This window comes from Vitis vinifera, chromosome 19 (genome assembly GCF_030704535.1).
Source record: "Vitis vinifera cultivar Pinot Noir 40024 chromosome 19, ASM3070453v1".
Classification (NCBI taxonomy): Eukaryota; Viridiplantae; Streptophyta; class Magnoliopsida; order Vitales; family Vitaceae; genus Vitis; species Vitis vinifera.
The window spans coordinates 20,401,655-20,473,743 of NC_081823.1; the positions used below are offsets into that span (position 1 = coordinate 20,401,655).

Here is a 72,089-nt window from a genome sequence, read left to right on the forward strand (position 1 = left end):
CAAAAACAGAGAAAGAGTCAACCAATTTGTGAAAAAAAAATAAATAAATAAGTAAAGTAACAAAAGGAAAAGTATCTGTATAAATGATTTATTATATACTTGACATGGCGACTAATAATAATGTTAACTTCAAAGCTAAAGGCCACATGGGAGAGAAGATCAACCCCATTTTCTATAATATGCATAATTGTTTGTTTTATAATATGAAATTTGTGCTATGTTTGTATAGGTTGATGGACGCAACTAATAGGATATATTGATACATTTTTGTGGGAGGCAAACTTGTCCAAAAAAATGATGGGCAATGGGAATACGTGGGTGGAAGAAGCAAAGGTATTCACATATATAAAGGAATGCCATTTGAAGAATTCACCAAAAAAATCTTAGAGAAATTCGACATCTCCTTTGATGCGATGAAGATGCACTACACCCTCAAGTTCAACCCTAGAGTCATCCAAGATTTAGAAGATGAGGATGACTTGGATAACGTGGTTTCCCACAGTGATGACTTTGCAAATGTATACCTAGTAAACTTACCCTGTGTGGAAGCCATTGAAGCAAATATACCGAATACAGAATTGGCAATTGGGTAATGGACTTTAACATGAATGTCTATTTAAAATATTGTGAATATCACTTTTACGCATCACGTAGTTTAATTATGTTAATGTATGTAAATGTAGAGGTCCACCTGCGTCGTTTCCTTCCTCTAATGCATCATGCAATGCAATTCCTAATACTATGATGCTATCAAGAGGTTTTGCGTCGCGTTGTGCAGATAGTGAGTACACCCCTATGGAATCGATTCATTTTCGTGAGGCAATATTAGGGTCAGGACATACATTTAAAAATGTTGAGGAGTTTCGCAACGTAATTTACCAGATGTCATTAGGTGGAAGGTTTGAATACAAGTACAAGAAAAATTCCCCTACGCATATGTTTGTAAAGTGTTCGATTGAGGGTTGTTGTAGACCCTCAATTTTGTCCCTCGACACTGGCATTTATCCTTCGGGTGTCACATCCACCCATCGTTCGCATATGGCACCACTAGGGCCCCTTTTGGGCTTAGTCGGTGTTCGAGCCTCGTGTGGGTTTGTCTGTGGTCCATTGTGGTGCATATGTGGTTCATTTTGGAGGGTCACCATGGCCATTTTCCTAGTCGTTCACATCACGCTATAGGAAGGAAGTGGGGTCATCCCGATGTCTTAGCTTAGTTGGAGTTTATAGGGGCATGTTGAGGTTCGGAGCACTCAGGATTGTTTTGATCGTATCTCTCTCATCCAAACTCGGAATCAAGAACCGTTTCTTTTTATGGATTCCTTATTCTTCCAGGAACATTCAGTAAAATTTTCAAAATTTTTTGCAACCGGTCGGCTGGTTGGCAGCCGGTTCAGCCAGTTCATCGAGTCAACCAGTGTAGAACACTAATTGTTGGTAATTGTTTTGATCATATCTCCCTCTTCCGAACTTGGAATCATGCACCATTTTTTTAATGGATTCCTTACTCTACTAGGAACATTATTTCAAATTTTCAGAATTTTTTTCCATCGGTTATACCAATTGGCATCCGGTTCGGCCGGTTCAGCCGGTTCATTGAGTCAGCTGAGGTAAAACACTAATTCTAGTAATTTTGAGGCCCAAATCCTACATGGCTCAGGCCCGTAAGCTCCAGATCGGTTATGGGCAATGTTGTGGGTCCATTTTTGGCCTTGGTTTGGGTTCCTTGCAGCCCACCACGAATCCATATGGATTCTTGGTGGTGAAACAAGCTGAAAACTGAAGGAGTGAGCTGGCCTTGTAAGTTTAAGAGAAGTAATGAGGGGTGTGGTTCCCATGCTGATGAAGGGGATTTCGGTGCTGAAGGGGAAGGAATCCAGGAGGCTCAAATGCTAAGAGGGGTATGAGTATAAAAGGTGAGAGGATAGGAGAGCAAAGGACAGGAGGAGACATTTTGGAAAGGGGAAATTTTGCTGGTGAGAAAAACAAAAGGTCAGTAGCATCTTCTGAGTTGAGAGCGTGGGGGAAAGCTTCAGCACTGTGGTTTTTTGAAGAGGAGAGTGACAGCATCTCAATTTTGGAAGTCATCATCTGCATACACGGATCATATTTGGTGGAGATTCTGAGGTAAGCATGCTGAATTTTCTTTACTTACAGTAAATCTTCCTCGTCTTCATATGTTTTTTCTCCTTCCTCATCATCTTTTCTTCCCTTTGATATGAAGATTGTATTGCTTGGGTGTGGATAATAAAGGCCACACATGATTGTTTTTTTTTTATTCCTTAATCACTTAGGAACTTTCTGACCGAATTTGGGATTTTTTACCAACCGGTTCAACCGGTTCAGCACCATAGCTGGCATCCTCTGTCAGCCATGAGGAATACTTGCCTTTCTTTATCTGGTTCTCACTCATTCGGGATCAGAATTGAGAACCGTTTCTTTTGTTTGCTTCCTTAATCACTTAGGAACTTTCTGACCGAATTTGGGATTTTTTACCAACCGGCTGCACCAGTTTGGAACCGGTTCAACCGGTTCAGCACCATGGCTGGCAGCCTCTGTCAGCCATGAGGAACACTTGCCTTTCTTTGTCTGGTTCTCACTCATCCGGGCTCGGAATTGAGAAACGTTTCTTTTGTTTGCTTCCTTAATCACTTAGGAACTTTTTGATCGAATTTGGGATTTTTTACCAACCGGCTGAACCGGTTTGGAATCAGTTCAACCGGTTCAGCACCATAGCTGGCAGCCTCTGTCAGCCATGAGGAACACTTGCCTTTCTTTGTCTGGTTCTCACTCATCCAGGCTCGGAATTGAGAAATGTTTCTTTTGTTTGCTTCCTTAATCACTTAGGAACTTTTTGATCGAATTTGGGATTTTTTACCAACCGGCTGAACCGGTTTGGAATCAGTTCAACCAGTTCAGCACCATAGCTGGCAGCCTCTGTCAGCCATGAGGAACACTTGCCTTTCTTTGTCTGGTTCTCACTCATCCAGGCTCGGAATTGAGAACCGTTTATTTTTTTTGCTTCCTTAATCACTTAGGAACTTTCTGACCGAATTTGGGATTTTTTACCAACCGGTTCAACCAGTTCAGCACCATAACTGGCAGCCTCTGTCAGCCATGAGGAACACTTGCCTTTCTTTGTCTGGTTCTCACTCATCCGGGCTCAGAATTGAGAACCGTTTCTTTTTTTTTGCTTCCTTAATCACTTAGGAACTTTCTGACCGAATTTGGTATTTTTTATCAACCGGATGAACTAGTTGGGAACCGGTTCAACAGGTTCAGCACCATAGCTGTCTACCTCTATCAGCCATGAGGAACACTTGCCTTTCTTTGTCTGGTTCTCACTCATCCGGGCTCGGGATTGAGTGTCATTTATTTTGTTTGAATCCTCACTCATTTAGGAGTTTTCTAGAAAAATTTGGGAATTCTTCTCAATAGGTTGTACCAGTTGAGAACTAGTTCAAACTGTTCTGCTGGAGGACTTTAGGTAGCCCTCGATTTTGGCATTTTTCGAGCCCTTATCCATGGGGGCTCAAACCCATTTGATATAGGGCACTTGTGAGCCATCTTGAAGGTTTAAGTCAGTGTTTGATTTCAGTTAGTATGGGCAATTTGGAAGTTATGGGTGGTGTGGTCTAGATGAGTCTAGTTCGATTTGTATGACATTTGGGGAGTCCCTTACCTCATTTCAACCAGCTATCTTCCTTTTTGGCACAAGCTTTGATGCTTGATTTTGAATACATGTTGCGTGACTGACTCACTCTCTGCTGCAGCGCTTGGCTAGGGACCACAGGTACGCATCGTTGGCTTTGGTTGTTGAATTCATATGCATGCATGGTGCTTAATCTTGAATGTTTGTTATGTGTTTATCTGTGTTTGGCTGACCTTTTATGCAGCGCTTGGCTAGGGACCACAGATACGCACCCATTTTTTTGTTTGGTTGAATTCATATGCATGCCAAATACCAATTAGGATTATGTGATTCATGACATCTATTTAACCTAGGGTTTCATTTGACCTTTGACCCATATGCTCCCACATACCCAATTCATTAGTAGAGACCGAGTTTCGGGCCTAGAGGGGTGGTACCTCGCATGAGGTACCTTCCCAACGGGTAACCTGATCCCCGGACCCAGAATCTAGTTTTCATAGACCGTTTTTTCCATACTGAGGTCATTAGGGGTTTTTGTTCTTACTTAATTTTCCTCATTTTAAAAACAAAAATAAAAAGTAAGTAACGACTCCAAACAACACCGTTCCTCACCGGGGGTGGGTTTTTCAAAACTGGAAAACACCAACTTTTTCATTTCTTTCTTTTCTTTTAAAAGCGAGTCGCGTCGGTCCGGTGGATCGGGTAAGGGTCCACAGTTGTCCTTGGAAAATAACAGCTCACGTTATAGAGGGAAATGTCATCTTGCGAGTTCATACTTACCAAGTGAATCATAATCATATAGCTTAGGACAAGTGTTCATCTAAGGTCAAGGTTTCTTCAAAGAGAGGCGCGGTTGTTGTTGAAGATGTTTTTAGAACCACTCCAAACTATATTCCTCGTCAAATTTGTAAGGATTTTGAACGTGATCATGGAGTTCAATTGACATATAACCAAGCATGGCACCTTAAAGAGAAGGCAAAAGAGCGCATATATAGAGCTCCATGTGAGTCCTACACATTTGTCTCTTGGTTATGCCATAGGCTAAGGGAAATCAACCCTGGCACAATTGCGGAGTACACTTCCGACGAAGGTCACTTCATGCAATTGTTCATTACCCATGCATTTTCAATTCAAAGGTTCATCAAGGGGTGTCTATGAGTATTGACTATTGATTCTTGCCATCTAAGCGAACCATATAAGGGAGTTCTTTTGTCCACCATTACATATGATGCAAATGATGGAATGTTCTCTCTTGCCCTTGGTGTGGTCAGTTCAAAAAATTATGAGGATTCGTATTGGTTTTTGGAGAAATTAAAAGGGGTCTTAGATGGTAAGGAAGTTGTTATTATATCTGATAGACATTAGGGAATCTTGCGTAGTGTTTCCGAGTTGTTCGGGATAGGAAATCATGCATATTGTTATCGACATGTTAAGGAAAAATTTTCTAGCTTCTTGAATAAGAAAAACATTAGAGGAAAGAAATGGAAAGAAGATGCTTTGTTACTTCTAGATAGCATTGCATATGCTAGGTTGGAGATAGACTACAACGAGGCATTTGAAAAACTTGTGCGCTTCAATGACAACCTCGATAAATGGGTTGTGGAAAACAATCCGAAACATTGGGCAATGTCAAAGTTTCTAAAAAAACGATGGGATAAAATGACAACTAACATTGCAGAGTCCTTCAATGCATGGTTAAGAGATGAGCGTCACCAAAAAATTTATACGTTAATGTTAATGCACATGGATAAGCTTGTAGCCATGTTGGACACCCATATGCATGGTACGCAAAAGTGGAAGAGCGTGATTGGACCGAAAACTGAAGAGAAGCTAATGTCAAATATCATGAGGTCTGGTTCGATTAGTGTGTTGCCATATTTGGGGGGGACGTTTAAGGTGTTTACCGGGGAGGTTTATTTGGTTGTCGATATCAATCAATGTACGTGTACTTGCATGACATGGCAAATGTCCGGCTTGCCATGTTCACATGTATGTACTGTCATCCGCATACTCAGACACGAGGTGTATGACTATATTGACCCATGTTTTAATGTCTCCACCCAACATTTGATTTACTCAGGTCAGTTTCAACCATTCCCAACACATAATATGTCAAAAGTTTGTGAGGATGGGAGTTTGCAAGATTACGCCGACAACTTCTTTCCTGCTTTCCAACCCCCTCATGTGAGACGTCCTCCAGGAAGACCCGGCCAAAGACGTGTTGAGTCATAGTTTAGTCATAAGAGAGCAATTCATTGCTCTTGATGCAATGGCATAGGTCACAACCACTCTAAATGTAATAATGCGTTGTCGTGACATGTGCCTTTTTTATGCTTGTACGATTCTCATAATTTGTATCAGCCCATACATTCTATTGTAGGGTATATGGTACAGTATTGTTGTTTTTCGTTCTTATGTATTGGCCTGGTTATAGGCACGATGCACTATCTTGTTATTTTCATGATTTATAGTTTGTTTGCTTAACCTACTTAATTGAAAGTGCTATTTGAATGTGGTTTCTTTTAAGTTGTTATTTAATTCCATCAGTGTGTCTACATTATCAAGCATTTGTGGTTCCACCTATTTGAATGTGGCATGAATTCATGCCACCTACTAAAAATTGTCTTTCTATTTGTCTTCAATGAGATATACTTGTTACGCACATTGTAAGCATTGCAGTTATTATCTTGTAATTTATATGATCTGTTGGCAGTAGCATAGTACTTCACACACGTGTTTGCACCCAAACTATTAACGCTTTCCTCAATTGGTTTTTTTTATTTATTTTATTTATTTTTACCTTATACATCTGAATATGGTATAGCCTTACCAAATTTATCTAACTGATTAATGGTACGAATAGTGAAATGACCTTTCCCTTTATTAGTAGTCTCTCCAAGTCATCGATAACTACTATAACACCCTTTTGAAGTTACCGGTTCTTCTAAGGTTCAAACCTCCAGCAATAAATTCATTCTTCAATGGCCACTACGGAGGTATTGCATTATTTCTTCGTTTTTATTTTTCATACCTTATTTTGGATACTTGATATTTTAACCTACTTAACACAATTACTTGTTATGGGTCTTACATATTCATTATCACATAAACATCCCAGTTGTAAATTATTCATCCACATTATTTTGTTTGTTAGTTCATTTAATTGTATTTCTTTTTCCACCACGTTTATGTATTCATATTGTCTTTTTTATTTTTATGTTGATTACTAAAATGCATGTGTAAGATACTAATTATGTCCTACACTTTTAATGCAGTACACAAGATTGTTCACATGTTGTTCATCTTCAAGATTCTTAAAACTATGCAACAGGCTGCCAATTGATAAATTGGAAGTTGTTCAAGACCTTCAGTTTGGAGGTCTTCTCAACTTAAATTGAAATGAGATATGACATAATATATGTCTATGGTTGATCGACCATTTTAACGTTGGCTTCAGACACATAGACATATCATCCGACAAAAGCTATGATCTGACTGCTATAGATGTTGGCCTTGTATTTGGCCTCCTGACAAGCGGATGGATTCTACAAATTGCATCAACCTTATCTAAGCATCCGTTCGGTACACTCAACACTTGTGAGGAGAGACTCCTCAACTTACCTGTCGAGGAGGAGTTCCGTAGATGCTTCCTTTACTACGCATGTGCGACGATATTGGCGCCAATGTCAAGGATAGATGGATGCCGAAACTTATGGCATACCATCCATGAAGATGGTTTTCGAAACGATGTCAATTGGGGCCAATTTGTTGTTCACCAGCTGGTTGAGGGTATTAGACAATTTAAACAACGGAACAGTGTTTGGGTACATGGTTGCATCCTCTTCCTCTAGGTATTGCCCTTCTTTTACATTGATAACTTGGTCACTTTTAAATTGTTCACATCACTACCATCAAGTAACGAATCCACATATGTTTATTTCCATTATGCAGCTTCAGTACGTAATTAAATCCAAGATTCTTTCGATTCATGTTCCCGTGACAATGCCCTTCCTCTCCGGATGGTCGGATGAGTTGATAAAGGAGCGCTTAGCTGCTGAGATCAGTTAGTTTGGTAGTTTTGGACATGGCAAGGTAGCCATTTATTCTACATTCATTTTGTTATGTAATTTGATGACATAGAAATTGAATACCTTGAAGGTTTATACGTTCTTAATTTGTGTCATGTTCTCAATTATAGGGGTTTGATAATTCGTCACCGCCTCGTACACATGTGGTGTCTGAGAGTGGCCCGACAAGTAGTCATATACGGATACTGTTTGTTACTTTATGAATTAACTCCGTCTGAATGCCATTACAATTAGGTTTACTGATTGCATTGTTTTAAATCATTGGTTATAAATATTTTTCTTCAATATTTTTATAGTAATTTATGTGCAAGCTATTCGTTAACATGTCATAGGAATTATTGGAGAAACACTATGCAGCAGAACGCGCAATAAATGCATATCAAAAGGGCATTCAACAACAGCTTGGCATCATGTGTGGTCTGATGCATACATTGGATGGCCGAAAAGAATGAAGTCAACCTTCACCTGCTGCTGATCACTCAAGCTATGCAGCCTATGAATTTCTGGAGGCCGAACCGCATTTAGACTATGGCGGAGATGACATGGCATCCCATGGCACTGAAGAGGTACCTGACACACCAATTCGACATCCATAAGTTATTGGTAACAGTATGGGGGACATTTATTACTACATGAATGTGTACATAATAACTCATATTATATTACCTTTCATTATGAATTAACTGTTGTTACTCCAAACTAACAGCTGATGAAGAAGTAGTTGTCTATGAACAGTTGCCTTTGCGTTCCATGGTTGTGGCCCCATCTGATAGGAGTGGGAGGCGACGAAGAGTGTGTCAGTTGGCTCCCAATCTATTGTCGTCATTCATAGTGCAGCCACAAACCCGCCAGTTTTCCATTAAGATGGACCTCAAACAAGCAGCTGCAATTGTTTTTTATGGGGACTTGGACCCGAGGTTTAACATAGCATATAATACTCCACTTTCAAATGTATTCACCTCCACATATTTGGTATTACCCTAACATTTATGGTTTTGTTGACAGTGAGGAACTTGTTTCAATGCATGACACGAGTTTAAGCAGAGGCAACCTTGCCTCTTTCCAAGGAGACAGTTGGATTGGCAATCATGTTAATATATCAATTTCTCCATTACTTTGCAATATTTTTAATTTAATATTCATGTAACATCTTGTCATTAGTCGCTCTGAATATTGCTTAAATATTAATCACTTCTTATCTTAGGTCGTGGATGCGTATTGTAGAATGTTTCAATTCAATGATGTATCAAGGACCAAACTCTTTCTTTCGCCATACATAGTTGTAATGGAGGCCTTTGATGGACACTACAATTCAATGATTTGTTGTTATAACATGTCAAGAAGTTTCCCTACCCTTTAAAACTTAAACTTTTTTCATATCATATGCAAGAAATGGTCATGCGTTCCAACGCCAAACATTTGACGCACGACACAACAATTGGCCGTTTTGAGCCATATTTGTATCACTTATATGTTTCATATCAGAATGTTAATGAGGTCAGCTTAAATGCATTGTTCGATGTTTCTACACTTGTCATCTCCTTCACCTAATGTATGTTGTAATACATTCTGAGTGGCATCATGCAGGTCTACTTACCGGTTCTTCTCAAAAACCATTGGACGCTTTATGTTTATGACTTGCATAACAAACAAATCCAGCTCTTGGATTCTCGACTAGGAAGGAGAAGGAGTTGTATGAGTAGGATACAACAAAATTTGGTAAAGTAGCTGCTAGTTCCGTAATCTTTGTTGCTTCCATTGTACCTAAGATGGGAAGTTTGAATGCATCTACATTCATTATTTAAGGCCAAGGTTGTTCTATGGCTTGTTGCCTACAAGAAACAAATGGTGGATGTAGACTTGAAGATGTTCCGCTTTGTCATGCCAAACGTACCATGTCAGCCAAATGAGTTAGTGTTTACTTTGCAGTCCGTAACTAGATTTAAATTTGATTGCAAGGCAATTTATGTATATTATAGTTGCCATGTCACGCCTAATAAATAATTACTTGTTACTTTGTGTGTTAGTAATGACTACGAAGTATTTGTTATGAAATTCATGGACAACTGGTCAAATGGAGGACTCTCGAAATCCATCAATGTGTTATGTCCATACACGATTTTAATATACCATGATTATATCAAAGTTGCATTCCATGGCCAAAATATTTAACATTTCCTAATATGCCTTTTAAACATTAATGAATGCAGGGCAAGATTAAGAAGTATAGATTGAAGATATTGGGGAGATTTTTGCTTTCATCACATAATGCACATCGACATCGCTTTCTCGTGGATTGAGGGACACTGTTAAATTGGCTATGCCAAAAATAGTTTCAATTGATTGTACATTATTTCGTCAAACCTAACTATTTTCAATGTATTGCATATATTACGACTTATATATAGAAGTTAGTGATGAATTCATAGCTAAGGTTAACAATAGTACAATTCATGTTTAAACCAAACAAGTTAAGCGTTGAAAAGCCATTGGCTTCAAAAGTATTCACAAATGAAATCGGGATTGATACTTCAAATGTATACATGGTACTCGCCCAGACCCCTTTCTCGGTACTCGCCCGGACCCTTTTCTGGTACTCGCTCGGACTCTTTTTTGATACTCACTCGGATTCTACCCCTTTCCCGGTACTTGCCCAAACCCTTCTCCGGTACTCGCCTGAACCCCTTTCTCGGTACTCGCCCGAACCCTTTTTTGGTACTCACCCGGACCCTTTTTCGGTACTCACCCGGATTCTACCCCTCTACCGGTACTCGCCTGGACCCTTCTTTGGTACTCGCCTGGACCCTTTTCCGGTACTTGCCCAGACTATTTTCCGGTACTCGCCCGAACCCTTCTCCGGTACTCGCCCGAACCCTTCTCCGGTACTCGCCCGGACCCCTTTCCCGGTACTCGCCCAAACCCTTCTTCAGTACTCGCCCGAACTTGATCCATTTTCCTTTAGTCTAATCCGACATTGTGTCCGGATCTCCTAATATTTTCAAGCATCATGTTCGGTTTCCTTTAGTCTTCTCTGGCATTATGTCCAGATTCCTTTAGCTTTCTCCGGCATTGTGCCTGGATCCTCTAGTCCATTCGGTCAGCATGACTCATTTCCCTTAGCCTTCTTTATTGTTGTGTGGGGATAAAATTGTTGGTCATTTGAATTCTTTACTAGAGTTCATTTCACTCATTCATTACGTGCACTTCACACTCGTGTTTCACTTGTTCATTCACTCTATTGAAGAGGGGCATATTTGTAGACCCTCAATTTTGTCTTTCGACACTTGCATTTATCTTAGGGGTGTCACAAGCACCCAATTTTTTCCGTATGGCACCGCTATGGCCTCATTTTGGGCTTAATCGATTTTTGAGCCTTGTGTAGGTTCATCTGCTATCCAATTTAGTAAAAGCGTTTGGTCCATTATGAAATGCCATCATGGTCAATTCCTTGGTTCATATCATTGCTACAGGTCAGGAGTTAGGGTCTCCACATTAGTTTATTTAAAACTCACTGAAGCCCATCCAAGTCGGGAGCACTCTATCTTGTTTAAGTCATTTCTCCCTCATCCGAGCTCGGAATTGCGCACCGTTTTTTTGTTGGATTCCTTAATTCTCAAGGGATATTCTGTCAAAATTTGAGAATTTTTTATAAACTAGATCAACCGGTTTGTTTTTGGTTTTCTTAGCACCATAGGCCTATTAAGATACATCTGGCCCGGTAGGTACACTCCTAAGTCACTTTGCATGTTTTTTTTTATCACTTGGACACCTCCTTGGTTTAGTTTCCACTTAGTTCACCTTGGCACTTTCCACTTAGGTCACCCATGTCACTTAGATATTTTTTGTGAGCTTAATTCTCTAAGATTAGTTTCTTGATTTATGAATTTTTGAGACTAGGTGAGTATTTAGCTTGATATTTCTTTATTATTTTATTTCGATTGCCTGAGATGAGTTTTCGATGTTTAATTGTATCAGCTTGATGTTCTATTTTTTTTTTTCATTTTTTTATTTTTTTATTTTTATTTTTTTGTGTTTTAGTTTAATATTTAGATTATTTTTATGTGGTGTGGTATTTATTTATTTTTCCTTCTTTATTTATTTATTCATCCACTTATTTATTTTCAGAAAATTGTAGGTGATTGGACATCTTATATTATTATTATTATTAGTACTAGTATTACTAGTTGTTTTTATTATTATCAATATTAATATTAATATTATTATTATCCTTATTATTATTATAATCATTATTATTATTTTTTTATCATTGTATTTGTTATTCTTATTATCATTATTATTTATTTATATTATGCTTTTACTATGTCATTTTATTTTCATTTTGTATAAAAGCTTTATTTACTTTAAGAAAAAAAAAGTAGAAAAGGAAAGTCAGTGGACTGCATGGGAAGGTAAAAAAAAAAAAAATGTTTTATGGAAAAATGAAAAATGAAAAATGGATACTTGGGAAGCTGGCAAAATGCATGGGAAGAGAGATTGTTTCTTTTGAAAAAAGAAAAGAAGAGTGAAAGACGAATATTGGAAAAGAGAAAAATGGAGGTTTCCGATGGGTCTTCTCGGCATGGGGAAGAGATGGAGATTTTTTCAAAAAGGGAGAGAAGACGTTTTGAGATGGGGTAGAAGAGTCTAGGGACTGGAAGAGAGAAAGGAGGAAGGAAAAAAAAAAAAAAAGGAGGAAGAGAAGATATGGGAGGTTTGAAGAAGATGAAAACTCACTAGTTTTGGGATTCTTGAGAAATATACGTCGGTCTACATCAACTTAGAGGTAAGTGACTCAGTGTGAAAATCTCTACTCTTTTCTACGTTTCTTTTATTTACTATTACTGATATTTGTTTGTATGATTGGGGTGGCCATTAGAGGTCACATGTTGTTGTTGATTTTGGATGTTTCATGGTTTCTTTACAGTGGAGATTTTTTCAAAAAGGGAGAGGAGATGTTTTCATCTTCCATACCCACCAAACCCACTTCTCTCTCTACCTCCTCCACTGTTCAGTCTTCATGAAACTCATCTCCCATACAGCCCACAACTCACCCATTGTGCAGCCCACACTACCACATACATCCCCTCACCCTACCATGACCACCCGTACAAGTCACACCTCATCCTCACACGCACCCATAGCTTCCGCACCCTCACCTACAGCCCACATACATAGCCTAAAGCCTCCACATGCAGCCCACATGCAGCTTAGAGTCACCCCATTGCCCATATGAAGCCCAAGGTTTCCAAACGGCCACCAAATGCAACCCACATATGGCTTAAAGCCACTCCACAGTCACATGAAGCTTAAGGTCTCCAAACAGCACCAAATACCTCTCACTACAATTCCTCCCCTACGTTCACCCCTCCCATTCAGTTCATATACCTCACATGCACAGCCCCATGCAACTTAACTTTTAAAATATCATTTCCCACATTTCCAATTTTCTACATGCAACTTAACTTTTAAAAAATCATTTCCTACATTTCCAATTTTCCACATGCAACTTAACTTTTAAAATATCATTTCCCATATTTCCAATTTTCCAAATTCCCAACTTAACATTTCCAAAATCTTCCAAAGTTTCCAAAAATTCGAAAAGATCCGGATTCATTATTAAAAAATTCCCATACCAAAGTTTCCGAAAATTCAAAAAAGTTCCGGATTCATTTTTTAAAAATTCCCATACCAAAGTTTCCGAAAATTCGAAAAGATTCGGATTCATTTAAAAAAAATTCCCATACCAAAGTTTCCAAAAATTCGAAAAAATTCCGGATTCATTTTTAAAAAACATTCTTGTACCAAAGTTTCCGAAAATTCAAAAAAATTCCAAATTCATTTTTTTTTTTAAATTCCTGTACCAAAGTTTCTGAAAATTCTAAAAAATTCCGGATTCATTTTTTAAAAAAATTCCCATATCTAAATTTCTAAAGTTTTGAAAATTCTGGATTGGTTTTTTTAGTGTCATTTCTAAAAAATTTCTAAAGTTTCGAAAATTCCGGATATGTTTTTTTAATATCATTTCCGAAAAATCTCTAAATTTTGGATTTATTTATTTAGCATCAATTTCTAAAGTTTTGAAAATTCCGGATTTCTTTTTTGTTAGTGTCATTTCCAAAAAATTTCTAAAGTTTCAAAAATTCTAGATTTGTTTTTTTAAGTGTCATTTCCGAAAAATCTCTAAAGTTTCGAAAATTTTGGATTTATTTATTTATTTTTTTAGTGTCAATTTCCAAAAGTTTCGAAAATTTCAGATTTATTTTTTTAGTGTCAATTTCGAAAATTTTCTAAAGTTTCAAAATTTTCAGATTTAATTTTTTTTTCTTGTGTCATTTTCCAAAAATTTCCAAAGGTTTCAAAAAGTGTCAATTTCCAAAAATTTCCAATGTTGCGAAAAGTCTGGATTCAATTTTTTAGTGTCATTTCCAAAAATTTCCAAAGTTTCCAAAATTCCAATTATTAGGGGATGAAGTTCAAGTGAGAAAGATGTTAGCCCTTAGCTGAAAACCAATGGAATAGGAGTAGCTAAATTTTTAACCACATAGTCCAGAGTCATGGCTGCGTTTGGTGGCCATTGGGTAGAGCCTAGAGATTACATATATATAGTTTGGTCATGGATGGAAATTTTAGTAAATTTGGAATTCGCCTATATTATGTGCTTATGCTTATTGACTAACCCTTTCTCGCAACGCATGACTAGGGACCTCAGGTACACAACTTTGTTTTGGTTATTAATTTCCTATGTGTACCGAATACCGACTAGAATTGCAAGTCTTTTCATTCATAATACCCATGGTGAAATTGCCTGATCTTCGACCCGTATGCTCCAATGTACCCAATTCACTAGTAGAGACCGGATTCCAGGCCTAAAGGGGTGCTACCTTGTATGGGGTACCTTCCTGATAGGTAACCTAATCCCTGGACCCAAAAATCTAGTTTTGCGGACCGTTTTTTCCTAAATGGAGTCATTGAGGGGTTTTTATTCTTATTTAATTTTCCCCATTTCAAAAATAAAAATAAAAAGTAAGTGGCGACTCCAAACGAAAATCGTTCCTGGTCGGGATGGATTTTCTAAAACTCGAAAACCACTTTTTATCCACAATCACCTCATTGCTTTAATTCGCGAGTCGCGCCAATCGATGGATTGGGGGAGGATCCACAAGGTCATAAATGAAAATCGACTTTGGATCGAGAGCTTTGGGCTCTAAATGGAAAAGAAATGACTTTGGGTCATAAATTAAAAAAAAACGACTCTAAGTTGAGAGCTCTGGGCTCTAAATAGAAAATAAATGACTCTGGGTCATAAATGAAAAAAACGACTTTAGGTCGAGCGCTCTGAGCTCTAAATTGAAAAGAAATGACTTTGGATCATAAATGAAATTCGACTCCAGGTGGAGAGCTCTGGGCTTTAAATGAAAAAGAAATTACTCTGGGTCATAAATGAAAATCGACTTTGGGTCGAGAGCTTTGGGTTGTAGATGGTAAAGAAATGGCTCTGTGTCATGAATGAAAATTCACTCTCGGTCGAGAGCTCTAGGCTTTAAATGGAAAAGAAATTTCTCTGCGTCATAATCGACTTTGGGTAGAGAGCTCCGAGCTCTAAATTGAAGAGAAATGGTTATGGATCATAATTGAAAATCGACTCTAGCTAAAGAGCTCTGGGATCTAAAAGGAAAAGATGTGACTCTAGGTCACAAATGAAAAATCGACTTTGGGTCGAGAGCTTTGGGCTCTAAATGGAAAAGAAATGACTCTCGGTCATAAATGAAAAATGACTTTGGGTCGAGAGCTCTAGGCTCTAAATGGAAAAGATGACTCTAGTTCATAAATGAAAAACCGCTCTAGATCAAGAGCTCTAGACTCTATAAGAAAAAAAAGTGACTCTGGGTCATAAATAAAAAATCGACTCTAGGTCGAGAAATCCAGGCTCTAAATGGAAAAGAAATGACTTTCATAAATGAAAATCAACTCTAGGTCGAGAGCTCTAGGCACTAAATGGAAAAGAAATGACTCTGGGTCATAAATAAAAATCGACTCTGGATCGAGAGATCTGGGCTCTAAATGGAAAAAAATGACTCTGGATCATAAATGAACAACGACTCTCGATCAAGGGATCTGGACTATAAATGGAAAAGAAATGACTATGGGTCATAAATGAAAATCAAATCTAAGTCGAGAGCTCTGGGCTATAAATGGAAAAGAAATGACTTCAAGTCATAAATGAAAAAAACTACTTTGGGTCGAGAGCTTTGGGTCGAGAGCTTTGGGCTCTAAATGGTAAAGAAATGACTCTTGATCATAAATGAAAATCGAATCTAGGTGGAGAACTCTAAGCTCTAAATGAAAAAGAAATTACTCTGGGTCTTAAATGAAAATCGACTCTGGGTCGAGAGCTCTGACTCTAATGGAAAAGAAATTACTCAGGGTCATAAATGAAAATTGACTATGGGTCGAGAGCTCTGGTCTCTAAATGGTAAAGAAATGATTTTGTGTCATGAATGAAAATTGACTCTAGGTCGAGAGCTCTGGGCTTTAAATGGAAAAGAAATGACTCTAGGTCATAAATGAAAATCGACTCTAGGTTGAGAGCTCTGGGTTCTAAATGGAAAACAAATGACTCTAGGTCATAAATGAAAATCGACTCTGGGTTGAAAGCTCTCACTTTAAATGGAAAAGAAATGACTCCAGGTCATGAATGAAAAACGACTCTGGGTCGAGAGTTCTGGCTCTAAATGGAAAAGAAATGACTATGGGTCTTAAATGAAAATCAACTCTGGGTTGAGAGCTCTGGGCTCTAAATGGAAAAGAAATGACTCTGGTTCATTAATATAAATCGAATTTGGGTCGAGAGCTCTAGGCTCTAAATGAAAAAGAAATTACTTTTGGGCATAAATGAAAATTGATTATGGGTCGAGACCTCCGAGCTCTAAATGGAAAAGAAATGACTCTATGTAATAAATGAAAATCGACTCTGGGTCGGGAGCTCTAAGCTTTAAATGGAAAAGAAATGACTCTAGGTCGGGAGCTTTGGGCTTTAAATGGAAAAGAAATGACTCTGGGTCATAAATGAAAAACGACTCTAGGTCGAGAGCTCTGGGCTCTAAATGGAAAAGATATGACTTCGGGTCGTAAATGAGAAAAACAACTCTAGGTCGAGAGCTCTAGGCTCTAAATGGAAAAAAAATGACTATGTGTCATAAATGAAAATCGACTCTAGGTCGAGAGCTCTAGCCTCTAAATTGAAAAGAAGTGATTCTTGGTCATAAATGAAAAATGACTCTAGGTCAAGAGCTTCGGGCTCTAAATGGAAAAGAAATTACTCTAGGTCATAAATGAAAATCGATTGTAGGTCAAGAGCTCTAGGCACTAAATGGAAAAGAAATGACTCTAGGTGATAAATGAAAATTAACTCTAGGTCGCGAGCTTTAGGCTTGAAATGGAAAAAAAAATGAAGACCAACTCGAAAGTGGATAGGAAGCAAATGGGCTCAAAGTTGAATGCTTAAAATGCTAAGGGTTAGACTAATAAACTTAGGAACAGAAATATGCCCCAGTATCCAGGGTGCTCGTACTGCTAAAACAACTAGTGAATCAAGCATCCGCTGAAATCATTGAGTCAGAAACTAATGCATCATGACAAACCTCTGAAAAATCTTAACTGAAAGAACTCTCTATGTCTCATAAGTTGCTCTGGCGACAAACCTCAAAATGTAAATCTTGGAGTGTGTATCGCAACTTATCTAAAAGCATATCTCAAAGTGCTAAAAAAATATTGCTCATCTGGATAACCTAATCCATAAGGTGATCAATGATGAAAGCAATCTATCTCATGAGCATCTGGCTAAAGGATCCACCTATGCTCCTCGAATGAAACCTGATGGGATCCATCTTTGTCTCAAAAAATCCATGTAGGGTGGTTCTGATACAATCAATCGTCGGAAGCCCCATACTAGTACTCAATCTAAAACCAAGCTGGTTGTTGTCCCAATCTCAAGGATACTCAAAGAAAATGGAGAAATATGACCTAATATAAGATCTAATGTCAAAGTCATGAGGTAAATAACCAACATTAATCATCCATCCTCATACCATTGTGCAAATAAAATCTTGACAAGGAAAGGGGGAATATGCCCCAATATGGATATCTAATACGAAACAAAGAATATGACATCATCAACCAAACATTTGTCATTGTCAATGAATCATCTACTAGCATCAATCAAACATCTTAATAATTAAGATCAAGGATAGCCACACAACCCAACCACGACTAAGGATCTCAGAAAAAGGGAAAATATGCCCCAATGTGGATATCTGGTGCATAACAAAGATTGAATCTAACATCATCAATCAACTATCCCCAGCTCAACAATAATCCACTAGTCCATCTTAGAAATACTCTGCAACTGGAACCTAGAATCATGAAAATGGTCAATGAGCTCAACAATGCTCCACTAGAACTAATGTCATCTCAACATACTCCATTAGGGATCTCCGATCGATGAAAATGCCCAGGCTCAAAGTAGGGGCTCATCTCAACCAAATGAAAGGGAAATATGCCCCAATATGATAGTTCAAATATCATCCATAATATGAAGCAATCATCTACATCCATCACTAAATCACCTCCAAACATAAAATAAACATCTCCTAAAAGAAGAAACAGGACGACGTCCATATGTTAACCAAATCCCAAACACCAACCTAAGTAGATGTTTTCAAAGATAGCATCTAATCTCATAGCCTCAAGGTGGTCTTAAGGCATGGGACATAACGTAGGCCAGGGTGATAAGGTAAAAGAAATGAAGGGAAACTAGGCTAAAATACCCAATGATTAAACCCATACCCTTGTGTACAAGATATAATGCATAGAAAAATCTCATGATCCATGGACCTAACGGTAACTAAACGAAATGTTGATGGTGGAACGAGAGAAAGGATAAGTAGTCAAACCATCAATGAAACATGTGAATGATTTGTAGAAGGTATCGAACTAGAAATGTGTATCAATATGTAGGAAATGGATAAAAGGTGGAATGAAGATTTGGAAAGAGGTGATGGGATACAAAATAAGGAAATGAGAAAGTGGAATGAATGATGAACAACCCATATCAGTACAATAAAGGAAATTCATATCACCAATGATGGAATGGTGGATAAGACAATGATTCGGAGACCCTAGTAAAAGGTCTTTCATCTCTCATACCTAATATATATCAACCATGATCCAAGAAGCATAGGATCTCATATAACTCTCACATGAACCCTTGACACTCCTAATGCATAACAAGAGTGGCTCAAGGAGTGGAAACTCATTTAAAAATCTCACAAGAACCCATAATGACAAATATACCTAATAAGCAGACCTCAAAAGGGACATAAGTGCCCAATGGAGCAAGATACTATACACAAACATATCATTGCGCTTTTTCTTTCTTTTCTTTTTAAATGTGCATGCTTTGATCATCGATAAATCAAACTCCAATGGGAAAGATACAAGGAGTGAACAAACTCTCTCAAATCACTGATGAATACATGAACCCCATCCTATGAGACAACCTCTCAAACTAAAATCTCTTAATCAATGCTAAATGATGGAATGAATGGAGTGATATGACTACCCTATTTGCACCAAGATGTGAAGAATCATCAACCCAGAGAAGAGGAGAGATAAGATGAAGCAAATAATGATAAAAACAAGAAAGACAATGAAAATGTGATGATAGTAAAATAGAACAATCGGGGTGATAAAGAGATGGTGATTCGCGTATGTAAATCCAGTCGGGTCATTTAATCAAAAACATTTATAAAACTTATGACCTCATACTAGTGTAGCAAAGCTACTATAGTATAGTTGCTCTAGGGTCGAACTCTAGGATGGGTTTTCATTCTACCAGTGATATACTCATGATTAGGAATTGAATTTAATGATTTCCTTTATAAAAAACTTAGAGTTTAAAAGAAAATAAAATTTGTTTTGAAAGTGTTTGAAACTAAATTAACATAAACTAATTAAAAATGGAAGAAAGAAAGTCTCCCGGAGCTCAGGATTGCTAGGATCAAGTTTAGAATGCAAAGTGGAAAATTCCGGATTTTTCTCCTCGCATTGGGGATTTAACCTATAGTTATTTCCCGAATCGGTATAGGTTTAACAATGAAGATTTAATCCATAAAAATCAATAGAAATGGTAGTCAAGGTCCATTAATGGCTTTAGACACTATGGGTCTTCACCTTGAACCACTTTCCAATGGCTCGTACATGATAACTAATGGACTGATATGGATCTAGCAATAAGCATCCACAAAGACCTGAAGCTTACCATGTATTGGCCATTCAAAGTGATTCTAAGGGATTTAAAGCAAAACTTTGGATTTAAAAGCCATTTATGAACTTCAACTACCTGAATTTAAAGCACGAGCGTTTTCCACCTTGCATCTGGACTTTTCACCTAGCTTCCATCACTCCAAGAAACCAAAAGTTTAGCCTCTCATCCACTGAGAAAACATCTTTGGCTTCCAAGAAAAAGAAAATAGTAAAGAGAAAAGGGAAAACGAGAGAGCTCTGTATATTTTTCTAAGTGTAAAACATAACACGCGTGATACCTCCAAGAGGTGATTTCCACCCCTTATATAGTTTTTACAAAAGCAAAGCTTGTGATTGGCTTGTTACAAGGAGAAGAAAGGAAATTACATCAAAAAATACAAAAGAAAATATCTAAAGTGGAGTCGGCAAAAACAGAGGAAAATTCGCACCACGCATGGGGTGTGTGAATTTTCGTACACCTAAGGGGGGTGTGCAAGTTTCGCACACCATTCGCACACCATTCGCACAGCTAAGGGGGTGTGCGAATTTCGCACACCATTCGCACACCATTCACACACCTGGAGCAGTTGTCTTCCGAAGGCCATATCTTCCTCGTTTCAGCTCCAAATCGTACACGGTTTGAAGCGTTGGATTCTTGACTTCCTGAGCTTTGAAATAGTATATAGTATGTAAAAAATGGACTTCGGGAAGTGCTCCAAAAGTGCCAAAGAATACTGCAGCTGCTGTCCTCTGTTTTCCTCCTTGCTTCTCTTTGCTTCTCTTTGGTTTTCTTTGCTTTTCTCCTTTGGATGGCTTGTCTTAATGATCTAAAAAGATGTCAAAAACACTTAAACTAGCCACAAATATGATTAGGAGTCATTTCTAGGTCTTTAACATGCCAATTGGAATAAAGATGAAGAATTACTACACAAAAGTGCTTAAAACATAATGACTTAAAGGTGTAAAATAGCACTTTTTGGGTAGTAATTAGATGGTAACAAGAATGAGAAGATAGGCCTATAAGTCTAAAGCTCATGAGACTTTCCTAGGAAAGCATGCCTATACACCAAAGGGTCCCAACCTAAGTTTCGAAATGGTAATCAAGGCTATAAGAAAGAAAGAAAAAGCTTTCATGTACCACATGAGGCTCAATGGGCTAGCAACGTATATAAATAGAGGTGATAAAGAGTAAGGCTAACCGAATTGATGACCACCCATCCTACGACCATGGTCTCAAATGTAATACTTCTTCTGCTGATCCACATTGGTAGGGTCTGAGAACTGGTCTCTATCTAGATATGTCAATCATATTTCCTCTCTAGGGTTAACTCTCTAAGGTCTCCTGGAATAGATGGATCTCCATGACCATAACTGGGTTAACATTGTCCTCAAACATATCATCAACATAAGTGGAATGCCCCAACATAAATAAACCGAATCTCTTCTAAACTCTCAACAATGAAGATCTCAATCATATCAAGAAAGTGAACTATCTCTGGTTAATCTATGCTAACCATCCAACTATCATCCAATATGTCCATCTCAGGCTCGTCATGAAGAAAACCATGTCAATCAAATCTCCCATCTTAGAGAAAAAACTAACATCCTCTATAAGAACTCTCATCTGATAAACTTTGACTCATTATCCACCAAACTCATCATAAGTATGATGTCACCCTCAACAATGTCATTGGCTACCTAGGTGGTGGGGGTGGGAGGCAATGAATCTCACGATATCTCATCCTGAACTGGAGGTTATCTATCTCACTGTCCATCAATCCTCTAGCTAAAACCTATTAATGCCTCCTGAATAGAGTCATAGTGACTGTAAGTCGATCAATTGTATCATGCTGAGGATCCATACCTGACTACTTTGAAACTCTAATCAATCTATCTCCAACTTTAATCTAAGAATTCGAATCCAAACTAAAATGAATAACACTCCTATAAGGTACAAAGACATGGAAAGAGAAATGACATGAAGGAAGCTTAGAAAGGATGGAAATGCACTAATCACAATGCTGAAAGGTGGCCCAACTGAAACTCAAACATGTACCAATCTCTAAGCACACCAAAAGGAGACCATGAAGAGGATAACTAAACCCAATTGTTGATTCGTGCCCAATTGGTGTCTCAGCTGATTTGTGTCCAGCTGGTGCTCCTTGATTGAGGGAGTAATCAACAAAATTTATAACCTATAACACCATATACTAGGGTAGCAAAGACAAAGCTACTATAGTATAGTGGCTCTAGGATCGTTCACTGGGAATGATTAACAAGCAATCAATGATACCAATTCCAAGTAAATTGGTCTTGTTTCATTTCAAGGTTAGATTAATAAGTAAAACACAAACTTTGATTGGTAAAGGTTTAGACTTAAACTAACTAACATAACAGAAGTTTGGAATAATTTAGGAAGAAAAGCATTCCTTGGAGATTTAGGTTCACTGAGGTGGTTCCTCATGCAAAAGACATGGCTTTGGTCAGATGGTTCATTTCCTCGCATTAGAGATTCAACATATAGTCAATTCTCTAACCGGTGATGTACAGAGACTCCTTCAATTAGATTTCACTTTAATTCTCTCACTGATGCACTTTGCAATGGTTTAAGCCTCTCACTAAGCCTCAACCATTCAAGGTGATCTTTAACCTTGGATTACCCGTCAAAAGCTCGTAAGAGATAACTAATGGATGCCTCCTAGGAGTCCAAAAGCTTACCAAGTGTTGGCTATTCTAGAAAATCCTACCCTGAAGTCACCTACCAGAGGCTCGCAAGGGGTAAACTAGTGCATTTCCATGGTTGGAAATCACTTGCCTTACCAAGTGTTGGCCCAGGTGACTCCAAGGTGTTTTAAGTTAACTAAAAACATAGAAATCACTAAAGGATTTCACTTCCTCTTCATTACTAGCTAAAACCACAAAGCTTTGCATTCTTGCACTTGGAACCTTCTCCGGCAACCTTAGCTCCAAGGAATTACAGATTTAGTTACTCATTCTCTGGGGAAAACTCCTCAGAGAATTCATAACTTAGTAAGAAATTGAAAATACAAAGTGAGAAGGTAAGGCAGTAGAAAGAAAAGACCTTTACTTGCTTACCCAAACTTTACAGAAGGAACTCCTCTCTGAGAACAGGCTCCCGAGAGGTATATATATAAACATAATATAAAACTAATTATTACATTGATATTTAGTCTTTTTACTAACTTAAAAGCTAAGGAATCATGTAATTGGAGGCTTACAAGGAGTATTTTGGGATTTAGACAACAAAAATCTAATGGAAAATATCTCCCAATGTTGATAGCAAATATCGGGAGGCTTCAGGAACCATTTCGCAGGGGAAAAATGGTGTCTGCGAGATTTTGCAGACACTCAAGAGGGCTGCGAAATAATTTCGCAACACCAAGCTATCTTCACTGGGCTGCGAAGTTGGCTTCCACCTTGAGGTTCCAAGCTTCCTTCTCGCGGCATAAATCGTGCATCGTCAGAAGGAGAAACACCTTACTGTATAAAAATGCTGCGAAATCACTTCGCAACAAAAGGGTGATTTCGCAACACTTTGCAAAATGCTTCCTGCAGCTCGGAGTGATTGGCTTGTAATGGCTGCAACTTCTTCGTTTCAACTCCGAATTGCACACCATTTGAAGCATTGGATTGTTGACTTCCTGAGCTTTGAAATGGTATATAGCATGCATCATTTGGACTTCAGAAAGTGCTCCAAAAGTGGCTGCTACGACTGTCATCAAGAATATGCTTTATGGCAGCTTCTCTTTGCTTTTTCTCCTTGCAATCCGGATTCACTCTTGGCAAATGACTTCTAAGCTTTGCCCAAGATTCCTCATAGCTCTCCTCAGTCTTGACTTGCTTTGGTGATCAAAATACTAACAAAAACACCAAAACTTGCACAAAGTGATTAAAATTGCTTTAAAGGATCCTTAACATGCCAATTGAGTTAAAAGGCCTAAACTACTACTCAAAAGTGTTTAAAAGGATTAATTATAGGCTATCAAATAGCACTTTTTGAGTAGTAATCACTCCCCCCAACCGACATATTGCTAGTCCCTTAGCAATATAGGAGAGAAAAATAAAAATAAAAACAAACTAATCTAAAATTTACAACATCATGCTGAAAGGAAATAATTCTCAAGTGGCATGATGATCTAATTCTCACATGAATCACTAAAGAAATACAAACCCAAATCTCAACAAGAGTCATAACACCTATGCTGAACACTGTCAATCAAGGGAGTGCATTATGCAAACTGAAGTTTTAAAATCATTTCCACTTTCTAAGAATCAAACTTTAGTCTTCCACACAAATCTATGTGTATTGGTTCCTTAGCTTCCGAGAATAATATGCTAAACTAGTCTCACCCCCCAACCTATCTCTTTTCAACACTTTAGCAATAATCTGACCATAATCAATAAGAAAAGAACGCACCTTTCTTTTTTTTCTTTTTTTTTCTTTTTTTTTTTTCTTTTTTTTTCAAGGTAGCTTTATGGGGTACTCTTTCTGACTTGTCCATGTAATGGGGGTCCATCGATGACTCCCAACCAATTAAGGTTTAGGGCACCAAGCTTTAAGGATCTTTCAACCACTAACTCCTCGGATTTTTCCCCGGACTTTTAAGAATGAATTTCTAATACCCAAGCATCTACCATATGCTAACTTTACCTATTCACCTTTATAACGAGCATTGAGGTCGGTGTCTCCCAACCAATTAAGGCTTAGGGCACCAGGCTTTAAAGATTTTCACCATATGCCCCTCAGACCTTGCTCGGGTTTCAAGGCAAGCAAACAACTTTCTTTATTTCAAAGGCTCATTGGCCTTTTGCAGGGTGTTTCAATTTTTATCAAATGAGGTCAAATATACCAAGTCCCAAAATTATCCTAAGTCAAGAGGGAAATAGTTTTTCATCTTATAATCGGAATCTAATGTGCACAGTGTGTGGATAGCTTAAAGTGGAAGAACTCAATTCAATTTTAGTAGAAGTTTCAACAATTGAACCACTTTAGTAAGCATAATCCATACTCTAAGTCAAGTGAAAAACAACAGTTCAATTTCTCTTGGTTTAATTTGAAAATTTTTCCTCAAAATTCATGGAGAATAGAGTAACAAGAGTAAAAAGTAAAAACTACAACTAATTAACCAATATAATTGCAATACCAAAAAGATTTAGACTACTTCCTTCCTCATACCCCCCAACCGAACTGAGCATTGTCCTCAATGTGATTTGAGTGACTGTAATAAAAGGGAGGAAGTGGTACCTCCTTGCTGAAATCAAATTCGAATATTGATTGGGGAAAACCACATGTTTCAAAAAGAATAGAATTTGTGAGAAAAGGAAATAAGAATAACTTAATGCTAACTTTTAACACGAAATATTCAACTTGTATTACTTTAAATTCATTTGATTACAATGCAAAAGACAAGTAATATAAGGAATCCCAAATATAGTACCAAAATACTAGGATTTCTTTTCAACTAAAAAAATGAAAAACATAAAAATATTAGATATAAAATATAGTCTGATGAGTGGGGTGGTGGTGTTAGGCAGAAGGATCTGCCTCCTCAGTAGGTGCATCAGCTGGGGCTTGGGGCTCTGGAGGATGAGACTCTGAAGGATGAGGGTGTGGCTCTGCTGGTGTATCAGTGGAGGGCTCTACAGCTTGTGGCAGATCGAAATGGACTTGGAACTGCCTTAAGATGGCAGCTTGTTGAGCCTGAGAGGCTAACATCTGCTCTTGGCATGTTCTGATGGCTGCCATCTCCTGAGCAAGATTGCTCTGAGAAGCTGTAAGAGTCTCCAAAGCACGGCACAACTCTCAATATTCAGATATAGGAATGGCCATCCTCGGCTCAACTGATGTGGATGGCTGAGATGAAGCAGGCGCAGCTGGTGGAGCTCTAGGAATGGCAGGAGCAGCAACTGTTATACCCTCAGGTACACGTCTTGGGGAGGCTTTCCTTGCAGCTGGTTGAGGCTGCCCAGGCTGATCAACTTTGTAGGCCGTCATATTATTCCATTTATTAAGAGTGAATGGCTCACGGCATATTCGCTTTCTCTCCAGCTGAGGCTCAGAGGGGTATCCCAGATGCTCCAAAATTTGGCATAACAGCCTTGGGAAGAGGAGGGGAATGCAATCTGCTCTCTGAAGCTTCTTCTTGTGAACCTTCTCTTCAAAATAGAGAAGGGCTGCCATGATCAGATGATGAGGCCCAAAGAAGAATCCTTCTGACATCTTGTACAGAGCTTCCAGGAGAACTCCCCTTCTTTGGGTCCAATGCTGCAATGGATAGATATTATGGCGCAAAAAGGCATCAATCAAAAACATAACTGGAGGAAGCTCCCCCCTCAGCAGATGTGATCGATTTGCAGCTCCTCTCTAAAGGGTGCACACCATCTCTAGCTCAGTAGGATTTGCCCAAGCTCTAAAATTATCGAATTGGGTTGGCTCAAAAGGAATTTGCAGGGCTTCAGCAATATGTCGTGCTCCCAATATACCATGTCTCCCATCGATTGTGAAATGAATCAAGGTTGGATTTCTGACCTCTTTGGTTGTCATGGACTGGTAGAAATCTGTGGCTATCCGGGGATAGAAAAAGTCTCTTGGAGCTAGCAGTTGCTCCATATGATACCTCCTCAGCAGCTAGAATGATTGGGCAAGCTCTGGCCTCACTCTAAATGCTGCTAAGTCGAAGCAAAGCTCGGAATGAAATGCCCGAGTTCGATAATCCAAGTTTCCCTCAATTGGGGGCTGAGGTAGCATTGGCCTCCTAATTACTTCTTCTAGAGCTGGTTCAGCTTGAATTTGGTGCTCGGGAAGCGGCGCTTGAGGCTCCTGAGATTTTTCTTGCGGCGCCGGAGATGGTACCGGCGATGGAACTGGCAGGGGACTCGGCGAAGGAACCGGAGACGGCACTGGAGTTTGAACCGGTGATGGAATTGGGGAAGGCTCTGGAGATTGCTCAGTCAAATCGATGGGTTCTGAGCTCTCCACCCTAGGTTTCTTCTGCAACGGCCGACCGCCTGACCTGGTAAGGTATCGTCTTGCCAGCGGCTTTGGTGGCGCGGGCTTCACCGGAGGTGGAATTGGTCTCGACGGCGAAGGCTCTGGAGCAAAACCTGGACTTGGCTCCTTTCGCAGACTCTTCTTACGGTTCGAAGGAGATGAAGACTTAGCCCCTTGTGTTCGCGCCATTTTGGGCTATCAAACCTTGGCCGGCGTTGCTGATCGGAGAAGGTGACCGGAGGCTCGGACGGCGTGGCTGGTTGAAGAAGACGAACAGGCTGCGAGAATGGTGCTTTGATTTTTAAAACCCTTTTCGCAGCTCAAATGACCGGTATAAATAGGAAAAACGGAAGCCTAAGGGTCAGTTTAAGTTTTGCAACAAAACGCCAATTTCGCAGCAAAATGTCATTTTCGCAGCAACTTCGCAGTGGGTTTCGCAGCTGCGAATTTGATGTTACTGTGCTGCGAAGTGGCACTCGTGTGCCAAAACCACTTTCGCAATTGCGAAATACCCTACGGAATGGAACTTTTGGTGCGAAATCACGCTTTTCCACTTCGCAATGCGTTTCGCAGCTGCGAAATGAATGCTACTGTACTGCGAAGTGGCACTCGTGTGCCAAATTCACTTTCGTAGCTACAAAACACACTCGCAGAAACTTCTACAGTGTTGCGGAATGGTTTGGCAACAAAATGCTCATTTCGCAAAAGTTTCCTTCACTCTGCAAAATTTCGCAGAGCTCTGTTTTTCCTCTGTTTTTGCTCTGTTTCGGCTCCAATTTCGCCCCGATTTTTTTCTTTCAATCTCCTTGAAATTTCTTCCACCTGGGATCATTTAAAACGATTAAAACACACCTAAAAACATGATTTAAGATCAAAAACTAAGATCAAAAGTATGGAAACAACTTGAAAATTTACAAAATTTACAAAAATTTTGGACTGTGGTAAAACCACATCCAGCAAACCCTTTTTCACTTAGGCTTTTTGAGGCTTAAGGAGGTTGATCTCCTTCTTTTCTGATTTGAATGGCTCCATGAATGGCTTGAGACGATATCCATTGACTTTAAAGCTATCCTTGCCATTGGAATTCAATAATTCCACCACTCCATTGGACCATACTCGGTGAATAATGAACGGGCCAATCCACCTTGACTTAAGCTTCCCAGGAAAGATATGGAGTCTTGTGTCATACATCAAAACTCTTTGCCCTTCCTGAAATTCCTTGTTGGAGATAAGTTGATCATGCCACTTCTTCATCCTCTGTTTTGCAACTTTGGAATTGATATAAGCATTATTTCTTAATTCCTCCATCTCATTAAGGTTAGAAATCTCTTTTCTCCTGCCTTAATCAAGTCCATGTTCAGCTTCTTTATTGCCCACCAAGCTTTGTATTCAACTTCCACAGGGAGATGGCATGCTTTGCCATAGACAAGACGATAGGGAGACATCCCAAGAATAGTCTTATAAGCTGTTCTATATGCCCACAATGAATCATGAAGCCTAATAGACCAATCTTTTCTGTTGAAATTCACCACTTTCATCAAGATGTTCTTTATTTCCCTGTTAGCTAGCTCAACTTGCCCGGAAGTCTGAGGATGATAAGGTGTGGCCACCTTATGCTTCACTCCATACTTGGATAACAGAGCTTCAAAAGGTTTGTTGCAAAAATGAGCACCTCCATCACTGATTATGGCTTTGGGCACCCCAAATCTTGAGAAAATGTTCTCTTTAAGAAACTTGAGAACCACCCTGTGATCATTTTGTTTACAGGGGATTGCCTCAACCCATTTAGAAACATAATCTACCCCCACCAAGATGTAAGAATTACCAAAAGACATTGGGAAAGGTCCCATGAAGTCAATGCCCCATACATCAAATAACTCAACTATCAGAATGAGGTTCATAGGCATTTGATTTCTTTTTGTTAGCTTTCCAAGCCTTTGGCATCTATTACAATTCCTACACATGATGTGGGCATCTTTGAAAAGAGATGACTAAGTAAACCCTGATTGCAATACCTTCATGGCTGTTTTCTGAGAGGCAAAGTGGCCTCCACATGCATTCTCATGACAATGAGATAGAATCCCTTGCTGCTCATCTTCAGGGATACACTTCCTAATAATCTGATCTGCACAATACTTAAAGAGAAAGGGCTCTTCCCAATAATAAGCATGAATTTTGGCAAAGAAGTGCTTCCTGTCCTATGCATTCCACTCACTTGGAATTTCACCAGTTACTAAATAATTAGCAATATGAGCATACCAAGGAGTTTTCACTAGGAACATGAGTGATTCTTCAGGAAAATCATCATTGATAGGCAAGGGATGGGAATTATGTGCTATAACTAACCTTGACAAGTGGTCAGCTACTACATTCTCCACTCCTTTCTTATCTTTGATTTGAAGATCGAACTCTTGTAACAAAAGAATCCATCTAATCAACCTTGCTTTTGCGTCTTGCTTTGTCAATAAATACTTCAAGGCTGAATGGTCAGTAAAGATAATGATGAAAGACCCCACTAAATAAGCTCGAAATTTGTCCAAAGCAAATACCACAGCTAACAATTCTTTCTCTGTAGTTGTGTAGTTCCTTTGAGCTTCATTTAGTGTTTTACTTGCATAGTAAATCACATAGGGCTTCCCATCTTCTCTTTGGCCAAGCACAGCTCCTATAGCAAAGTCACTGGCATCACACATCAGTTCAAAAGGTAATTGCCAGTTAGGGGCTCTCACTATTGGAGTTGTTGTTAAAAATTTCTTCAGTTGATCAAAGCTATTCTGACACCTTTCATCCCATATAAACTTAGCATCCTTAGCTAACAGCTCACAAAGAGGTTTTGAAAGACTTGAAAAACCTTTTATAAACCTCCTATAGAACCCTGCATGGCCAAGGAACTGCCTTACTCCTTTCACAATTGTTGGAGATGGTAATTTGGCAATAAGCTCCACCTTTGCTTTATCAACTTCAATGCCTTTTTCAGAGATGATATGGCCAAGGTAAATTCCTTGACGTACCATAAAATGGCATTTCTCCCAGTTGAGCACCAGGTCTTTTTCAATGCATCTATGAAGAACTACTTCCAAATTAACCAAGCATTCCTCAAATGTACCTCCATATACGGTGATGTCATCCATGAAAACCTCCATAATTCGCTCCACCATATCACTGAAAATACTCAACATACATCTTTGAAATGTAGCAGGTGCATTGCATAGACCAAAAGGCATTCTTCTATAAGCATATGTTCCAAATGGACATGTAAAAGTGGTCTTTTCTTGATCTGCCAAATCAATTTCAATCTGAAAATACCCTGAATACCCATCCAAGAAACAATAGAATGGATGTCCAAAGACTCTCTCCAACACTTGATCAATAAATGGCAATGGAAAATGATCTTTCCTGGTGACAGCATTCAGCTTTCTATAATCAATACACACCCTCCAACCTGAAGTGAGGCGTGTAGTAATTTCTTCCCCTTTTTCATTTTGAACCACTGTGATCCCTGACTTCTTTGGTACCACTTGAGTAGGACTCACCCAAGGGCTATCAGATATAGGGTAAATGATTCCTGCTTGAAGTAGCTTCAGCACCTCAGCTCACACCACCTCTTGTAAATGAGGATTCAACCTTCTTTGAAATTGACAAATTGGCTTTGCTTCCTCCTCCATATATATATGATGAGTACAAACTAAAGGACTAATGCCTTTCAAGTCAGATATTTGCCATCCTATTGCCTTCTTACACCTCTTGAGAACTTCCATTAAACAATTCTCTTGATGACTGGTCAGAGATGAAGATATTACAACAGGACATTGATTATTTTCTTCAAGATATGTATATTTCAGCTCCACAGGTAAAGGCTTCAGATTGAGTTTTGGAATTTCTTTTTCAACAGCTGCCTCCTCTTCTTCATTGAACAAAGGTAGAATTTCTTCTATCTTTCTCCAACTTTGTAGAGTAGCTAGCCCAATAGGAGATTCAAAAAAACCTTCCTCAATATCCTCAAGACTTTCATTCGACTTGTCTTGCATATGTTGATTGCAGTGCTCCTCCACCAAAGTATCAATAATACATAGCTCTTCTGGACCTTCTTCTTCTTCCGGAGTGATTTGCTTTTTAGACATATAGAAAATATTGAGATCCAGTGTCATGTTACCAAAAGTGAGTTGCATAAGCCCATTTCTACAGTTGATGATTGCATTTGAAGTTGCAAGAAATGGCCTTCCAAGGATGATAGGAACTAAATTAGCTTCCTTTACAGTAGGATCTGTATCAAGAACAATAAAATCTACTGGATAGTAGAAATTATCCACTTGAACCAATACATCCTCAATTACCCCTCTTGGAATTTTCACTGATCTATCTGCCAGAGATAAAGTGATTGCTGTTGGCTTCAACTCTCCAAGTCCCAATTGCTTGTAGACAGAGTATGGAAGCAAATTCACACTTGCTCCCAAATCTAACAAGGCTTTCTCAACTACCTTTCCTCCAATCATGACTGAAATGGTAGGACTTCCAGGGTCTTTGTACTTCAAAGGGGACTTACACTGTAAGATTGCACTTACTTGCTCAGTCAAGAAGGCTTTCTTGTTTACAGTCAACCCTCTCTTGATAGTACACAAGTCCTTTAGGAATTTTGCATACGTTGGAACTTGTTTGATCATATCCAGCAGTGGAATATTAACTTTCACTTGTCTCAATACTTCAAGGATTTCAGCTGCATTTCTAATCCCCTTTTTTCCATGTAATGCTTGAGGAAAAGGTGGAGAAGTTGATTTCTTCAGCATTTCTTCCTTCAGAAGCTCCTTCTCTGGAATTGCATTCATTGTTGCATCAGAGTCCTTCTTTTCTTCATTGATCTCACTCTCTTTATCTTCCATTTCCTTCCCTTTCTTTATCTCTTCTTCTTTCTTAACATGTGGCTTGGGTGTTGGCTGCTCAATTTTCTTACCACTCCTTAGAGTGATCAAGGCTTTCACATCTTTGACCTGTGATGATTGTCCCTCTTGGCTTTCCACTTCATGGACACCTTTGGGATTTTGGTGAGGTTGAGAAGGAAATCTTCCCTTTTCTTGTAGTGTATTCAAATTTGTAAGCCTTGAAATTGAATATTGGATGTTATCAAACTTTTGGTTCATATCATTTTGCATTCCATCCATCCTTTTATTCAACATACTCTCCACTCTATCAATTCTTTGATCGACTCGAGCATTGGTGGCTTCTTGCTTTTCAATAAAATCTCCCATTACCTTGCTGAGATTGGTTATTGCTTGTTCAATACTTGAAGATTGCTGAGATGGTGGATCCGGCTGTTGGTATTGAGTTGCTCTGGCCTTCCATGAGAAATTTGGATGATTCCTCCAACTTGAGTTGTAGGTATTTCCATATGGCGCATTGTTATTGGGCCTGAATTGTCCAACAACATTTGCTTGATCTCTATACATTTCCCTTTCAGTTGGAATTGCAGGGCATTCCTCCACCAAATGTTCAAATGATTGACAATTGGGACACAGCTTCACTTGCACTGGTGCTTCAGCAACAGCTTGCACTTCATGTATTCTTTTCAGCTCCAGCTCCTCCAATCTTCTTGTCATAGCTGCCAACTTTGCTTTCATGTCATCATCTTCTTTTAAATTATACATCCCAGCCTTTGCATTGTAAGCATTCAACTGAGACTTCATCTTTCCCACTTCTCCTTTAGTTGGTTCATCCCATCCCCTTGAAACATCAGCTACATAGCTCAAGAAATCCATAGCTTCCTCTGGATTTTTGCTCATGAAATCTCCTCCACACATTGTCTCGAGGAGTTGCTTCATTGAGGATGACATACCATCATAAAAATAGCTCACCAATAGCCAAGTATCAAAGCCATGGTGAGGACAAGCATTTATAGCTTCCATGTATCTTTCCCAACACTCATAGAATTTCTCATTCTCTTTAGCTGAGAAGTTTGAAATTTGCCTTTTCAAGCCATTTGTTCTATAAGTGGGAAATTTTTTTTTTAGGAATTCAGCTTGTAAATCAGTCTAAGAGCGGATACTCCTTGGCCTTAAAGAATTAAGCCAAATTTTGGCCTTATCCTTTAAAGTAAAAGGAAATAATTTAAGCCTCATCAAATCAATTGAAGCTCCTCCCTCTTGGAATGTATTACAAACATCTTCAAATTCCTTGATGTGTGCATACGGATTCTCACTTTCCATCCCATGGAAAGTTGGTAGAAGTGGAACAAGATACGGTCTGATCACTAGCTGCTCTATAGGGGGCACTATACATGATGGTGCACTCATACGAGGTGGATTCATACGGTCCCTCATTGATCTGAATTCATTGAGATTGTCTTGACGACCTTGGTGACTATGCTGATCTTCAGGTGTAGCTTCCATGATATTCAAGATTACTTCAAATTCTCCCCTCTAAGGTGTATCACACTTAACAAGCCTTCCTCCACTGTCTCGTATCCACTTTGGCATACACAACTAGTATCCAGCTGCAACTTGAATAAAAAAAAAACAGAGGACAATAAGAGAAACAGGGCTACAACAGCAAAATTAAACTAGACTAAATTTTAAAAGATAAACTTAGATTATGAATAAACAAAGAAAGAATGAAAATTAGTAAAGCGAAAAAAACTTTACCAACTTGTGATGAAAATCACAAGTGCTCAAAAATGGTATCACTATAAACTTGACACTCATTCCCCGACAACGGCGCCATTTGATTCGTGCCCAATTGGTGTCTCAGCTGATTTGTGTCCAGCTGGTGCTCCTTGATTGAGGGAGTAATCCACAAAATTTATAACCTATAACACCATATACTAGGGTAGCAAAGACAAAGCTACTATAGTATAGTGGCTCTAGGATCGTTCACTGGGAATGATTAACAAGCAATCAATGATACCAATTCCAAGTGAATTGGTCTTGTTTCATTTCAAGGTTAGATTAATAAGTAAAACACAAACTTTGATTGGTAAAGGTTTAGACTTAAACTAACTAACATAACAGAAGTTTGGAATAATTTAGGAAGAAAAGCATTCCTTGGAGATTTAGGTTCACTGAGGTGGTTCCTCATGCAAAAGACATGGCTTTGGTCAGATGGTTCATTTCCTCGCATTAGAGATTCAACATATAGTCAATTCTCTAACCGGTGATGTACAGAGACTCCTTCAATTAGATTTCACTTTAATTCTCTCACTGATGCACTTTGCAATGGTTTAAGCCTCTCACTAAGCCTCAACCATTCAAGGTGATCTTTAACCTTGGATTACCCGTCAAAAGCTCGCAAGAGATAACTAATGGATGCCTCCTAGGAGTCCAAAAGCTTACCAAGTGTTGGCTATTCTAGAAAATCCTACCCTGAAGTCACCTACCAGAGGCTCGCAAGGGGTAAACTAGTGCATTTCCATGGTTGGAAATCACTTGCCTTACCAAGTGTTGGCCCAGGTGACTCCAAGGTGTTTTAAGTTAACTAAAAACATAGAAATCACTAAAGGATTTCACTTCCTATTCATTACTAGCTAAAACCACAAAGCTTTGCATTCTTGCACTTGGAACCTTCCCCGACAACCTTAGCTCCAAGGAATTAGAGATTTAGTTACTCATTCTCTAAGGAAAACTCCTCAGAGAATTCATAACTTAGTAAGAAATTGAAAATACAAAGTGAGAAGGTAAGGCAGTAGAAAGAAAAGACCTTTACTTGCTTACCCAAACTTTACAGAAGGAATTCTTCTCTGAGAACAGGCTCCCGAGAGGTATATATATGAACATAATATAAAACTAATTATTACATTGATATTTAGTCTTTTTACTAACTTAAAAGCTAAGGAATCATGTAATTGGAGGCTTACAAGGAGTATTTTGGGATTTAGACAACAAAAATCTAATGGAAAATATCTCCCAATGTCGGTAGCAAATATCGGGAGGCTTCAGGAACCATTTCGCAGGGGAAAAATGGTGTCTGCGAGATTTCGCAGACACTCAAGAGGGCTGCGAAATAATTTCGCAACACCAAGCTATCTTCACTGGGCTGCGAAGTTGGCTTCCACCTTGAGGTTCCAAGCTTCCTTCTCGCGGCATAAATCGTGCATCGTCAGAAGGAGAAACACCTTACTGTATAAAAATGCTGCGAAATCACTTCGCAACAAAAGGGTGATTTCGCAACACTTTGCAAAATGCTTCCTGCAGCTCGGAGTGATTGGCTTGTAATGGCTACAACTTCTTCGTTTCAACTCCGAATTGCACACTGTTTGAAGCATTGGATTGTTGACTTCTTGAGTTTTGAAATGGTATATAGCATGCATCATTTGGACTTCAGAAAGTGCTCCAAAAGTGGCTGCTACGACTGTCATCAAGAATATGCTTTATGGCAGCTTCTCTTTGCTTTTTATCCTTGCAATCCGGATTCACTCTTGGCAAATGACTTCTAAGCTTTGCCCAAGATTCCTCATAGCTCTCCTCAGTCTTGACTTGCTTTGGTGATCAAAATACTAACAAAAACACCAAAACTTGCACAAAGTGATTAAAATTGCTTTAAAGGATCCTTAACATGCCAATTGAGTTAAAAGGCCTAAACTACTACTCAAAAGTGTTTAAAAGGATTAATTATAGGCTATCAAATAGCACTTTTTGAGTAGTAATCAATTGTGACCAAGGCAGCTCTGAAGGTCCATAGATGCACCCACGTGTAGGAATGAAATCCTAATTGGGTATAGAAACCTATAAGGTTGAGGTGGCTCTATAAGATAAAATGGGTGGGTTAAAGGATCCCTAGCACAAACGATCGTACCCTCCAGCAATATGCAACCCTTTACAAGCCTCTAAGGAGATGGGGTGCTTCCATGCAAGGTGGTCATCACCTCCACACATGCACTTCCTCGCTTTCCCAGGGGGTTTCCTAACGGTGAAGGCTCTCTCATATCTTAATACTCAAGGATTATCTAAAGTGCACAGTGAAGAATGTGGGTGCATCTGAAAAACCTAAAATCTAAAGTGAGATAGTAAATAGAGATAATCAATCATACAATCATGCAGGAGCAAGAGTTTTCATGCAACAAGCATTCATGCGAAGTAGATAGATATCATACAAACAAAGTCCTATCTAACATATGTGAGAGTGAATCATGTTTAAGTGAGCAAGTAATCAAGTGATCATGCACAACAAACAAGTATAAAGACATGTTAAGATAGCAAACCCATCAAGCAAGTAAACTAAATCACCTTGCCTAAAAAAAATGAGGTACTCTCTAATCGATTAATTAAACGCAACATTTTTCTCAACTAGTGTTGAAGCTTGATCCTCAAAATCCCTAGTGGAGTCGCCAATTTGTGGACCCGCATTTCTCATGTGTGCCCCTACTCGATCGACATGACTCTCTTTTTATTGGTGAAAAATTTTAGTTTTGGAAAATTCGGACTCGCCACTTATTTTATTTTTATTTTAAAGGGAAAATAAAACAAGAAAGAAAAACCCTAAAGAAGTGACTCCATAGTTTTTGGAAAAGCGAGTCTTTGAAAAACCCGAGTCTAGGTCCAGGGATCAGGTTACCTATTGGGAAGGTACCTCTAAGAGGTATCACCCCTCTAAAAAGAGGTCTCTACTGACTAAGTTGAGAGGAATGTGGCAATTAATTGGTTGATTAAGGGTACTTAGATAGAGTGAGGTGATTTCAAAAAAATAGCACGCTAAACAAGAAAATTCAAATCATGATCATAAAAGAGATTTAGGGTGCATACCTGGACTACTTCTTAAACGTTATCACAAGACATCAAAGTTAGTTTAAATAGTATATCACTCAACATGTGCTTTATAAAAAATAATCAAACAATGAAATAGGTATCAAGACACCCTATCACTACCAAACATAGGCATAGTTCACAATGACAAGCATATTTATAGAATTTAGAAAGTGGGTGATAGAGGACGTACTTGGATAGCATGAATAACTTATAATGTGCTTCCACAAGGCATGAGGGGTTAGACAATAAATAATAAAATAAGAAATCCTAGCATGCTTGTTATCTAATTATTCTAGCAAAAATGATCAAAATATACGAAATCATCAATTATCGCATGCATATTCTTGCATACAATTCCTAGAAAAAATAGATATAATTATGATTATAACAAGTAGCAAAGGTGGTAGCAAAAATAAGTCTTGAAAAGATTTTCTTATGTAGGGGTTTCACCAATTCCCCAATTAATATACACAAATCTAGCCTAGAATTATCCCATTTGTTTGGGACTACAAGCTTGAATTCGTATTCCACTCAAAACCAAAATTTTTATTGAAAACTGAGGAGGATGCAAATCGACCAAAACATGGTTGCATATTACTTAAGAAAATGAGATTTCGATTCTAAGGACTCTAAATGGATTTTTAAAATGGACTTTTATGAGGAATATTTTGAGAAAATTATTTTATTTTAAAATAAAAGAAATTAATCTGAAAACAACAAAACACGAGAAACAAACTACCAAGTGAAACAAAAGAAAAACAAAATCACAAAACAATTTTTTTTTTCTTTACAACCGAGCAAACTAAAGTGGTGAGAATGGAGGCCAATCTTCACTATTTTTCGATGGCCTCTGAAAGGTAAATTTTACTAGAGACTACCTAAGCAATAAACTATTCAAACTTAGATCAAATAAGGTAACGAAATACCCACCAAGAATGCATGACTAATATTCAAGAAACACGTCAATTGAGAATAACAATCACCAGAGACCACCAAAGCAATAAACTATTCAAACTTAAATCAATTAAATTGATGACTAATATTCAAGAAACATATTAATTAAGAGTAATAATCAAGAATTAGCACGTGATCAATTAAACACACAAACATATCTAGACTGATTAAAATGGACCAAATTAAATCAGGGCAAACATGAATTCTCAATCATAGAATTAATTTTATTAGTGAGCTAACATTATAGAAAATACCTAAATTGAATAGATGAGTGAAGCTAAATTAGAATAAACTCAACATAGGCACCTGCTAATATAGAATTGATTTTATTAATAACTTAAAATTATAAAAAAAAAAAACACCTAAAATAATTAAAATGAATCAAATTAAATGAAAGCAAACTAAAACAAAATATGAATTCATGGAATCAGCTTCCTAAATAAATTTACATTATTAAAATGAAATCTAAGCTCAAAATGAATTAAACACTAATTATGGTAATCCTAAGATCAAATATTTAACACTTAATATTAACTATTTTAACGAGCAAAAATTTCACTTAAACCCAAAATTAAATTGAAAACTATCCAAAACAAATTTTAAAACTAAATTTCTAACCTATAAAATTAATCTTATTAATAAATAAATAAATAGATAGCGCGTGAATAAATACATATAACTAAAACAAAATACGAACTCATGGAACTAACTTTTTAAATAAACTTACATTACTAAAATAAAATCTAAGTTTAACAAACGTTTTTTTAACCCTAACTAAGGCAAGTCTAAAATCTAATATTTAACACATAAGATCAATCATTTCGACAAACTAAAATTTTACTTAAACCTAAAGTTGAATCAAACTACCCAAAATAGAATTTTTATTTTTTATTTTTTTTGGAAACTGAATCTTTAACCCATAGCATCAATCTTATTAATAAATAAATAACTAAATAACGAATCATTAAATTAGTAGCAAATAAATAAATAAATAAATAATAATTAAATGAATCAAAACTGAATTAAATAGATATCAAATTATATAGTTTTTTTTCTCAAAGTAAAAATTACATAAAATTGTATTTTTTGAATTTAATACGATAAATCAAAACTAACTTTAAACACAAATCTAATTTTTAATGTAATAAATCAAAATTAAACAAGAGTGAGATTCATGTTGCCATATTAAAACAAACATATGCTGAAACTAATAGAATAAGTCAACCCACTCAACTCAATATAATAATCCAAAGTGGAAATAAACTAAACCTTAAATTCTCTTGAAAGACTATATAAAAATAAACTAACTTACCTAGTCGGTTGTGATGCTACCAAGGCAAGGTGGTGTGCAACTGGTGTAGTGAAGAACGAGTAGAGAATCAACCTAGCCGGCTATGATGCTCCCAAAGCAAACTGATAGTGTGTGGCTGGTGCAGTGAAGGACAAGTAGAGGATCAACCTAGCCGGTTGTGATGCTTCCAAGCAACCTGAATGTGTACGGCATGATCCGAGGTGGTGTGCTGGTACAGGTCTCTAATGACGGTGGTGCGTCCTCCTTTCAGAAATGGAGATGATATCGCTGGTGGACTCTGTTGGGATGTAAGCATCAGAGATTACTGTTGATACCTCGCGCTCCTGGGGTTCCATGTAGTTGCCAAATGGATGGATGCGCGACCTCAACCAAAATAGGTTCTTGATTCAGTCGTTATACCTGCAAAAGACATCCGGACAGGGTGTCCGGACGCACCCTCCGATGGTTTTGTTAGCCATGGTTAGAGAGGGAGATACAAATCAGTTGGCCTTTTTTTAGGTATCAGGAGATTACCTTCTTCTCTGTGCGAAGGTTCATATATAGTGCCAAAAATACCGTTCCTCTCATTAATGGCAAGGAGATATTTTATGTTTGTCATGATGACATTCGGAGGCAGCATGGTCATCGCCACCCTACTGGCGGCTATCAGAAACCATGGTAGGTGATTCTGCTGTCAGAGATCGTGGGAAGTGATCATGTAGAATGATCGTGGGAAGTGACTTGTTGTCACCTCAACTCGTCCTTTCACTCTGCAGGTGATGGGACGTGGGCCATGGCTAGTTTGTTGCGATAGCGTGTAAGACTCACTTTACTTTAGTCAATGATCCGGACAATCATATCCGGATAGCCCATGTTGGTTATCTGGATGTATTGTGGAGCGGACGTATTTATGGAAGTCGTCCGGATGCCTAGGCTTTGTAAGCGTCGTTTGCTCTTCCTTGAGGCAGTCCGGATATACAAGGTGCGCCATGTGTGCTTTATAAGAAGGTTCGGATGAGGGTGACCCGGATGACAATGCGTGCCATGTATCACTGTAAGATACATGCCACGTGTCACAACCAGATGCGTGCCACGTGTTCTCAGAGGGCGGGGTCCCTACAATGCCCTCATTTTTTAACTTGCCTATTTTGCCTTAGAAAAAATGGGCAGGTTAAAAAATAATTGGTTTTTGAAACCGAAGTCGACCTTTCGTCTGGTTGGGCCACGTGGCGAGTGGGGGTGCGGGAGCCAAGAAAGGCATTTATAATGAGCCGCCGACTCTGGGTATTCCCAGGCAGCATGTCGTTTCAATGATGGCGTTGTTTGGGCGTTTGGTTTTCCGAGGGCTTGTCTCCCTATAAATAGCATGATGTGCCCATTGTTGCTTTTTTTCCTACTATTTTTTTCTGAGATTGCTTTCTTCTTCAACTTTGTACGTACCTTCGCTTTCTTCTGAGTAAAACTCCAGAATTTTCCTGACGGTGATTTGCGTTTTGACGGTGTTTGTCTTGCGGTTTTGCAACCCTTGCTCTTCTCTTACATTCGGTACGTATTCTCTGTGCCTTGTTCTCTTCTTTTCTGCGCTTTGGTGTTTGTTGATTTGTTGCTGATTTGTTTGGGCGAGTGTTGCTTGTGACTGGGTGTTTTAAGGGTTACCGTTGCCCCCCTGTGTTTTTGTGGGTTGGGGGTTTCTTGTTGGAGTAGAGTCAAGGATTTTTGGAATGGGTATATTGGTGGTGCGAGATTTTTCTGAGTGTTGTTATTGTTTAGGGTTTGTGGGGTTGGTTGGCTATGTTTGACTGTTGCATTTCTTGTATGTAGGTTTCGGTTCAATCTCGGCCTAAAAAATGTCTTCAAAGAAGAAAGCTACCTCATCTTCCCGGGCCAGCGATGTCCGTGAGAAAGCGACCGACAAATTGGATGTGAAGGAATTCCGGGACCTGTTCTGCATCCCGAATGGCGTGATTGTGGAACTACTGAATGATGAGGAGGTGCCTGCTTCGACTGAGAAGTTTGAGAAAAATACCATTATCTTCTCAAAGGAACAATTCAACGCGGGGCTTCGCTTCCCTCTACCGACGTTGTTTAAGGAGTTCCTGCATTTTACCAAGATTCCACCCGTCTTCATTCATCCCAATATCATCCGGGTGCTGATGGGATGCAGCATCATAAACATGCTGTACAGCCTCGACCTCACTATGCTGGAGGTGTTTTTCGTCTATTCGCTGAAGAAGGCGAAAACTGACATTTTCAGTATGTCCGCGCACTTGCCCTCCCTTCAATTGGTGACAGAACTACCAGACTCTACGAAGAGAGGGGCGAAGGGACACGTGGCGGTCCGGGGTGGATAGGCGGGGTTCTCAGGGCGTCCAGGGAGGCCCTTCTCTCCAAACTACTCTTTAGCGATTCCGGGTAAGTTTGCTTTGTGACTGTTGTCCGGATTTTACCTTGTTGTATCTTTGTTGATATTTTCGGATGGTATTCTCAGTCTTTGTTGTTGTCAATGCAGGTCCGGAAAGGAGGGGCCACATCGTGGATTGGGTGGAGAAGACGTCTATTGCCTGTCTCAATAAGTTGTTTGAGATAGACGCCAAGGAGAGGTGCTACAAGACGCTGCTTACCGCGCGGAACCTGATGGCGGTTGTCCGGGAGTCCCAAGAGTATGTCGTCAACATTCTCCCCAGGAAAATGCCAAAGGAGGTAGTGTCTGGGGAGCATTATACTGTGAAGGATCTCCTGATCTACCAGGAGTCTAAAGAGGCTGACGCTGAAAAAAGTCGAGCACTCCTGGATAATCGGGAGAAGAAAAAGAACGAAAGGACTCTTCGGAAGGCTCCCGGACAGAAACGCGGCGCAGCCTCTCCTGTAAATAAAGATCCAGCGAAAAAGAGGAAGCTGGTGAAGAATGGGAAGGGAGTGAAGGAGCCCACTCCTCCCAAGGAATTTTCTCCTCCGCCAATTACTCACGAGGCAGAGGTAATAATAGAGGAGCCAGTGAATCCTGCCCCCCACTCCATCTCAAGCGGACTTGGACACGTCGCGGGGCTGAACCACTCGGGTACCTCCTTGGCAACGGTTGCCCGACTGGCTAACTTGGCTGATGAAGCTGCGTCCATCAACCATCCGGGCTCCCCTACCCCGGATGTCGATGCAGTTGAAGCCATCTGCGCGGCCCCGATGGAGGAAGCAAGGGCAAAAAGCCAGAGTCAGCCCCTTAACGATCTGGACCGCCTGGCTCTTGTTTTGGTGAAGGGGCCACCTTCAAAGAGGCCTCGCTCGGCGCACAATCTGAGGTCCGGACTCTTTGGGCGGCTTCAAGATCGTCAGCAAGAGATCGAAGTTAGTTGCTCATCCACCTACGACGCTCATCCGGAGGGGGGCGAAGTAGAGATGGCAACTGAGACTGCAGCCGCCCCGATGATGGTCCCGGATGATGTTGCACCCGGGGAGACCCATCCGTCCGGCAATGTTGAGGCCCCACATCCAGAACAAGAGTCGCCTTCTGTCGCCTCATCAGGTGGGGATCTTGTTAATGACGCGGCTTGCATCTCCGCTAGCCCTTTTAGCTACGCAGAGTTGGAAGATAAGCTGAAACAGATTCCACCCGGCTTGACTACTGCCATGCCTTCAGCCAAGATGTTCGAGATGGTGGAATCGGTATACTATTTTTGTGCTTTTTGATTCTTTGTCATTGTGTTGTGTGTTTGTGGTGTGATTTCTAACTTTGCTTCTCTCGTTTGTCTGTTTGCCTGCAGCTGGTGAGTGGTCTCCGTGGCATGGCCAATCAATACGATCTTTTCACTGACCTGCTGCGGACCACTGATTATATGAAGGCCTTCGCCGCTCGGCACAAAGATACTGAAGATCAGTTGCGCCTGAGACTGGGGGAGGCCGAAGCCAGCTTATCCACCGCTCGGGGGGAGAATGAGGCCCTCCGGGCAGATTTGGCTGATGCAAAGAGCCGGGAGGAATCAATGGAGGCCCGCCTGCATGAGGCAAAGGATGAGATGGTCCGGCTGCGGGGGGAGATGAGGCAACTCCGGACCGAGGCTTCTATTGAAAAGAAGCAAAAAGAAGATTTGCAGCTGCGCTTAACAACGCAAAAAGAAGAGCTAGAACGGGAGTTTGCTGCAGAGAGGGAGGAACTTGAAGCGGACTACCAAAAACAAGTGGATGACACCTTCATCTTTGGCTATCGCTGCTGTATGAAGAAGAATGGCATAAAGCGGGATGTCCCTTCAATTCCTCCGGGTGAAGAGAAGAAATTTTAAGGCTGCTCCCTGATAGCTTTTGTCTTTTTGCAACTTTTTGCTGTAATTTTCTTTTTGTATTTTCGTGGTCCGGAGACTTCTTTGTACATTCACTGATACATATCAATAAAATATGTCTTTTTCTTCTATTTGTACTTGTCTCTCTTTTTTATTGATAGTACTGTTTTAAATTGGACACATTCTATGGTCTAAGTAATGGAGTTCCGTCTAACTTTTGTAAATGATAGGCCCCACTTTCACTTGCCTTAGACATTATATAGGGTCCTTCCCAGTTAGGTTGGAATTTCCCTGCACCCACTTCAGCAGTGTTTTCAAAAACTTTTCTAAGGACTAGCATACCATTTTTGAAGCTTCTGGGCCTTACTTTGCGATTGTAGTGGGCGGATGCTCTTTGTTGATAGTCCGCCATCCGGATGGCTGCGCTTTCCCTCACTTCTTCTGCCCAATCCAAATTTCTTCCTAATTCCACGTTTGCATCATTCTGCTTTGTTGCGTCAGTCCGGACAGTAGGAAGACCTATTTCAGTAGGAATGACTGCATCCATTCCATATGCGAGGGCGAAAGGAGTGTTTCCTGTTGGTCGTCTGGGTGTGGTTCGGTAGGCCCATAGGACGCCGGGTAGCTCCTCGACCCATTTCCCTTTGGCTTGTTCAAGCCTTTTCTTTAAGGCAGTGATTAGGGTCTTGTTTGTAGCTTCTGCTTGCCCATTACTTTGAGGATATCGTGGTGAGGAGTATGAATTCCGGATGTTCAATTCTGAATAGAAATTCCTGAATGCAATACTGTCAAATTGTGGACCATTGTCAGCTATGATGGTTTGGGGGATTCCAAAACAGCAAACAATGTTTTTCCATACGAACTTGGTGACATCTTTGTCTTTGATGCTAGCATATGCTTCAGCTTCCAACCACTTACTGAAATAATCTGTGGCAACGAGCAAAAATTTCTTTTGGGCAGGTACAGTTGGGAGAGGTCCCACTATGTCCATGCCCCATTGTGCGAAGGGTCATGGGCCTGATATTGAATTTAATGTTGCTGACGGCATATGCGGAATGGGAGCATACCTTTGACATTTATCACATCTTTTGACATATGCTGCCGCGTCTTTCTTCATTGTTGGCCAATAATATCCTTGTGAATGAGCTCTATGTGCCAGAGATCGTCCTCCCGAATGATTTCCGCATATTCCCTCATGCAACTCAGCTAACACATACTGGGCCTCCGAATGTCCTAGGCACCGGAGGTAAGGTCCTGTGAAGGATCGCTTGTACAGGTGTCCCCCAATCAGGGTGAAACGGGTAGCTTGCACCCGGACTTTGTGTGCCTGTTTGAGATCTCCGGGTAGAGTGTCTGTCCGGATATATTCTGTGATGTCATACGTCCATTCTTGATCGTCCGCTTGGTTTGCTTTAATAGTGTTACAGGTGGAAATTTCTGCGACAGACGGGTTGAGTTGCACATGTATAGGCAATAGAATGGCTTCTTTGATGGGGAGGGAGGCAGCTATGCCGGCCAAGGCGTCAGCACGCCTATTGTCAGCTCGCTTGATTTTTTTTATTGTCCATTCGGTGAATTGCTGCAAGGTGTCTCTTACTTTAGCTAAGTATCGCGCCATGCATGCGCCCTTAGCCTCATATTCCTCCTGGACATGCTTTACCACGAGTTGTGAGTCACTGTAGATCCGGAGTTTGGAGACGGATAGAGCAAGGGCGAGGTCCAATCAGGACAAGATGGCCTCATATTCTGCTTCATTGTTAGAGGCAGAGAATTCCAGCCGGATGGCTTGCTCCAAATGTTCCCCAGTTGGGGACTATAGTAGGAGCCCAACTCCAGAGCCTGATGAGCGTGAGGCTCCATCAACTCGCAGAGTCCACCATTCTTGTTTACTTGATTCGTGGTGTTGGTTGGGTCTTTGGGAATATTCTAGCACGAAGTCAGCCATTACTTGGCCTTTCATGGACAATCTGGGTTGGAATTCGATTCCAAATTCGCTTAATTCGATGGCCCACTGTAACATTCTCCCGGTTAAATCTGGCTTGTGCAGAATGTTTCTCAGGGGCTGATCAGTTAGTACGATCACTGGGTGAGCTTGGAAATAGGGGCAGAGCTTCTGGGCAGCGCTTCGAAGGGCTAAGGCTATTAGCTCCATTTTTGAATATCTGGTTTCTACATCTACCAATGCCCTGCTGACGTAGTAGATAGATTTCTGCTCCTTGGGTGAGGGGCAGCGGAATAAAACGGCGCTGATTGCCCATTCTGATACCGCCAGATACATGTACAATTTTTCCTTTGGGATGGGGCTGCTCAAGATGGGTGGTTGCATAAGACAATGCTTAATCTTTTCGAAAGCGTTTTGGCAACTGTCCGTCCATCCGTGTGCTCCAGCTTTTCGTATTGCCAAGAAGAAGGGTCGCAATTCATCAGTGAAGCGGGCTATAAAACGCCCTAGTGCGACGAGCTTGCCTGTGAGTCGCTGTAACTCCTTCTTGTTCCTGGGAGGGGGTGTTTCCATGACTGCCTTGACTTGATCCGGGCTGACTTCTATGCCCCTTTGGCTGACCATAAATCCCAAAAATTTGCCACCACTTACGCCAAAGGCGCATTTAGAAGGATTTAGCTTCATGTCATACTTTCGTAAGAGGTGAAAAAATTCTTGTAAGTGAAGGACATGCTGCTCTCGGGTTTTGCTTTTAACCACGATATCATCAATATATACCTCTACCGTGTGGCTTATCAGAGGTTTGAAGATTTTAGTCATCAATCTTTGATAAGTGGCACCAGCATTTTTGAGTCCGAATGGCATGACTTTGTAGCAATAGAGGTCGTGTGGCGTTATGAATGTTGTCTTTTCTTCGTCATCCGGGGACATGGGGATTTGATGATATCCGGAGAAGGCATCCAAGAAAGAGAGCATCCCTTGCCCGGAAGTGGAATCCACAATCTGATCTATTCGTGGCAAGGGAAAACTGTCTTTTGGACATGCATTGTTGAGATTGGTATAGTCTACACAAACTCGCCATTTTCCTTCTTTTTTGGGTACCACCACTACGTTTGCCAACCAATCCGGATAAGAAACTTCTCTGATGAATCTGGCTTCGAGCAATTTGTCAATCTCATTCCGGATGACTTTTTGTCTATCCGGGTGAAAGCGCCTAATTTTCTGCCGGACGGGTCTGGCAGTTGAAAAGACGTTAAGCCTATGAGATGCAATAGAGGGATGAATTCCCTTCATATCAGAATGTGCCCATGCGAAGATGTCATGATTTTGTCTGAGAATGTTTTGCATGCTCTGAGTTTCTTCGGTTGTCATGAGGGAGCTGATGTTTGTGAGGTGAGTGTTTTCCTTCGAAATTTGGATTGTTTGTAAGGGATCTGCTGCCGGGGGATCTTTGTCCGCCGGACCCAATAATTGCTATTGGTCATGTGTAATGCTGGGTTCAGGGGGAGATGCATCCTCCTGGTTGGCCCCTGCTTCTCGTGCTATTTGATAGCATTGGCGAGCGGCTAACTGGCTGCCATACAGGTCAATCTGCCCCTCGTTGGTGAGGAAACTCACCATTTGATGATATGTAGAGGGAATGGCTTTCATGTAGTGTAGCCATGTGCGCCCCAAGATGATATTGAAGGGTGATAACTCTTGTACCATCGAGAATTGTACGTTGAGAGTGACTGGGCCAGCTTGGACCGACAGTACAATGTCTCCCAAGGATGTAGTTGAAGACCCGTTGAATCCGGATAGGATTCGTCCAGGGTTTTCGAGGCCTGTGAGACTATGTCCCATGTGGCCAACGACTGATGCTTGCACAAGATCGGCTGAACTGCCTGGGTCAACCAAGATACACCGCACATCGAAGTCCCCAATTTCCAGGGACAAGATGAGGGCGTCGCGATGTGGTTGTAGTGTCCGGGTGGGATCTACTGGCGGGAAAATGATTGTCCCATCTATGGGGCGAGGGCCCCCTCCAGTTAGCCCAGGCCGGATGGAATTGATGCGTTCGCGTATTGATGCGGCCCGCAACAATTTTTGTCTCTTTCGCCTAGAGTCGTACTCCTCGTCAGATGGACCTCCGTTAATATAGTTTATAACGACCTTGGGGGCAGCTGGGGCCCTAGGGGCCCCAGGGTTGTGATGTTGGGATGCGTCCCTTCCTTCATTATCTGATCGGAGGTATTGCTTCAAATGTCCTGCTTTTATGAGCCTCTCGACCAGAAACTGGAAAGCTCAACATGTCTCTGTTGTATGGCCATGATCCTTGTGGAAGGCACATCTCCTACTACGATCCCTTATGGATGGGTCCGTTCCAATGGGTCTAGGCCACTTGAAGTCGGACAAGCCTTGGATCATTGGGAGAAGTTTCTCATATGATATGGAAAGAGGTGTGGGAGGCGGCATTTCCGGGCGACTTGGCCCTTCCTGCCTTCGGTCAGACGGCTTTGGCCGATCCAGAGGTTTAGTATTTCTCTCCGCATTACTTCTAAATGGCCGTTCGGCAACCAAAACTTGTTGGGTGGCTGCATGTACGTCATCTTCGAGCATTGAATATTTGTTGGCGCGCCTGAATAAATCATCCATTGTTGTAGGAGGTTTTTTAGCCAGTGATTCGAAAAATGGAGTGCCTGGACAGATGCTTCGCTTGAAGATCTGTAGGACAGCATCCATACTACAAGCCTCTACTTGAAGCACGGCTTGGCCAAATCGCTTCACGAATTCTCTCAAGGATTCGTTATCTTGCATTTTTATGTTCTGCAGGGTGCTGATATTTTGCTTGTGTCGAGCGAAGCACAATTGTCCCACGAAAGCTTCGGACAGATCCCTAAAATTGCCAACAGAGTTGGAGGGTAGGCGATGAAACCATAAGAGGGCCTGTCCTTGTAGACTGGCGGGAAATACTTTGCATAATAGTGCATCGTTGCCAATATCGAGCGTCAGGAGCTGTCGATAATGCATGATGTGATCAAAGGGATCGTTGGTTCCATCGTATGTGGAAAATTTTTGTACTAGGAATTCCCTTGGGGGCTCGTAATTAACGATATGAGAGCAGAAAGGCGTGGAGAGCATGTCATCCAGCCTTTTGCTGATGGAGCCAATGGGTGGCTCGTTGGGGATGTTTCTCCCAGTTGGTTGTTCCGCTGGGTGCGAATGAACGTTCCGCATCACGGGGGTGACTACGGGGTCACGATGCGGGTGAACGTTTTGCACCATGGGAATGGCCATGGGGTCAGGGCGTGGTGCCCAGGTTGTGGCCATTGGTGGCCTTGATCTTCCAGGTTCTTGTGGGCCTAGTTTTGCGCGCATCGAATTTGACAACTGGGATTTTTTATCACGTTGTCTTTTCGCTGAAAAGTGAGTAGAGTCTGAGCTTTCCTCATGGGGAACTTGAGGCATAGGCGTGCGTGGCTCATGAGGTCTTACGTTGCATGCTCCTGGGATAGCTCCTGTTGTCCCAGGATATATTGATTCTGGTTCTTGTTGAGGCCTTGAGTTTGCTACTTGGCCCCTTGAACGCTGACGTCGAGGAGGCCCTGATGTTGAAGCCTGGATGCGTAATACAGCGTTTTCTTCTCTCAATCTTTTTGTCTCCTGGAGGAGAGCTTTCAGTTGTCTTTCGCTTGCCAACTGTCTCCTTTCGATGGCTAGGCGCCATTCAAAATTATCATCATCTCCCCTACCAGATGAACGGCTTCGGGAAGGCGTAGCCATCTTTGTCAGTGACTGAATCAAACGAAAAAACTTCCCACAGACGGCGCCAATGTTCATACCTCGCGCTCCTGGGGTTCCACGTAGTTGCCAAATGGATGGATGCGCGACCTCAACCAAAATAGGTTCTTGATTCAGTCGTTATACCTGCAAAAGACATCCAGACAAGGTGTCCGGACGCACCCTCCGATGGTTTTGTTAGCCATGGTTAGAGAGGGAGATATAAATCAGTTGGCCTTTTTTTAGGTATCAGGAGATTACCTTCTTCTCTATGCGAAGGTTCATATATAGTGCCAGAAATATCGTTCCTCTCATTAATGGCGAGGAGATATTTTATGTTTGTCATGATGACATTCGGAGGCAGCATGGTCATCGCCACCCTACTGGCGGCTGTCAGAAACCATGGTAGGTGATGCTGCTGTTAGAGATCGTGGGAAGTGATCATGTAGAATGATCGTGGGAAGTGACTTGTTGTCACCTCAACTCGTCCTTTCACTCTGCATGTGATGGGATGTGGGCCATGGCTGGTTTGTTGCAATAGCGTGTAAGACTCGCTTTACTTTAGTCAATGATCCGGACAATCATATCCGGATAGCCCTTGTTGGTTATCCGGATGTATTGTGGAGCGGACGTATTTATGGAAGTCGTCCGGATGCCTATGCTTTGTAAGCGTCGTTTGCTCTTCCTTGAGGCAGTCCGGATATACAAGGTGCGCCATGTGTGCTTTATAAGAAGGTCCGGATAAGGGTGACCCGGATGACAATGCGTGCCATGTGTCACTGTAAGATACATGCCACGTGTCACGGCCAGATGCGTGCCACGTGTTCTCAGAGGGCGGGGTCCCTACAATTACTCGTGACCTCTGTTTCGTCACCCAAAACTCCTTTGAGACACTCCGACATCGGTCTTCATGATGTCTTCGACGATCCTCCGTTGCAATTTTCGAGTCAGATTACATGATGAATGTATGGGACCATCCGCGTTGAGAGAAGATGATGATGGAATTTTAGTCTACTATCTGTGGACTGATCTCAGTGAGAACTGGGTGCTTGGGGGGACTTCAATGGTGCGGCTGAGTTGGAACCTTCCTCTCATCCAATAGTACGGCTTAGTTGGAACCTTTCAATGATGCGGCTACCTTTCTTTTCTCTCTCTAATACGTACCTTTCTTTCCTTCCTTCACCAGTGCGACTGTTCCGAAATTGCTCCCAATGGTGCGGCTGCCTTTCTCATCTTCAGAAGAAATGATCTTGCTCTTCCTTAAGGGGAAGGGGATCTGTTCTTGTCTTTCAATGGTGTGGCTACACCTTGCACTTCTCTACCGACAGAAAGAACCAGCCCCTTTCAGACCACCTCTCTCTATTTTCTCCCTTGGTGCAGCTGTCGATCTTGTTTTTCAATGGTGCTCTCTCTTTTCTTTTCTTCCTCAGTGTTTTATCACCATTTTTTTTTTTACTCAGTTAGACTCCTTCTCCCAGAATGATGCGGCTGCCCATCTACTCCGCCCGATTCAACAAGGTAGGTATATACTATTTTTTTCCATCACGGGGTGAATAGCTGGTGAATATCAACAAACAGTCACGTATGTGGGTTCCAAAACAGCAGCTTGAATCCCCTCTAAAACCTGGACTGATTCCTCCTCAAACAGCAACCCCAAATGCCCTTTTTCAAACACGGACTGATTCCTCCCTTGAAAAAATGACAGTCTAACTTCCAAAAATAATCCTTCTGAAATGCCCCTTAACCCTCTCTCTCCAGAATGATGCCACTACTGCCCTTCATTCGTGCGTCATTCTTCATTTTTTCCTTAATCTTTTCTCAATCACTCCGTCAGACCCCTCTCCAGCCACGGTGATGGAAAACACAGCAAGAAAGGTCTTTCTTCCCACTTTCAAATCATCCTCAATCCCTTCCAATCATTCATTTTTTCTTTTGCCTTTCCTTTTCTCTCTTCCTCTCCCTCCAATCACCCGACTGTCTCCATCTTTCCTCTTAATGGTGTCTTTCCTTTTCTCTTTTACTCTCTCTCCAATCCACCGGTTGTCTCCATCTTTCCTCTTAATGGTGTCTTTCCTTTTCTCTCTTACTCTCTCTCCAATTACTAGGTGCCTCCATCTTTCCTTTCTAATGGTGTCTTTCCTTTTCTTTTATGGAGCATGTTGGATCCATGCAAAAAAAATAATAAAAAAATAAAATAAAAGGAAAATAAAAATACAAATAAAAGAAAACTAAGGGTTAGAATAATAATAATAATAAAAGAAACATGCAACTAAGAATTAAAAATCCAAAATATGCACTTTTAAACGAAATTAAAAAATAGAGATCACATGCATAACTTAAAATGAATTATGAACTCAAGCAACTCTCTATCAAAATAAATTAATAAATAGATAAATAAAAACAAAATGAATATGATTATTAAGCTCATGCAATTTTCTAAAAATAAGTAAATAAATGAATAAAACTAATAAATAGAAAGAAATAAAAAAACAAAAACAAAATCAAACACATGCAAGCCATATGAGCTATGCAACCATGCAAGCCATGCAAACCATGCATTCATGCAAAAAATGATCTAAATGGACCTAAGGTGCCTAAATGGGCCTAGGGTGCCTAAATGGGCCTAGGGTGCCTAAGTGGGCATAGGATGTCTAAGTGGGCCTAAGGTGGTGCCTAATGGGCCTAGGGTGCCTAAGTGGGCCTAAGGTGGTGCCTAATGGGCCAAGTGTGCCTAAATAGGCCTAAGGTGGTGCCTAAGTGGGCCTAGGGTGGTGCCTAATGGGCCAGGTGTGTCTAATGGGCCAAGTGTGTCTAATGGGCCTAAGGTGTACTAAGTGGGCCTAGAGTGATGCCTAATGGGTCAGGTGTGTCTAAAAGGGCCTAGGGTGGTGCCTAATGGGCCAAGTGTGCCTAAATAGGCCTAGGGTGCCCAAGTGGGCCTAGGGTGGTGCCTAATGGGCCAAGTGTGTCTAATAGGCCTAAGGTGTACTAAGTGGGCCTAAGGTGGTGCCTAATGGGCCTAAGTGTATCTAAATGGGCCTAGGATGCCTAAGTAGGCTTAGGGTGCCTAAGTGGGCCTAGTGTGGTTAAGTGGGCCTAAGGTGGTGCCTAATGGGCCTAAGTGTATCTAAATGGGCCTAGGATGCCTAAGTGGGCTTAGGGTGCCTAAGTGTGCCTAGTGTGGTTAAGTGGGCCTAAGGTGGTGCCTAATGGGCCAAGTATGCCTAAATGAGCCTAGAGTGTGGGCTTAAGGTGGTTCCTAAGTGGGCCTAGGGTGGTGCCTAATGGGCCTAAGGTGTACTAAGTGGGCCTAATGTGGTGCCTAATGGACCTAAATGTATCTAAATGGGCCTAGGATGCCTAAGTGGGCCTAGGATGCCTAAGTGGGCCTAAGATGGTGCCTAAGTGGGCCTAAGGCTAAATTAGGACTGCCAAGAGCCACAATGGGGTTAGATAAATCTCTCAACCAAAGTCCTCAAGGTGACTTAAAAAAGATAGGCTACACGAGTAGTAATAAGCCATCAGGGAATTGTCGTAAAGTATCGAACAAATACCTAATAGGACATGAGCTAGGAGGACAAAATGGAGGGTCTACATTAAGGTTGAGAGTCCATGCAACATAGTAGATTGGTAAAATCATGACTATCCAATAGCTAATGTCATGATTCACTACAGTTTCTTGTTCAATATGTAGTCATACACATAGTGCATTCACTGTTGAATATTTATCCTAATAATCAAGACAATTCTTCCTTTCAATTAGGAAGTAGTGCATTATATTTTTAAATGAATTACCCAAGTTTATGAATTAGTTATGAACAAATTATCAACTTGCAAGGAACTCATGATTTGGATCTTTTATGCAACTCATAATGCACCAAGTTGTATAAAATGCAAGTGATACAAGTTTGAATCCTCAAATAAGCATAAATATAAATAGAATAGTGAAAACTAAAATCTTATTTGTTATATCTTGTTTTCTTTTTAAAGGCTCTATCCCAACAATAATGTGAACACTTACCTCTAAGAAGAAAAGGCATGCATGACCCATACTAGTTTGTATGTATGTGAAATCCTATAACCTACACTTCCAAGCAAATGACTGAGGAAAAGCCACATGGTATCAAAATTTCCCAGGTCCTCTTTACAATAGATGGGATTTTCTACTTTGTTTAATTGAAAAGGAAATATAAAGTATAGGATCTCTTATTGAACCACTTATCTTGACTTGTAAGTGGTGATAATCTTTTTTATCATTCTATTTTACATCGGTTAATACATGTTCTTTAAAAATAAATAACACTAAAAAAAAAAAAAACAAACCCTTTGCTTACAAGTTTTTTTGTATCTTCAATACTTTAATAAAAAAAAAGGCCTATAATAGAAAAATGTTGTAAGGTCAACTTATTGTCTAAGCGTTTTGGTCATGTGCATCTTGTTGATGTCTTTAGTAGTAGAAATGTTGGAGTGTTAGAGATATCAATTATGTTGTTAGACTACTTTTTAATGTTGGCATCTTAGATCTAAGCAATAAAAGCAATACCAATTTTTTAAAATTAATCTTTTAAGGTTAAGTACTAACCTTTAAGTTTGGATGTTCTCAAACCTTAAATTCCAAGTGGTGAAGATGACCTTAAAGTTGTTGGAAGTCTTGTAAACCCATGATCTTTCGTCCACTAACTCAACCTTGTTCTTAACACACTTCTGATGGGGAGGAAATGAGGTGGAGGCTATAGCTCTCTTTCTCTCTGGGTGGTGGAAGAAAAAAGTGATGAAACCCTAACGTCTAAGGGGTATTTATAGGGTTCTAATTGGACTTAAGTGACTTGAGCCCACATAGGTTTAGGTCACTTAATCTAGCCCAAAATGGATCCTAATTGATCAATTAACCCAATAGGGCCTACTAATTAATCAATTAAATCAATCCAGATACCTTGTTCACTTTCCTCTGTGCAACCTTATGTAATTACCAAAATCCCCTTTTGCACAAAAGTAACCTAGAGTCAATTTGACCCTCATATTCCGTGCCAACAAGGTATATAAGCTTAGAGTATGAACCACTAAGATCCATATGAGTATTAGTTCCCTTCCTCATAATCCAATTCTAAAGTTGATTCAAAATCCCACTATAGAGAATTCACTAAACTCTAGTATCCTGTATAAAAAACAACAAGACATAACATACTCGAATCCATGATATGCTATCCATTGCTTTTAGTCTCCCCATGACCTAGTGTTTGTAGTCTAACAAGGTGAAAGTTATTGGCCTTTCAAGACTACCTCTACTATCTTTGAGTTACAGATCCTCCTATTGTGCATTTAACTAACATGTCTTAGCTCTTAAAGAGCCTGTGTCAAGTTCCACTTAAGGAACTATAAAGACCATGGTTTCCATGAACACACCTTCTTAGGATCACCCAAGGTGACACACTATCTCAATCCCATGAGATATCATGATTCCTTTATTAAGAATACCTATTGCTACCGACTTTCATCAATAGTGACCCAATCCATAAGGAATATATGACCAGCTTACAATCTCACTCGTAGGTCAAAGTCATTGCTAACTGTGAAACCAAGGTTTGGTTAATCTTGATTTTGATGATAAGAAAACAAAGTTTAGAACTAATGATCATATTTCAAGTGTGATTAGGCAAGACGACTTCCAAAGTGACAATCCAAAGACAAATCAAGCCAAGGAAAAATCATGAAGAAGAAGACCACCTCAAGGAGAAGAGTTTTTCAAGACCAAAGCTTCTTAAGATCTCTTTGTAAGGTTGTTGGTGCACTAGGACTTTCATGCATTTCATTCTTTATTTATGCACCAAAATCATCCAAGAGTAATATTGTTTTAAATATCTTAAAAATTGGATGATTTCATGTTTTCAACTAAAACCTTATGTTAAATGATTTTCAAACTTGTGTTAAAAGGTTTTAAGTTGAAAAAGGTTGAGAGTTGAGCCAAAAAATGGCTCAATCGGTTCAATCGGTTGACCGGTTGAGAGAGGCCAAAAAGCTTCTCTCTCTCCCAATGGCCTTCTTTTCCTGGTCAAGGTTGAACCTCAACCGGTTGAGGTCCGGTTGAGGCCCAACAGTCACTTTTCCTAACGGTTAGTCAACCGGTCGACCCCTAGCTCGACCGGTCGAACCCCCAACGGCTAGTTTAACTTTTTTCTTCTATAAAAAAGCTCCAAACTTCATTGTTTCAAAAGCTTAACCTTCCCAAATCATTCTTGAATATATTTGAGCCTTGGAAGAGTGTTTTTGAGTGCACCATTGTTTCATAACTTGCATATCTTTAATGCACCATTCAATCCTAGTTTTTCTTGTATCTTTGAGCCTAAAGTTCTATTACTAGGATTTTTGTGAGATCAATCTTTGTATATCTTTGAGAGGAATTTTCTCAAGTGAGGGGTATCACTTAAGAGGTTGTTCAAGAGTGCGATAACTCTTGAGAAGTGTAAAGGGTGCTTGGAGCCAAAAGTCCAAGAAGATGAATTGGAACCATAATCCAATTGTAAAGAGATTGGAAGCTTGGTTGAAGCTTCAAGATAGTGGAACCCTCACTTGGTTAGGAGGTTGAGGAGAGTGGACGTAGGCAAAGAAGTGTCGAACCACTATAAAGTCTCGTGTTTGCACTCTCTCTTCCCTAACTCTTTTAAATTATATGCAATTGTCTTTATTTTGTTTATTATATACTTGCATATAATTGTCTCTTATTTTTGCATAGTTTAAATTTGTGAAAAAGATACCATCACCCTATTTACCCCCCCCCCCCCTCTAGGGTGATTACCATAGTTTGAATTAGCCTCAAATTCCTAACACTAACTTTAGCACAAGCTCGATATTTTCTCAAGGTTTAAAGACAACACAATGAAGTAGCTTAGTAAGGTCATGACCCTATTTACCCCCCTTCTAGGGTGATTACCATAGTTTGGATTAGCCTAAAATTCCTAACACTAACTTTAGCACAAGCTCGATATTTTCTCAAGGTTTAAAGACAACACAATGAAGTAGCTTAGTAAGCTCATGACTACTTGATAGCCTTAAATCATGACGCACCATAGGTCCTGTCCAATGTATAACCATACACACTAGTGCACTCACCATGGGAAACCGATACCGATAGCCAAGATCGACTATCCTTCCAATTAGGAGATAGTGCAGTATAACCTCTAATGGGTTGCCTAGACTCACAAACCGGTTATGAACAAGTCATCTATTTGCAAGGAACCCATGACTTAGATCTTCTATGCAACTCCTAATGCACCCAAGTCACGTACAATGCAAAAGATGTAGACAAAAATGCTTATAAAGTATAATACATGAAATAAAGATAGATAAAAGTGAAATTGGAAAATTATTAAATAAAGATAGATAAAAGTGAAATTGGAACATTATTAAATAAATAACGAATTTCAAATTTATTATATTATATCATGCTTTTAAAGGATCTATCCTAACATTTAATGGATTTATTTATCATCTAATGCTAACTCTAAACAAATGACTTGATCTTCTTTTTTGATGTTTGACTAAAATTTCTATTGTTTGATACAAACCCCATTACTTTTTCAACCATTATTATTATTAAACACATATTTTTTTTCAAGTGATTCTTGTCTAGCTCTTCCCCCCTCTTTTTTTTTTTTCTAATGATGCATATTTTTCTTTATCTTTAGCTTATTGAACTCCATATTTGATAATATTAACTAGGATGTTAAACTTGATACTTTGAATTACAAAATAAATAAATAAATAAAATTATTGCCAATTGCCTTGTAAAAAAGGGAAAACAAAAAATATTTTGATAAAGGCATGAGAATTATTTGTGGTAATGAACATTGTTGTAATATCTTTTCCATTAAAAGTCACAAATATAAGTCATTCATGTTTACTTAACTTTATATTCCTCAATTAACAAAGAGGTTATCTATTCTTTAAGTTTTTACATGATTGATTTTTTTATTAGTAATTAGGGTAAATATATATGTTACGAATAGCAAGAATTCTAATTGCAATAGGTATATGTGTTGAAATAGCAACAATGCCCAAATCATTTTCTTACTTGGTATTAGAGTGTGTTTCATTGTAGTGTTTCTATGATAATTACTTATCAAATGTTTTTCCAAAAAATACTATAACTAATTTTTCTAACATTACAAGTGATTTTTTAGATTTTCAAAATGATTTCTTAAATTTTACCAAAAATCTATTTTTTGCAAACACATTTTTTTTTTTTTAGTTAAAAGCGTTTCCTAAAATCATTGTCAAACAAACTCCTAGGGGTTATTTGGTAAACCTTAATACTTATTACTTAATAACTTAAGTTGACTTTAAGTTAAAATTATACTTAAGTTTTTTACTTAAAACTAATTAATTAATTATTACTTTAAGTATTAAGTATTAAGTTTGTTTGATAAAATTAACTTAAAACTTAATTTTAAATTATCCAATTGACATATTTACCCTCATAAATTATAATTAGTACAAAGAAAGTTGAATAACAGTAGAGGTCACGGAGTAGTAAAGAAGATCATAGAGGTACTTAGGATAAAAAGGGATAAAAAAGTAAAATGAAAATATGGACTTAAGAATAAGTTAATTGGTTTTACTTATTACTTAAAGTTATTTTTTACTTTAAATCATACAATTAAGTTATTTTATCAAATATACTTAATTTACTTAATGACTTAAATTAAATTATTAAATCATTTTAAGTTATTAAGTTCATTTACCAAGCACCATCTTAATCTACTACTAATTAACTTGAATAGAAGAATATCGTTGTTGATTAATTTAAATAGCAATAGCCCTAAATATGTCTTTTTGTTGTTTGGTGTTAGCTTCTTTTTTATTAACTTAAATAGCAATAGAACCCATATATTTTGACTAAGAGGGTGTTTGTTTTTTGGCTTTTTGCTCAAAGCAATTTGTTTTCAGAATTTAGATTATTTGTTTTTCTACTTTTTCATATCTTATTATAAACTTTTTGCTAAATATAAAAAACCAAAATATTTTACTTTTTCTAAATAGAATAAATAGCATATTGATTTTTTTTTAATTTTTTAATGCTTAATAAAAATAAAATACTACAAAAATAAATAACCTAATACTTAACACTATTAAGTATTAAATCTATTTAGAATTAAGTAAAAAAACAAACAGCATCTAAATTGGGATGAGTTGGAAGAACCAAATATAAATTTATGATCACAACACTAAATTTATCAAGAGCATAATATAAGGATAATCTTATTCTTCTCTATAATATATTCTTCTTTGGAGTGGCTTGCTATCTTTCTACAATAACATATGCAGATATTTAGCTCTTCCTAAATCTGGCATTGGGATCTCATCATGTCTTCATAATTCTGATAAAGCACTTTAATTCCAATTTACTTTTTCTAATTTGGATATGATGGAATTTGTATGGATGTTGACGACATGATGGGCTTAGTAATTGGAAATTCATAACATATGACATGTCTAGTAAATCATCATCATAGGAGGGTTTTTGAAATCTCAAGATTATAACTGTTGTTCTATGTATTGCTTCTTGATGAAGTAAATTAACATAGTTGTTAATTTGAATTTTATATGTTTTTTTTAATCAATTTTTAAGGATTATTTATTTTATAATTAAAGTTTAATTTCTTTTCAATCGTTTTACTTTCTCTATTGTTTTTTTTTTCTAAATTTATGTGATTTTCATTTTCCCAGTACTCTTAAAAACCCTACTAAAAATATGTAAAATATGTTTTGAGTATTTAATTGATTTCAAGAGGCACTAGAGCACGGAAGTGCTTAAGGGTTTTTTTTTCTCAAATTTTGATTTCTTGGCTTATTTGAGTTTCTCTTTCTTTTTCTTTTTTTTTTTCCTTCAATTAAATCAATTTATACCTTGTAAAATCATTATTGACCAACAGCCTTAATCATACTTAGTTGATGCTCCCGCATATGGATTATCGATCAAATAATCTCTCAATTTTTTATAGGGTTATTTGATTAAAAGGGTCATTGAAACCCAATTTTATAAATCTAACCCTCTATCATTTTTTGATCACCTTTTAACAAAAATATCCTCATTTTTTTCTTGTAAAAATATTTATTTCTTTTATAATTATATGTAAATACTTAAAATAATTAAGGGTATTTATACAAAAAGTGAGATATGTCATAGCACAATCCATCGTTACTTCACGTGGCCTCTTGATTAAAGGTTTTTATCTTCTAAATATCACCCTTCCAAACTTTTTAGTAAGCCAGATAAATGCCATTTTTATTTTTATTTTCATATTCTTCAATTCTACTTTAAATATGTAATATCCCAAGAGTCCACTATACCACCAAATTTCCATCATAAACCATATGTGAAAAACAGCCAGCACATTCAAATTGTACCTGTCACTTATACAGAAACCAGCGCTTCATCCACTATACAATTATCAATCCTTCCTATTATATTCTTATACTTCGTATTCTACATTTCACCTAACATTCTAAATCAAATGTCACACATCAAATTAATTTTAATTAAATTTCTCTATCAAAATAAATTTTCCAATTTATCCTTTAATAATATATTCAAATATACATTATACCGCACAATTTATTTATTTTAACAATATAAATTGCATGTTAATTAAGCCTACATCCATATAGTAAAATCAAATTTTTCTATAATTAAATTCAAATTAGTTGAAAAGCTAACACCTTCAAGAATAAATTTAAAATGTCAGAATTTTTAACCTTATCAATGATATACATTTCTTTTGTTTGACAAGACAAACGACAAATCAGAGTGGCGCAGCGGAAGTATGGTGGGCCCATTGTTGGGCTTTGTGGAGCCTAGTTTTGTTTGATCCGGTTTGACGACCCGACCCGAATAATATTGCATGGCCTTTTTAATGGGAGATTTATTGAGGCCTGTTGGGCCCGTTTAGCCCATTGTGGAACCATATTTTGTAATTAGGGTTTTTTAGTATGGTAGGGTTGTCGTGCTATACATATATAGAGAATATTGTAGCCGCCAAGTTGTACTCTGTATTCTTCCCTGATAATAGTGATATCCCTGCAACTCCGTGGACGTAGGCAAATTGCCGAACCACGTAAATACTGTCTTGTGCGTGTGATTGTTTTTCTTTGGCGTGTGTTTTTCCTCTAATTTTTGTTTCTCACGGGTTGGGAATTCGGTTTAATTCCCTACAACTGGTATCAGAGCCTAGGGTTAGGTTTGAGTGGGAGCAATGGCAGAGGAAGCAGGAAAGGCGTCTGGAATAGAAAAGTTTGATGGCACAGACTTTGCGTATTGGAGGATGCAGATTGAAGATTATCTCTATGGGAGGAAATTGCATCTGCCTCTTTTGGGGACAAAACCTGAGAGTATGAAGGCTGAGGAATGGGCGCTTCTTGACAGACAGGTTCTAGGAGTTATTAGGTTAACTTTGTCTAGGTCTGTTGCACACAATGTTGTAAAGGAGAAGACCACAGCAGATCTGATGAAGGCTTTGTCCGGTATGTATGAAAAGCCGTCCGCAAACAATAAGGTACATCTGATGAAGAAATTGTTCAATTTGAAGATGGCAGAGAATGCATCAGTAGCACAACATCTGAATGAATTTAATACAATCACAAATCAATTGTCGTCTGTAGAAATTGATTTTGATGATGAGATTCGTGCTCTGATCGTCTTGGCTTCTTTGCCAAACAGTTGGGAGGCAATGAGGATGGCAGTAAGCAATTCTACGGGAAAGGAAAAACTCAAGTACAATGATATACGAGATTTAATTCTGGCTGAGGAGATTCGCCGAAGAGATGCAGGTGAAACCTCAGGATCTGGTTCTGCCCTAAACCTTGAGACAAGAGGTAGAGGTAATAACAGAAATTCAAATCAGGGTAGATCAAATTCCAGAAATTCTAATCGGAACAGAAGCAAATCTAGATCAGGCCAACAAGTACAATGCTGGAATTGTGGGAAAACAGGTCACTTTAAAAGGCAATGCAAAAGCCCTAAGAAGAAGAATGAAGATGATTCTGCTAATGCTGTAACAGAAGAGGTACAGGATGCATTACTTCTTGCAGTAGACAGTCCACTTGATGATTGGGTTTTGGATTCAGGAGCTTCGTTTCATACCACTCCACACTGAGAAATCATACAAAATTATGTTGCAGGTGATTTTGGTAAGGTGTATTTGGCTGATGGTTCAGCCTTGGATGTTGTGGGTCTGGGAGATGTCCGGATATCGTTGCCCAATGGGTCTGTTTGGTTACTGGAGAAGGTTCGACATATTCCTGACCTGAGGAGGAATCTGATTTCTGTTGGACAACTTGATGATGAAGGACATGCAATACTATTTGTTGGTGGTACTTGGAAGGTTACAAAGGGAGTTAGGGTATTGGCTCGTGGAAAGAAGACTGGCACTCTATATATGACCTCATGTCCAAGAGACACAATTGCAGTTGCTGATGCAAGTACTGATACAAGCCTATGGCACCGTAGACTTGGTCACATGAGTGAGAAAGGGATGAAGATGTTGTTGTCAAAAGGAAAACTACCAGAATTGAAGTCCATTGATTTTGACATGTGTGAAAGTTGCATCTTAGGAAAGCAAAAAAAGGTGAGCTTCTTGAAAACTGGCAGGACACCGAAGGCTGAAAAATTGGAACTAGTACACACTGATTTGTGGGGGCCTTCTCCGGTTGCATCCCTAGGAGGTTCAAGGTACTACATCACCTTTATTGATGACTCAAGTAGAAAGGTATGGGTTTATTTTCTGAAAAATAAATCTGATGTATTTGTAACTTTTAAGAAGTGGAAGGCCATGGTTGAGACAGAAACAGGTTTGAAAGTAAAATGTTTGAGGTCAGATAATGGAGGAGAGTACATAGATGGAGGATTCAGTGAGTATTGTGCTGCACAGGGAATTAGGATGGAGAAGACCATTCCTGGGACACCACAGCAGAATGGTGTGGCTGAGCGCATGAATAGAACTCTCAATGAGCGTGCTAGAAGTATGAGGTTGCATGCTGGACTACCAAAAACTTTTTGGGCTGATGCTGTTAGCACTGCAGCTTACCTGATAAACCGAGGACCATCAGTTCCCATGGAGTTCAGACTTCCTGAGGAGGTTTGGAACGGTAAAGAGGTGAAGTTTTCACATTTAAAAGTTTTTGGTTGTGTTTCTTATGTTCATATTGATTCTGATGCTCGTAGTAAACTTGATGCAAAGTCAAAAATATGTTTTTTCATTGGCTATGGTGATGAGAAATTTGGCTATAGGTTTTGGGATGAACAAAACAGGAAAATCATCAGAAGTAGAAATGTGATATTTAATGAACAGGTTATGTACAAGGATAGGTCAACTGTAACGTCAGATGTTACAGAGATAGATCAAAAGAAATCTGAGTTTGTCAACTTAGATGAATTGACTGAAAGTACTGTCCAAAAGGGGGGTGAAAAAGATAAGGAGAATGTAAATTCACAGGTAGATTTGAGTACACCTGTAGCTGAAGTTCGCAGATCTTCCAGGAACATTAGACCTCCGCAACGTTATTCACCTGTTTTAAATTATCTTCTGTTGACTGATGGTGGTGAGCCAGAGTGTTATGATGAAGCTTTGCAAGATGAGAATTCAAGCAAGTGGGAGTTAGCCATGAAGGATGAGATGGATTCCCTATTGGGGAATCAGACATGGGAACTGACTGAATTGCCAGTAGGAAAGAAGGCTTTGCACAACAAGTGGGTATACAGAATAAAGAATGAGCATGATGGTAGCAAACGTTATAAGGCCAGATTAGTTGTTAAAGGGTTCCAACAGAGGGAGGGCATTGACTACACAGAGATATTTTCTCCAGTTGTGAAGATGTCAACAATTAGACTTGTACTTGGAATGGTGGCTGTAGAAAACTTACATCTTGAGCAGTTAGATGTGAAGACAGCATTCCTTCATGGTGACTTGGAGGAAGACCTTTACATGATTCAGCCAGAAGGGTTCATTGTTCAGGGACAAGAGAATCTAGTCTGCAAACTGAGAAAGAGCTTGTATGGCCTTAAACAAGCTCCTAGACAGTGGTACAAGAAGTTTGACAATTTTATGCATAGAATTGGGTTCAAGAGATGTGAAGCTGATCATTGTTGCTATGTTAAGTCCTTTGACAATTCTTACATCATATTACTGTTGTATGTGGATGATATGCTTATTGCAGGGTCTGACATTGAGAAGATTAATAATCTGAAGAAGCAATTGTCCAAACAGTTTGCAATGAAGGATTTGGGAGCTGCAAAGCAAATCCTTGGTATGAGAATCATTAGAAACAAGGCTAATGGTACATTGAAACTTTCACAGTCAGAGTATGTGAAGAAAGTTCTCAGCAGGTTCAACATGAATGAAGCTAAACCAGTGAGCACACCCTTGGGTAGTCATTTCAAACTAAGCAAAGAACAGTCACCGAAGACAGAAGAAGAAAGGGACCATATGAGCAAGGTGCCCTATGCCTCAGCTATTGGCAGCTTGATGTATGCTATGGTGTGTACAAGGCCAGACATTGCACATGCAGTGGGAGTTGTGAGCAGATTCATGAGTAGGCCTGGAAAGCAGCATTGGGAGGCAGTCAAGTGGATTTTAAGATATCTGAAGGGTTCATTAGATACATGTCTTTGCTTCACAGGTGCAAGTTTGAAATTGCAGGGTTATGTAGATGCTGATTTTGCTGGTGATATTGATAGTAGAAAGAGTACTACTGGGTTTGTTTTTACTCTAAGTGGTACAGCTATATCATGGACCTCAAATCTACAGAAGATTGTTACTTTGTCTACTACAGAAGCTGAGTATGTTGCAGCAACTGAAGCTGGAAAGGAGATGATTTGGCTACATGGTTTCTTAGATGAATTGGGTAAGAAGCAGGAGATGGGCATTCTACACAGTGACAGTCAGAGTGCAATTTTTCTTGCCAAAAATTCGGCTTTTCATTCAAAGTCGAAACATATACAAACAAAATACCACTTTATCCGTTATCTTGTTGAGGATAAACTGGTAATACTTGAGAAGATTTGTGGATCTAAGAACCCTGCAGACATGTTGACTAAGGGTGTCACTATTGAGAAGTTGAAGCTGTGCGCAGCTTCAATTGGTCTTCTAGCTTGAGGACAGGAGGATGAGTTGTAGGGATGAGGGATCGTTTCTTGGAGGATAGCGGTTTTGATGTTGGTGATTGGACTAGTCTCCAAGTGGGAGATTTGTTGGGCTTTGTGGAGCCTAGTTTTGTTTGATCCGGTTTGACGACCCGACCCGAATAATATTGCATGGCCTTTTTAATGGGAGATTTATTGAGGCCTGTTGGGCCCGTTTAGCCCATTGTGGAACCATATTTTGTAATTAGGGTTTTTTAGTATGGTAGGGTTGTCGTGCTATACATATATAGAGAATATTGTAGCCGCCAAGTTGTACTCTGTATTCTTCCCTGATAATAGTGATATCCCTGCAACTCCGTGGACGTAGGCAAATTGCCGAACCACGTAAATACTGTCTTGTGCGTGTGATTGTTTTTCTTTGGCGTGTGTTTTTCCTCTAATTTTTGTTTCTCACGGGTTGGGAATTCGGTTTAATTCCCTACACCCATGACCACAGGTCCAGGATCGAAACCTGGCTCTGATATGTAAGTGAAAGGGATAGTTGTGTTTACAGTGTTTTTATTTTTTATTTTTTTATATCATTTTTGGAGTAAATTATGGTCCTTTCTCCAAAAACTAACTAACTACATATATATTTGAAAATCCGAGAATTATTTTCTTAAAAAGTAAAAACAATTTTTAAATAATTTGTTTATAATTTTTTTTTTAATATTCAATTATCATATAAAAATGTAAAAAAAAAAATTATTATGATCATTTTTACATTTTCGAAAATAAAATGGAATCAAAAGATAAGATCATTAAAATTAATTAATTAATTAATTAATTATAATATTATTTTGGTATTTTACTTTTTGTATGGAGACGGTAAGAGATTTTATTAATAAAGTTTATATATATGTGAGGGCAAAATTAGGAGAAATATAGAAAATATCAATAAATTCATAGAGATATAGATGGTAGTGGCCAACTTTCAGGTGAATGAATTCTTTTAATCAAGGTCAACTAATACACAAATTTTGAAATATTGCATTGAAATTTTGGGGTATTTTCAACCTTGCCTACATGTTATTTTTTAGAACTTTAAGTTATTTAAAAAGAAAATAGAGATGCGAAAAATAATTAAAAATATAAAAATATTTTAAAATCTTTTGTATTATACATAAAGACATCACATTTTCACAAAGATTAAGTTGAGAATAATGTTTTCTTATTTGAGTTTTAGACATAGGGGTGTTCATGAAAAATTGTTTTAGAAAAGGCTACTATGGATTTTACATTTGCAATGAATAAAATTGTTAAAAAGAAAGAAAAAAATATTCTAAGTATATTTTGGCTATATGACTTTCCAATACCACAAGAAAAGTCATTAATTTTTTTAAAATAAATAAATAAATAAACCATAAGTGACAATCAAATAAGAATATGTAAATGATAATTATAATCAACAATTTATATGATATTGGATTTTGGGTTGTGTGAGTGAAGCAGAAGGATTTTAGAATGGCTTTATTTGATAATTTAGGACTTGTAAAAGCATTTTTAGTTTGTATTATCCTTATTGACAACGGTTAAAAAGAAAAAAAAAAACACTTTTTGGATTATATTTGTTGATAACATTTTTATGAAGAAATAATTAGTATTTGAATATAAATCAATTTCCTACTTTCCTAAATGCGTAATGACCCCATGAGCTATCAACCTACGTCAAGGTGAACTACTTTGCATCCTAAATTATGTCAATCTAAGGATCAAGTTAATTAAAGTACTAACATCCACTAACTTTTTATAAATGTTGTTCATAACCACCATTGCTTAAATTGTTATGATTTTTCAGGTGGAATGTAAACATGCATAGGATTTTTATTGGTTGAAAATAACTTTTTTGAATGGCGATTATTAATTATTGGACATGTCTTCTATGATGGTTAATTGTAATACTTTATAGGAATAATCATTGTATTTTATCAACACCCTTTGCTTCAATGGCATAATCGGCTCCGAGGGATTGATCACTTGGTTCAAGTAACTGTGTCTGAACACAAGCATCCAATATCTTTTATGGTTACCCATCATCCACAAAGTCTCATGGATTATCTTGTCAACATTTATTATTCTCTGCAAAGTTTGAACTAATTAGTTCATATGTTGTTGGGTCAGATTTGGATCTATGAACCTAGTCCACCAAGAAGGGCATAAGGCCATAAATACCCACTTTGGTCAGTCTATCTATGTACCTCATCGGTATCTCCCCCGATCCTAAAAAGATGTCGAAGCTACATTGCAGAACTAGCATATCGGGCCCGAGAATTGGTGTCTCAGCCGACACCATTTAGACGGATGCACATTTGTGGTGCAGGGCGAACCGGATGTAGGAGGTGAGAGGAACCGTTGGAGATCCATAGAGTATGACGACAAGTGAGTCTTTAACGAATTCGCAAGGCACGGTCTCCGTCGTGGATTTCTTAAGCTTCACGCAATTGTTTCCCATTGTGCAGAGAGATCAAGATATGAGAAAAAGATAATTATCTCAAGAAACAAACAAATAGATCATGATAATTGCTATAAACTATAAGGAATGCGATATGACATGCGTCACCCAAAATAGTGGTGTTAGCATTTTAGCAGGGACTATGCAAATTGCCAGTTCTAAGGATAAGAACCCAGTTTTTGGTGAACTTTGCTCTTATGGGGTCATAAATGAGATATGGGATCTTGATTACAACATTTTCAGAATTCCAATTTTCAAGTGTAATTGGGTTGAAAATAAGAATGGTATAAAAGTGGATGAACTCGGGTTCACATTAGTTGACTTCTCCAAAATTGGTCACAAATCGGATCCATTTATTTTAGCATCATAAGCCAAGCAAGTCTTCTATGTTGAAGACCAACTTGATCCCAAATGGTCAATAGTTCTCTCAATTCCTCCAAAAGATTTCAACAACATGGAAGGACTGGATGACTTCACCGATAATTGCATGGAACATCACCCTTTTATAAGTTCAATGCTAGAAGTTGAATCATTTGATGCTATGGATGAATTAGAGGCAATATATATGAGAGAAGACTGTGAGGGCATATGGATTGAAAATAATTAAATAATATATTGTACCCTTGACATGAGATATAATAAGGCATTTCACTTATTAGTTTTCATGAGTTGCACATTAGCTTAGCTTCTATATATTGCTCATGATATATATATTGATCATCCTAAATTTCTTTCATGCATCATAAACATATGCTATTCAAAGGTACCACTTCAATCTTCATTTAACTATCTTTTTTGTTGTCCATGAAACTAGATTTATATTATTTTTTATTATTATGTTTTGATTTTATGCTCACATAACTTGAAACTCTCATTTCTAAATTTCTTTTTCATTAAAACTACAAATAACAATTGAAACTATATATGCACTAATTTATTTTATTATTATCCTCACAAATAAATTCTTCATTATTGATAAGAAATAAATAAATAAAAAGACAAACTTTGAAAGAAAATTTCAAAAACTATATTTGTGAATGACCAATTTAATTATAGGAAATATATGCAAGGTTATACTAATCTTGCTTTTGAGTAATTTTATAGGTTTGTTGGTGAAGTACTAGTTTGCACATTTACTTGATATCTTTCACACAAATATGGATCCAGAAGAAGAGGAAATGCTAAAAGTAAAGCATAGAGGTAGTACATTGAAACTAGAGATTGCAAAAAATCGAAGTAAAGGGATAAAGCTCAAGATTGAATACAATAGCCTTGGTAGTCACATTGGGGAAAATTCAATTGAACTAAGTAGTTATCTTGGTACAATAACTAGAACCCATGTGCCAATAATTATTGAGAGTTGGAGGAAAGTCCCTAAAGAGACTAAGGAGAAGTTATGGGATTTGATCACGGTAAGTCTATCTATAGCTTTCATATATAATTATTGTATACATTCATTAACATGAGCTAACATGGGTTGCTATTTTGTAGACAAGCTTTAATGTGAATCAAAATTCCAAGAGGAATTGTTTTCTACTAATGGGCATCAGGTTTCAAACCTTTAAGTACAAGTTGACAAAGAAATATATCTTGTTTTTCAAGAATAACCCAGAAAAGCTGAAAAAGCCACCTCCTATCTACCCATGCATACAAGAGGATCATTGGAGACAATTTGTTAAAGATAGACTTTCCGAACATTTTAATGTTAAGCATTATTTTTAATACATCTTCAATTTTTACATTTACATAGTTTCACCATGTACTAATTTTGTGTCTATATTTTGTAGGAATATCGTAAGGTTCAGAAATGGAGAAGAGATAAACACATTTACAATCATTATCTTGGAAGAAAATGATATGCACGTTTTGAGCAGGATATAGTAAGTTATCAATATCGGTAAAAAAAAATGGAGTATATATTTTGTTTATAGGAAAATGATTCCAATTTTTAAATGTCATTTATTAACTTGACATATTGAACTAATGAGTTTTATTGTTAAAATTTTTATAGCTTCAAGCAGAAGGGGGTATTGGTAGGGTTGATAGAAGTGTTTTATGGAAGAAAGCATGTGAGAAGAAAGGAAAGTTTAATAAGATTACAAAGCCAGTGATTAACATGATAGTAAGTTAGCATATTTATGCCTTTTAGAGCCTATAGTGTTAGTATGTCTATGTGACTATGGTTTGTTATGATATCGTTAGGTGTTAATAGGCAAGAGACTTAATGCTATCATTTTTATGAGTAGTTATGTTATACATCAATTTGTCTATTATCCTTTGTATTAAAACAATTCATTTTCTAGCTACCTTGAATTGGTTGTCTTTGATTGATATGTAAATCATCTTCATCAAATTATTACTAATATATGTTTTGTTGTAGGATGAATTACTAGAAAAGGCTAAGGAGACTAGACTACCTCCACCTGGTCCCAATGACATATTATGTCAGGCATTGGGTAAGCTTGATCATCTAGGACGTGTGGTAGGTCAAGATCTTTTGGTTAGGCCCAGCTCATACTTTCATCAACCATCTGATGACATGAAAAAAATCAAAGAAGAAATATGGGAAATGGTACGAAAGGAGATGGAAGATGCTACAATAAGACAAGTTATGTCTCCCCCCACACCCCATTCTGATATGGGTAGTAATAACATGAGACAACAACTTGTTTTACAACCAGTTGTAGCAGAAAAACCAATGTTTAAAATGATAGAAGAGCCCCAACCACCAGAACCACCACTGAAACACAAGGTATGCATTTACTTACTAATAATACAAGATTAATATAAGTGATATAAAGCCTATGTAAATGATATTATTTGTTGTATTGAAGGTAATTAAATGTAAATTAGCAGTGGAAAGAAAAAGAAATGTTGTTGCAACTTGTACACTAATAGAAGAAAAAGGATCGAATAGGTTGGTTGTAATAAATGTTACACACAAGCCAGATGCTAGACTCCCATTTCCAAATCCATATGAGATTATCAATGTTGGGGATGCTATTGGCTTTGAGCTTGACTGGCCAACAAGCCTTGTCATACTTGAAACTGAACATCCTCAGGTATGTCATTTTATGCCTATAGTAAATTTGATTGTAACTTGGTATTTTATTGTTTAGGAGTATATATATCTAACATTCCTTCCTTTCTCATAGGTGTTGGATAAAGAAAAGAAGAAGATAGTGAAGACACCAATTATTCAAAAATCTAAGCCTCAAAATCATTCAATCATTAAAAATTTTCAGAAATTTGTGGATGGTTGTCTTGGTAATGACAAGACATACCCAATATAGCTCCCCATTTCACTATTTGGTGTCGAATTTCAAACATATATATCTAAAGAGGATTGTGAATACATTATTTCATCTTTAGTGGTGTCATCAAACTGCATCTCCTTCTATTTATGGTGTGCACCTTTTATTTTCATTTGTTTTTATTTTTTTAATATGAGTTTCCCATGTTGAACAAGATTGGATATAACTAATGATAATTTTATTTTGGTGTTTTGATACAATAATAGGCACATGCATGATCAACTACATATTGCCAAAAAGGAATCACAATTTATATTTGTTAATCCTTTTACAATATCACGAGCAAGCTTTAGTACTCCTCAAACAGAGAAAAGAGCACAATTGTTGTCAAAACGCTTAATGGAGTGCCAAAATGCTAAATATGTTTTCATACCCTACAACCCCGAGTAAGTCATGAATATTATACTTTAATTTGAGGTTTTATGATTGATTTATATTTCTAATTAGATGCTACTTTTGTTTTTAATGTTTTAGATTTCATTGGGTCTTGGTAGTGATTGAGCCAAGGAAAATGATAGTCCACTATCTTGACCCTATGCATCACAAACCTGTGAGGACTTAAAGGATATCGTAAACATGTAAGTTCTTCCTATTATTTTTCATAATATTAATTTTTTTTTTTAAAAAAAAATACAATCATGTCAAACACATTTTTTTGTTATTTATATATATGTTAAAACATATAACATTTACCTATTTTAAAAATGTACCTTACATAGGGCTCTTCGAATATCTACAAAGAAAACATCTAAGAGGGAGCCATCTTGGCAACTAGTGCAGGTGACATCCAAAAAATTTTCTTTACACATTAGCTTATGCATTTACACCATTTATATATATGAGTACTAATGTTATTTTATAATTGATCGATTAGTGTCCAAGACAAGAAGGAGGATTCGAATGTGGCTACTTTGTTATGAGATTCATAAAAGAGATAATTTTTTATCCTAAAATTATTGCTTCAAAGGTATTACAAATTTAATGAATTGTACATAGTTTTAGGCTTCCAAATGTTATACATTTTAATGTTATTTTCTTATTTGATTTCAGTTTGGTGATTAAAAAAAAAAAAAAAAAAACATATTCTCAAGTAGAATTTGATGAAATTAGAGGAGAATGGGCTACTTTTGTGCTACAACTAATCATGAATCATGTTGATGCATCATGATCACCATGTATGGTGAGTCCCTTAGCTACTACATGAATTTTTCCATCGGTTCTTTGAATAATGTTTCTATTTGAAAAAAAAGAAAAAAAAATAGTTCTTAGATTTGTTCATTTATGATAACATCGATCCATGTTTATTTTCTTTAATAAAAATCTATAAAATTCATTAAACTATGAAATGCAACTTTACACTTTTGGGATGGTGGAATGGAGAATAAAAAGAAAGAAAAAGGCAACAAGATTTTGGGTTTTTAAATGCAACTCTTATGTCATACGTTGTAGGACATAAATGTTACTTTAATTGGTACTGAGAAATTTAGATTTTTAGATGGGACTTTTATATCATTTTATAGTTAGCCGGTTTTATGCTTATGAAATGGAGGTATACATGAATCTTGGGATCTTTAACATTTCTAAATCATGTTTTGGTATGTATTCACTCTTTTTTTTTTTTAGTTTTGATGGGTTTGATATGTTGGATGTACTATCTTTTTGTGAACATTTGATATACAAATATTATTAGATGATCAATGTATTATGAGCTACTCCAGAAACATTACAGAAAAATGAGTTAAATATAATATGATTGTTATATTTATGGACAAAATATAAACAGGTTAATCTTACTTATTAATTCATAAGCATTACAAAAATCTATAACTAAAAGCAATCATATCTTCCACAATAATTTACAATGATGTGACACCATTACTCAAAGGTGATGCATTTAATATGACATCATAACTCAAAGATGATGCATTTAATACTACACCCTATCATCACTAGAAATATATAGTGTCACTTCCGAATGGGTCACCATTTATCTACTTTGATGTCACTTCCAAATACATCACCAATTGGTACCCCCTATGGTGTCAGTGGAAAAGGTGACGCTATGTTGTAGTGACACCCTATGTTTATGGTGACTCGTTATAAATGTTACCATACATCTTTTTCCTTGTAGTGTTTGAAGATTATAAAAGGTTGAGG

The 72,089-nt window shown here is 38.4% G+C and overlaps 1 protein-coding gene across 1 annotated transcript; it reads right to left on the bottom strand.

Annotated features, from left to right (window-relative positions):
- Positions 1–8,145: 8,145 nt before the first annotated feature.
- On the bottom strand, positions 8,146–27,241 carry LOC104877732 (vegetative cell wall protein gp1-like). Its single transcript, XM_010646527.1, has 2 exons — positions 26,915–27,241; positions 8,146–8,307 (listed from the first exon to the last, which is right to left on the bottom strand). Exons 1-2 carry the CDS (start codon positions 27,239–27,241, stop codon positions 8,146–8,148), a joined length of 489 nt encoding a protein of 162 aa, XP_010644829.1.
- Between the last annotated feature and the right edge of the window lie 44,848 nt (positions 27,242–72,089).

Bases quoted from the DNA above. Each gene is read 5' to 3' on its own strand.
- LOC104877732 (XM_010646527.1), bottom strand. From the start codon at position 27,241: ATGGCGCGAACACAAGGGGCTAAGTCTTCATCTCCTTCGAACCGTAAG. The intron at 8,308-26,914 runs GTACCATCTCCG...TTGGTGTGTCAG, and splicing joins CCCTGCCAGTTCCATCGCCG to GTACCTCTTCAGTGCCATGG.